The 72089-nt window shown below is 42.4% G+C and overlaps 4 gene segments (V, D, J or C); all 4 read left to right on the top strand.

Annotated features, from left to right (window-relative positions):
* Positions 1-680: 680 nt before the first annotated feature.
* On the top strand, positions 681-9011 carry LOC103002153 (immunoglobulin heavy variable 4-59-like). The segment is given in 4 exon segments: positions 681-726; positions 811-1129; positions 8393-8433; positions 8872-9011. Coding segments are annotated over 4 exon segments (546 nt in total).
* A 9490-nt stretch (positions 9012-18501) lies between these two features.
* On the top strand, positions 18502-20890 carry LOC103002419 (immunoglobulin heavy variable 4-30-4-like). The segment is given in 5 exon segments: positions 18502-18547; positions 18633-18932; positions 19010-19054; positions 20571-20664; positions 20788-20890. Coding segments are annotated over 5 exon segments (588 nt in total).
* Positions 20891-42013: 21123 nt separating this feature from the next.
* Positions 42014-44812, top strand: LOC130707580 (immunoglobulin heavy variable 4-39-like). The segment is given in 3 exon segments: positions 42014-42083; positions 42168-42485; positions 44664-44812. Coding segments are annotated over 3 exon segments (534 nt in total).
* Positions 44813-60477: 15665 nt separating this feature from the next.
* LOC103003240 (immunoglobulin heavy variable 4-38-2-like) lies at positions 60478-61046 on the top strand. The segment is given in 2 exon segments: positions 60478-60558; positions 60643-61046. Coding segments are annotated over 2 exon segments (471 nt in total).
* The last annotated feature ends 11043 nt before the right edge of the window (positions 61047-72089 follow it).

The raw sequence follows: 72089 nt of genomic DNA, 5'->3' as shown, positions 1-72089 counted from the left end.
GGATCCTCTGCAATATGACATGAGCTGGCATAAGAGAGGACTTTGCCCAGGGTACCATAAATACAATAATAAATCTTCCAACATCAGTAACCTATACCATGCCTCTGTTTGGGATGTAGTTACTCAAATTACAGTAAAATTGTAAATGGTTAAATTAAAAATATATATACTGGAAAGAACTGTTCTTTATATTGTGAGCATTTTAAAACCAATATAGACATCAAATAATTATTTGCATATGAAATTATGATTATAAAATTTTGACAATTGTAGATATATAAATGTGCTGTGTTTCAGAAAGTATCTGAACAAATGCCAAACCCTTTAATATCTACTTGAAAAACACATGAGATTTCAAATAGTCCACCATTTATTCTTATGCTTAGGAAGGAGATGCCCTGTTTTAAACTGATTTCAATGCGTCTCTTAAACCAAGAGCTCCCCTAACCTAGATTCAAATACTGAGTGAGTTTGAAGGGAAGAGAACTCACAGGGGCCCAGAAAGATCACAGGGAGTGTAACCTCACTCCATCCCCACTTATAAGAACAGGGCTTCCCCACATGCAAATTTTCCTGCAAGCTCTAGGGTAAAATCCACCCTTGGGTAGTGGAGGCTCAAAGCTCGCTCCTCAGGCAAGGCTGAGGTCTCTGGGGAAGGCAGAGCTGTGGTCTAGAAGAAGATGCAGCTGTGGGGTCTTTTCCTGTGCCTGGTGACAGGTCCCCAAGGTGTGTGTCTCAGGTTCAGGGCACGGGTCTAGGGATGATTGTGGCTGCAGGTGACTAAGAGGGACTGATTCTCTTTGTTCCCAGGTGTCCTGTCTGACCTGACACTGCAAGAGTCTGGCCCAGGACTGGTGAAACCCTCACAGACCCTGTCCCTCACCTGTGCTGTCTCCGGGGGCTCTGTAACCAGCAGTTACTACTGGAAGTGGATCTGCCCGCGCCCTGGGAAAGGGTTGGAGTGGATGGAGTACTGGACAGGAAGTACAAGCTACAACCCTGCTTTCCAAGGCCGAATCTCCATCACTGCTGACACGTCCAAGAACCAGTTCTCCCTGCAGCTGAGTTCTGTGACCACCGAGGACACACCCGTGTATTACTGTGCAAGAGACAGTGAGAGGAAGTCAGTGTGAGCCCAGACACAAACCTCTCTGCAGGGAGACAGGAGGAGCTGGGCGGCAGGGGGAGCTCAGAGACTAGGCCCAGGAGCCGGTGCAGAGGGTGGCATGGAAGGGGCTTTCCTTTGGGATCGAGAATTACCTCTCCAAATCATTCAGCTGCCCCAAGGGACATTTCTTTTTTTTTTTTCTGCCTCTGAATTCTCATATTCTCAGTGCAGCCAACAAACAAGAAAGTTACATTGTCTATTTGCAGATGGGATATCATCAGTCACTAGGGATCTGTCCATCAAGTTCCTATATCTTATTTGTTTATTTTTCTTGACAAAGAGAACATCCAGAGGACTCTCAGCTTCCCTGTGATTCGAAAACATTTCCACAAAGGGAGGTACCAGCACATTTCATCAACCCTGCGTCCAAACCCAACTTTGACCCCCTCACGCACAGGTGGCCCACATATAGGCCCTCCTGTCAGACAGGCACATATGACCTCAGGGGATTATGATCAGTGCACCCCCAGGACCTCTGTCCACAGGGTCTCTCTCCCCCCAGGATATGTTAACCTCCTGCTTCTGATTTACTGGGGTGGATGTTGAACCCACCCCAACATAACCCTCTGCCTTCTACCTTTTAAATTCTCCCTCTACCTGTCCTACACCCTGAGCACCATGGGGCTGGAGCTCTGCTCACTCTTCCCAGCTCTCCCCACATGACCTGGAATGGAAGGAAAGGTCAGTAAATATGTGAGCATGAATGTGCCCCCAATTCATCTCCTAATGTCCATCTCGCATGGCTGTGCACTGTTGGACATCCCAGGGCAGCTTGCGTTCAGGTGTCTGAAGCTGGCCTCAGTCACCCTGCTGAGCCCATGTTTCATACACAGGTAAGATTCCAGGTTACACAGGCTCTGCTGCAGAACAGACCTGTTTTAGGTAGGGGCATGGCTGGTTCTGACCATGCACATCTAAGAAGTCAAGTATTTTATGGCAGAGGATGTCAAATGGACACTCCCGCTGAAGAGCATGGTCTTGGATGCCTCATGTGTGGCTATGGTGAGACAGAGGTCAGGAAATGAAGTGCGTGCGCTGTCTACTCCTCATGTCTCAGTATCCAGCCCAGATGTACAGGCAGACCTTTATGAACTAAAGTTGTGGAAAAGATGTGAAACAGGACTGAGAGAGGAATACATAACTGGCAGTATGTTTAGCAGAAACACATTTAAATATAGTAAGGGAAAATTAACAAAGTGCACTTAAATTTGGATAAAGAATACAGAATAATGAAACATTACTCAGTACAGATATAGAAATATATTATTTTTTGCCTTTTCTTTGTACATAATCACATTCCCTAAAAGTTTCAATTTTCTTGTTCATTTAAGAGTTAACCACCAAAAATTGCCCATATTGAAACAATCAGCTCTACCCCAATTTTTAAAATGTAAAAGGACATTTTAAATTCCGCAAGGTGTTCTCATTGTCTGTCCTCAGATTTCTATTCTCCTCTTGAAAGAAAGCATTGACTTTAACTGTGAGTTCCTTCCTCGCAGTGATTTGTGGTTGGGAAGAAATCTTCATAATGTTGTAGCATCATGCAGACTGCATGGCTCTGAATGACCACTAGGGGACACACCACTTCCATAATCCTGTCCAGGTAATCTGATGGATGGAGCCCAATTTGACATTGAGCTGCAGAAATCAGCTAAATATTTGGAAGTCATTTTAAAGCCTCACAACTGAAAGGAACTCAAAATCAGGAATTGTGCATTACTTACCAGTGTAATGCTCTACTCTCACTGTTGTTAGATTCTTAATTTTAATAATGGAATTTCGTGCTAAATGTGAACTTGTCCCTAAAATTGCATAGTTCCTCATGCAGGTCATTTTAGCTTTAAAGGCACATAAAGGGACTTTGCAGTAATGCTTTGCCATATTCAGGGATACGTATACACTGAAAGGGGTTATGAAATGCGTGGTGGCAATTCCCGGGCGGCCCAGCGGTTAAGACCCTCTGCGGTCACTGTGGGGGTGGCGGGCTCACCCCTGGTCAGGGAGCTAAGACCCCACGTGCTGGCTGGCTTGGCCAGAAAATAGAAATAATAATAAAAAGATTTTAAAATTAAAATTTTAAAATTTGTGGGCGTTGTTGAAGAGGGGGACATTTCCTCCTTTACCCTTCTTGGTTTCTTTGTGGATGGACCAATAATAGAACTGACAAAAACACATTTTAATTTGTATGCTTGGCAGTCTCATAAAAATGGGCCTTAGGAAGTAGTCAAAGCAAGAAGCTTGTCTAATATTAAGAAAAAAATAACATATTTCTGAGAAATTGACAGGACATAGAAACTGAGGTTTGGGGCACTTAATTATTGAAACACCTACAAGGAGTTTGGGCTTAAGGTAGTAAATTAAAGTAGTAACAAGTTCTGTTTATACAGGCTTCTTGACCCCAATTCTCTATCTCTGTTGATAAGTACCCTTCTACCTCCAGATGCAGGGAGGATAAATCACATGGGGGATTTATATTCTGCTTTCAGGAAACAAAACAGAGGGTCAGAATACCCCTCTTGCATTGGTGATTTCTTAAGTAACTTGAATTCAAAATAATCAATATGCCATTAGGACCTATTTTGGGGTACCCTGCCCTGGGCCCCAACACTATGTTTAGGTTATACTTCAACAAAACTTTAATTATCTTGCTTATATTATAAATTTTAATGAAATTATATTCAAAAACGTATTGTATCAATGCTATGTATTCTGGTTACTCTTAGCTTGGTGATTTTGCAGTGACTACCTATAGATAGATAGATAGATAGATAGATAGATAGATAGATAGATAGATATTTAGCACAGTTAATGACACGACTATTTCTAATGTTGAAATTTTGAGTTGAGTGGCTATGATGAAAGAGATGCTACAATCATTAAGTGAAAGGAATTAAGGTGATTGATGGCTAGAGTTTGGGAAATTTTCTTTTAGTAATTACAAATTATAATGAATTATTGGACAAAAGATGCCTTCGTAAAACCCCAAGGAATAATAGAGATTGACCTGAAGGAGGTCCACGCATGATGGACTCAAGGAGGTTTCCTGGTACGCAGAACATTAGCTTGCATGAGATTAAAAACTAATAAGAAATATTAGAGAAGAGAGACAGTGATAAGGACACACTAGGACAGAGCTCCTGTTCCTGATTCTCCCAGAGCCCAGGTGCCTAATTATGTGGAAGCAGCAAGAACCCTGGACAGAGGGAGGGAGCTGGTCTGCAAGGAGACTCTGCACACTCTGAGCACAGGGCCCAGAGGAGGGGGTTGGGGAGTGAGGGGTTTCCTGCTGGGGTCTGTAATTCCCTCTCCTATTAATCTATGTCTTGAGCCCATCTCTACTCTCCTCACTCAAAGCCCCTGTGCAATCATTATCTCAGTATTTGGGATGTGCTCAGTTTCACAACGCATAGTCTCTGTCTTATGTCCATGTATTCTCCTGTGCACTATGAACAACTACATTGAGTCGCTTATATCAAAGGGTCTAAATTCGGTCCAGGAGACCCTTAAGGACGTGGAATTTACACATCCCCCCATATGCAGTATGAACTTTTGACCTAGCCATTCTGAGGCCACCTAAAACTCGTTTTCTTCCCTCCTTGGAAAGGACAGTTCAGCAACCAATCTACTGCAGACTACTGACTGAATGTCTGCCACCACGATTTGTAGTTCTCTGAACACCCTCTGCACCTTCCCTGGAGTGTCTTTGTCTGTAGCCTTCATAAACCCTAGCCACATTCTATCTCCCTAGGAGCACATCACGTTGCTATTCAAATCAATGCCTCCCAAAATTCAATGCTCTAGACCTCAAATAAACTGTTTTTCTTACTTGTCGCCTTTTCCATTTTTTGGTCGATAGTACATGGTATCAGACAAGTGGGACAGAGAGGGGCCTTTCTCCCCTCCAGCACAGCCACAGATCCAGGTAAGATGCCCACAAGAGTCCACCGTGTTCTCTCATCTCCCTGGAAGTCCCAGATCACGGTGCTGAGTCCTCCTGTACTCTAACCTTAGTAGAGATTCTACTTTACTGGGGTGCCCTCTGTACTGGCTTCTCTTCGTGAGACTTCATTTCCTGTTTTGGTCTGGTGAGTAATTACTCCTGGAATAAAGGGAAGTTCACTCTAAGAGTAAGGTTGCAGCCTCCTTCTGAAACTTCTGCTGGTTTTATGTGTAGGAACTATGGGCCCCCATCCTGCAAGTATTTGTCTCACTCTACTAAGACTCCCTGGATAATTTGCAAATAAATTGGCCAACTTAGGCCTGTTTTGAAATTTTTAAATTAGTCTACTGTGTAATTAGAAAAAAAAGAAAAGAAAAAAAAGGTGTAAGACAAAGCGGCCCAAATGGGAAGCTTATTTGAATTGACATTTGAAAAGTCAAAATGAATTAGTGATCCCAAAATGGCTTCTCTCCAGGGTACCAACCCCAAATCATCTAAGGCTAATTCTGAATTGTCTTGGGGATTGACTCAAATGAAGCAATAAATGTTCCCGTAAAGTCCCCTGTCTCTACTTTCTACCCCAGCTAGCACCACACCTGCCCGACCCCTCTCACCCCCCCCCACCTGCCTGTTCCTCTGCTCCTCTCTCCCCTTGTCCTGCTGAACTTCCTTTTCGTAATTCCTATACAGGTGCGAAGATATCCACAAAAAATTCCTATTCTATTTCCTAAACATATTTTCAGCAAAGCATCCAACAGACTGATGAAAATGTCTATAATTATTATGGCCATTTTGAAAAAAGAAAAGAAAAGAAAAAACAATTTGTCCCCAAACTTCTTACCTGAAAAGAATAAAAGGCTTCTTCCTGTGCCTTTGGACGTAAATGTTCTGTCTGGTCTTCCATGGAAACTCTTATCTAGACTAGCTCAAATTACCAAGAACAAAGGTAATAAATAGGGAAAGAGGACTTTAGAAACACAAACTGCTAAAAGGACTCTGTTTCTCAAACTCTACTAAAGCACAACCTCCTTAAAATTGCTTGTTAAGGCCAAATACAGAACTTCAAAGTCTTTTCCACAAATAAAAAAGACTTTAACCATTTGATTGCATAGAATTAATGTAATCGAATTGTTATTTATAAACTAGTGATATTTGTATTGTACCTAATTCATGACTAAAATTATAAATGAAGGTAAAAATGTTAGTTTGTGTCTATTTGTATGTATCTATGTACATACATTTTAGATATGGTATTTTTCTACCTTTGGATGATATTGCTAAAATTAATTTTTAAAATAGCCTTGTTTAATTCTCTTAAAGAAAATTGTGAACTTCTATAAATTCTCAGAAATATAACAAAAACTCTCCCAAATGTTTTCAAGTTCACATGATCTAGGATTAATCTCTAGTAAGTAAAAGCTAGACTAAGTTTGGTCGTTTAATGAATACAGACGTGTCATTAGAGTTATCAAAATTCAGTGTAATACTTTGATTCTACCTAGACCAACTAAATGCCAAATATGCTTATCTTATCTCTGTGACAGTTTGTCAGCCAAAAAAATAAGAGTGATGATAGAGTTTTTCTAATGTCTAATGAACTTTTAAATAGGTAAAGTACACATGGTTGCTGAGAACAAATAAATCGAATAAAATAAATGAGATAAGAGTTTGTATGTTAACATATTAGCATTGATTGTATTATTGTATGTCTACGTAGTTTTCCAAATATCTTCAGTAACTTACACCCATAGAGTTTTCCTACATTAAGTTAAATAAGGAATTAAGTCAAAATTCATTGAATTTATAGAATATTTCAAAATAAGATGCTGCAACATTAATTATTAATATAATTTTACTGTTACAGTGAGACTAAAGATATTCAAAACTATTAGTAGACATGTTTTATACCACACTAAGAAATCTTTGAGAAAGGACGTTTCAAGAAATTGTAAAAGACGTTTATAAAATTGCCATTCCACATAATGCGTATATATATTTTAAAAAAGCAGTAATTCCTTACTTTCCCCTTTTCACTAAATATTAAAAATTACTTTTGTTCTCTTCTCTTGTGATTTGACGACCATCTTTAGAGTTGTGTTTGTATTGCTTTTTCTTTTGTGTGTGCGCACCTATTGCAGATTTTTGTTTGCAGTTCCCATGAGCTTTTAATATAGCAGTCTATATATAAACAAGATTGTTTGAAGTTGCTGGTCTCTTAATTTCAAATGCATTTCCAATATCCTGCAGTTGTATTCTCCTCTTCTCATGGTTGCTGGTTTTGATATCATATTTGTTAGTATATGATTTCCTTCCTTTACTGTATTTTTGCCTTTACTGGTGAGCTTTCCCATTTGTAATTTTCTATTTCTATTTGTGGCCTTTTCTTTTCTGCCTAAAGAAGTTCTTTTGCATTTATTTTAAAGCTGGTTTGGTGGTGCTGAATTCTCTTAGCTTTTGCTTGTCTGCAAAGGTTTCGATTTCTCCATCAAATCTGAATGAGAGCTTTGCTTGGTAGAGTATTCTTGGTTGTAGGTTCTTCCCTTTCATCACTTTAAATATATTGTGCCACTCGCTTCTGGCCTGCAGAGTTTCTGCTAAAAATCAGCTGATAACCTTATGGGGTTTCCCTCGTATGTTATTTGTTGCCTTTCTCTTGTTGATTTTAGAATTTTTTTTGTCTTTAATTTTTATCAATTTGATTAATGTGTGTTCTGGCATGTTCCTCCTTAGGTTTATCCTGTATGGGACTCTCTGTGCTTCCTGGACTTGAGTGTTTCCTTTAACATGTTAGGGAATTTTCAGCTATTATCCCATCAAATATTTTCTCAGGCTCTTTCTCTCTCTTCTCTTTCTGAGACCCCTATAATGTGAATCTTTGTGTGTCTCTTAAACTGTCCTCATTTCTTTTTTTTTTTTCTTTGTTCTGTTCCATGGCAGTGATTTCCAACAATCTGTCTTCCACCTCACTTATTCTGCTATTGATTCATTCTAGTGTATTTTTTATTTCAGTTATTTTATTGTTCAACTCTGTTTGTTCTTTAAATCTAGCTCTTTGTAAAACATTTCTTGTATCTTCTTGGTCTGTGCCTCCATGCTTTTTCTGAGATCTTGCATCATCTTTACTATCATTATTCTGAATTATTTTTTCAGGCAAATTGCCTATCTCCGCTTCACTTAGTTGTTCTTCTGGGGTTTTATCATGTTCCCTCATATGGAACATATCTCTCTGATGTCTCACTTAGACTAACTTTCTGTGTTTGTCGTCTTCATTCCTCAGGCTGCAGGATCATAGTCCCTCTTGCTTCTGGTGTCTTCCCCCTAGTGGGTGAGGTTTGTTCAGGGGCTTGTGCAGGCTTCCTGGTGGGAAGGACTGGTACCTGCACTGTGGTGGTTGGAGCTGGATATTGTCCATCTGGTGGGCAGGGTTGCATCAAGGGGTGTGTTTAGAGCTAGCTGAGCACTCAGGATGACTTTAGGCAGCCTGTCTGCTGATGGGTGGGGCTGTGTGCCCACGCTGTTTGTTGTTTGACCTGAGGTATCCCAGCACTGAAGAATGCAGGCTGTTGGATGCAGCCAGGTCTCAGTGCCAAAATGGCGACCTCTGTGAGTTTATGCTGACAAATATTCCCTGGGGCCTCCATCACCTGTGTCCTCACTCCCACAGTAAGTAAGCTGAGCCCTGCCTCCCCTGGAGATTCTCCAAGATATGCAGGTATGTCTGGCCCAGGCTCCTGTGGAGTCACTGCTTTGCCCTGGGTCCCAGCGCATGTGAAATCTTGTGTGCGCCTTCCAAGAGTGGAGTCTCTGCTTCCCCGAGTCCTGTGCAGCTACGGCACACAGTCTCCATGGGCCTTCAAAGTCAAGCTCTCTGGGGGCTCCTCTTCCCAATGCCAGATGCTCTGACTGGGCAACCTGACTTGGGGCTTGGAACTCTCACTCCTGGGGGAATCGCTGAGATATAATTATTTTCCTGTTTGTGGGTCACCCATCCAGTGAATATGGAATTTAATTATATTATGAAAGCCATCCTACCATCTCGTTGTGGTTTCTTCTTTTTCCTTGGGTGTAGAAACTATAACGGCTTATTTTAAAATAATGTCCAGCACTCTCCTACTTTGATCCTCTCTCTCTGTTTTAATATCCATTATGCTTGCAGCTCTAGTCAAGACATCACGTGAGGTCTTCTGGAAAAGTGATACCAGGTGCTAAATATAATCCTATTCTGTGTGCCTTGAGCAGGAGTTGGGGAACTGAGAACTCACAGGATGTGTATCCATAGCTGAAATTGACCAGGAACACAGGTGAGTGAAGGATGCTCAGGCTCCATTCTACAGTCTGTGTGCATCTGTATTTCCATGTACATGAAAACCCGTGTAGTTTTATCTGATGACCTGGCTGGGCTCAGTGGTTAAACTCAATGAGGTGAATCTCTACAATGATCAGGAATCTCATGAGTGGCACAGAATGCCGTGTTGCCCTCATTTGAGGTTGTCACCACAAGGGACTTTCTCCAAACCACACCTGCATGTTTGCACAGGACTCTTAACTCCTTCCCTGAAATACCTCCCCTCACAGCAATCTGAGAAGCATTTCTACAATGAATGCTGTGGTGTGTTATTTTCCTGCTGGTATCTTTCTCCCAATGACTCAGGACCTTCAGTGTGATGACAAAACCACACTAGCGAGATGGTCAGGAAGATGGCGGAAGAGTAAGACGCGGAGATCACCTTCCATCCCACAGATACAGTAGAAATACATCTACACATGGAACTGCTCCTACAGAACACCCACTGAACACTGGCAGAAGACGTCAGACCTCCCAAAAGGCAAGAAAATCTCCACGTACTTGGGTAGGGCAAAAGAAAAAAGAAATAACACAGACAAAAGCATAGGGATGGGACCTGCACCAGTGGGAGGGAGCTGTGAAGGAGGAAAGGTTTCCACACACTAGGAGCCCCTTTGCGGGCGGAGACTGCGGGTGGCAGAGGGGGAAGCTTCGGAGCCGCGAAGGAGAGTGCAGCCACAGGGGTGCGGAGGGCACAGCAGAGAGATTCCTGCATGGAGGATCGGTGCCGACCAGCACTCACCAGCCCGAGAGGCTTGTCTGCTCAGCCGCCAGGGCAGGCGGGGCTGGGAGCTGAGGCTCGGGCTGCGGTCAGATCGCAGGGAGAGGACTGAGGTTGGCGGCATGAACACAGCCTGAAGGGGGCTAGTGCGCCACGGCTAGCCGGGGGGGAGTCCGGGAAAAAGTCTGAAGCTGCCGAAGAGGCAAGAGACTTTTTCTTGCCTCTTTGTTTCGCAGCGTGCAAGGAGAGGGGATTCAGAGCGCCGCCTAAACGAGCTCCAGAGACAGGCGCGAGCCGCGGCTATCAGCACGGACCCCAGAGACGGGCATGAGACGCTAAGGCTGCTGCTGCCGCCACCAAGAAGCCTGTGTGCGAGCACAGGTCACTCTCCACACCGCCCCTCCCGGGAGCCTGTGCATCCCACCACGGCCAGGGTCCCGTGATCCGGGGACAACTTCCCCAGGAGAACGCACGGCGCGCCTCAGACTGGAGCAACGTCACAACGCCTCTGACGCCGCAGGCTCACCCCGCCTACTCCGTACCGCTCCCTCCCCCTGCCTGAGTGAGCCAGAGCCCCCGAAGCAGCTGCTCCTTTAACCCCGTCCTGTCTGAGCGAAGAACAGACGCCCTCAGGCGACCTACACGCAGAGGCGGGGCCACATCCAAAGCTGAACCCCAGGAGCTGCGCAAGCAAAGAAGAGAAAGGGAGATTCCTCCCAGCAGCCTCAGAAGCAGCGGATTAAAGCTCCACAAACAACTTGATGTGCCTGCATCTGCTGAATACCTGAATAGACAACGAATCAGCCCAAATTCAAGAGGTGGACTTTGGGAGCAGGAGATATTAATTTTCCCCTTTTCCTTTTTTTGTGAGTGTATATGTGTATGCTTCTGGGTGAGATTTTGTCTGTATAGCTTTGCTTTCACCATTAGTCCTAGGGTTAGGTCCGTCCGGTTTTTTTGTTGTTTTTTTTTTTTTTTACTTAAAAAATTTTTTTTTTCCTAATAAATGTTTTATTAATAATTTTTCCTTATTTTCTATTTTTAGAAATTAAAAAAATTTTTAATAAGTTTTTTCACATTTTTTATTTTAAAAAATTAAAAAAAAATTTTTCTTAATAATTTGTTTCTTATTTTTTATTATAAAAAATTAATAAAACTATTTTTAAAAATTAAAAAAAATTTTTCTGACTGCATTTATTCTTAATAATTTTTTTTCTTATTTTTTATTATAATAGCTTTATTTTTTTTATTTTATCCTCTTTCTTTCTTTCTTTCTATTTTTTTCTCCCTTATATTCTGAGCTGTGTGGATGAAAGGCTCTTGGTGCTCCAGCCAGGCATCAGGGCTGTGCCTCTGAGGTGGGAGAGCCAACTTCAGGACACTGGTCCACAAGAGACCTCCCAGCTCCACGTAATACCAAACGGCGAAAATCTCTCAGAGATCTCCATCTCAACATCAAGACCCACCTTCACTCAACGACCAGCAAGCTACAGTGCTGGACACCCTATGCCAAACAACTAGCAAGACAGGAACACAGCCCCATCCATTAGCAGAGAGGCTGCCTAAAATCATAATAAGACCACAGACACCCCAAAACACACCACCAGACATGGACGTGCCCACCAGAAAGACAAGATCCAACCTCATCCACCAGAACACAGGCACTAGTCCCCTCCACCAGGAAGCCTACACAACCCACTGAACCAACCTTAGCCACTGGGGACAGATACCAAAAACAACGGGAACTACGAACCTGCAGCCTGTGAAAAGGAGACCCCAAACACAGTAAGATAAGCAAAATGAGAAGACAAAAAAACACACAGCAGGTGAAGGAGCAGGGTCAAAACACACCAGACCTAACAAATGAAGAGGAAATAGGCAGTCTACCTGAAAAAGAATTCAGAATAATGATAGTAAAGATGATCCAAAATCTTGGAAATAGAATAGACAAAATGCAAGAAACATTTAACAAGGATGTAGAAGAATTAAAGAGGAACCAAGCAACGATGAAAAACACAATAAATGAAATTAAAAATACTCTACATGGGATCAATAGCAGAATAACTGAGGCAGAAGAACGGATAAGTGACCTGGAAGATAAAATAGTGGAAATAACTACTGCAGAGCAGAATAAAGAAAAAAGAATGAAAAGAACTGAGGACAGTCTCAGAGACCTCTGGGACAACATTAAACGCACCGACATTTGAATTATAGGGGTCCCAGAAGAAGAAGAGAAAAAGAAAGGGACTGAGAAAATATTTGAAGAGATTATAGTTGAAAACTTCCCTAATATGGGAAAGGAAATAGTTAATCAAGTCCTGGAAGCACAGAGAGTCCCATACAGGATAAATCCAAGGAGAAACACGCCAAGACACATATTAATCCAACTATCAAAAATTAAATATAAAGAAAACATATTAAAAGCAGCAAGGGAAAAACAACCAATAACACACAAGAGAATCCCCATAAGGTTAACAGCTGATCTTTCAGCAGAAACTCTGCAAGCCAGAAGGGAGTGGCAGGATATACTTAAAGTGATGAAGGAGAAAAACCTACAACCAAGGTTACTCTACCCAGCAAGGATCTCATTCAGATTTGATGGAGAAATTAAAACCTTTACAGACAAGCAAAAGCTGAGAGAGTTCAGCACCACCAAACCAGCTTTACAACAAATGCTAAAGGAACTTCTCTAGGCAAGAAACACAAGAGAAGGAAAACATCTACAATAACAAACACAAAATATTTAAGAAAATGGGAATAGGAACATACATATCAATAATTACCTTAAATGTAAATGGATTAAATGATCCCACCAAAAGACACAGACTGGCTGAATGGATACAAAAACAAGACCCATATATATGCTGTCTACAAGAGACCCACTGCAGACCTAGAGACACATACAGACTGAAAGTGAGGGGATGGAAAAAGATATTCCATGCAAATGGAAATCAAAAGAAAGCTGGAGTAGCAATTCTCATATCAGACAAAATAGACTTTAAAATAAAGACTATTACAAGAGACAAAGAAGGACACTATATAATGATCAAGGGATCGATCCAAGAGGAAGGTATAACAATTGTAAATATTTATGCACCCAACATAGGAGCACCTCAATACATAAGGCAAATACTAACAGCCATAAAAGGGGAAATCGATAGTAACACAATCATAGTAGGGGACTTTAACACCCCACTTTCACCAATGGACAGATCATCCAAAATGAAAATAAATAAGGAAACACAAGCTTTAAATGATACATTAAACAAGATGGACTTAATTGATATTTATAGGACATTCCACCCAAAAACAACAGAATACACGTTTTTCTCAAGTGCTTATGGAACATTCTCCAGGATAGATCATATCTTGGGTCACAAATCAAGCCTTGATAAATTTAAGAAAATTGAAATCGTATCAAGTATCTTTTCCGACCACAACGCTATGAGACTAGATATCAATTACAGGAAAAGATCTGTAAAAAATACAAACACATGGAGGCTACACAATACACTACTTAATAACGAAGTGATCACTGAAGAAATCAAAGGGGAAATCAAAAAATACCTAGAAACAAATGACAATGGAGACACGACGACCCAAAGCATATGGGATGCAGCAAAAGCAGTTCTAAGAGGGAAGTTTATAGCAATACAAGCCTACATCAAGAAACAGGACACATCTCGAATAAACAACCTAACCTTGCACCTAAAGCAATTAGAGAAAGAAGAGCAAAAAAACCCCAAAGCTAGCAGAAGGAAAGAAATCATAAAGATCAGATCAGAAATAAATGAAAAAGAAATGAAGGAAACAATAGCAAAAATCAATGAAACTAAAAGCTGGTTCTTCGAGAAGATAAACAAAATTGATAAACCATTAGCCAGACTCATCAAGAGAAAAAGGGAGAAGACTCAAATCAATAGAATTAGAAATGAAAAAGGAGAAGTAACCACTGACACTGCAGAAATACAAAGGATCATGAGAGATTACTACAAGCAACTCTATGCCAATAAAATGGACAACTTGGAGGAAATGGACAGATTCTTAGAAATGCACAACCTACCGAGACTGAACCAGGAAGAAATAGAAAATATGAACAGACCAATCACAAGCACTGAAATTGAGACTGTGATTAAAAATCTTCCAACAAACAAAAGCCCAGGACCAGATGGCTTCACTGGCGAATTCTATCAAACATTTAGAGAAGAGCTAACACCTATCCTTCTCAAACTCTTCCAAAATATTGCAGAGGGAGGAACACTCCCCAACTCATTCTATGAGGCCACCATCACCCTGATACCAAAACCAGACAAAGATGTCACAAAGAAAGAAAACTACAGGCCAACATCACTGATGAACATAGATGCAAAAATCCTCAACAAAATACTAACAAACAGAATCCAACAGCACATTAAAAGGATTATACACCATGATCAAGTGGGGTTTATTCCAGGAAAGCAAGGATTCTTCAATATACACAAATCAATCAGCGTGATACATCATATTAACAAATTGAAAGAGAAAAACCATATGATCATCTCAATAGATGCAGAGAAAGCTTTCGACAAAATTCAACACCCATTTATGATAAAAGCCCTGCAGAAAGTAGGCATAGAGGGAACTTTCCTCAACATAATAAAGGCCATATATGACAAACCCACAGCCAACCTTGTCCTCAATGGTGAAAAACTGAAACCATTTCCACTAAGATCAGGAGCAAGACAAGGTTGCCCACTCTCACCACTATTATTCAACATAGTTTTGGAAGTGTTAGCCACAGCAATCAGAGAAGAAAAAGAAATAAAAGGAATCCAAATCGGAAAAGAAGAAGTAAAGCTGTTACTGTTTGCAGATAACATGATATTATACATAGAGAATCCTAAAACTGCCACCAGAAAACTACTAGAGCTAATCAATGAATTTGGTAAAGTAGCAGGATACAAAATTAATGCACAGAAATCTCTTGCATTCCTATATACTAATGATGAAAAATCTGAAAGTGAAATTAAGAAAACACTCCCGTTTACCATTGCAACAAAAAGAATAAAGTATCTAGGAATAAACCTACATAAGGAGACAAAAGACCTGTATGCAGAAAATTATAGGACACTGATGAAAGAAATTAAAGATGATACAAATAGATGGAGAGATATACCATGTTCTTGGATTGGAAGAATCAACATTGTGAAAATGACTCTACTACCCAAAGCAATCTACAGATTCAATGCAATCCCTATCAAACTACCACAGGCATTTTTCACAGAACTAGAACAAAAAATTTCACAATTTGTATGGAAACACAGAAGACCCCGAATAGCCAAAGCAACCTTGAGAACGAAAAATGGAACTGGAGGAATCAGGCTCCCTGACTTCAGACTATATTACAAAGCTACAGTAATCAAGACAGTTTGGTACTGGCACAAAAACAGAAATATAGATCAATGGAACAAGATAGAAAGCCCAGAGATAAACCCATGCACATATGGTCACCTTATCTTTGATAAAGGAGGCAAGCATATACAGTGGAGAAAAGACAGTTTCTTCAATAAGTGGTGCTGGGAAAATTGGACAGGTACATGTAAAAGTATGAAATTAGAACACTCCCTGACACCATACACAAAAATAAACTCAAAATGGATTAAAGACCTAAGTGTAAAGCCAGACACTATCAAACTCTTAGAGGAAAACATAGGCAGAACACTCTATGACATAAGTCGCAGCAAGATCCTTTTTGACCCAGCTCCTAGAGAAATGGAAATAAAAACACAAATAAATAAATGGGACCTAATGAAACTTAAAAGCTTTTGCACAGCAAAGGAAACCATAAACAAGACCAAAAGACAACCCTCAGAATGGGAGAAAATATTTGCAAATGAAGCAACTGACAAAGGATTAATCTCCAAGATTTACAAGCAGCTCATGCAGCTCAATAACAAAAAAACAAACAACCCAATCCAAAAATGGGCAGAAGACCTAAATAGACATTTCTCCAAAGAAGATATACAGATGGCCAACAGACACATGAAAGAATGCTCAACATCCTTAATCATTAGAGAAATGCAAATCAAAACTACAATGAGGTATCATCTCACACCAGTCAGAATGGCCATCATCAAAAAATCTAGAAACAATAAATGCTGGAGAGGGTGTGGAGAAAAGGGAACACTCTTGCACTGTTGGTGGGAATGTAAATTGATACAGCCACTATGGAGAACAGTATGGAGGTTCCTTAAAAAACTAAAAATAGAACTACCATATGACCCAGCAATCCCACTACTGGGCATATACCCTGAGAAAACCATAATTCAAAAAGAATCATGTACCAAAATGTTCATTGCAGCTCTATTTACAATAGCCAGGACATGGAAGCAACCTAAGTGTCCATCATCGGATGAATGGATAAAGAAGATGTGGCACATATATACAATGGACTATTACTCAGCTATAAAAAGAAATGAAATGGAGGTATTTGTAATGAGGTGGATGGAGTTAGAGTCTGTCATACAGAGTGAAGTAAGTCAGAAAGAGAAAAACAAATACAGTATGCTAACACATATATATGGGATCTAAGGGGGGAAAAAAAGGTCATGAAGAACCTAGTGGCAAGATGGGAATAAAGACACAGACCTACTAGAGAATGGACTTGAGGATATGGGGAGGGGGAGGGGTGAGATGTGACAGGGTGAGAGAGTGTCATGGACATATATACACTACCAAATGTAAAATAGACAGCTAGTGGGAAGCAGCCGCATAGCACAGGGAGATCAGCTCGGTGCTTTGTGACCACCTAGAGGGGTGGGATAGGGAGGGTGGGAGGGAGGGAGATGCAAGAGGGAAGAGATATGGGAACATATGTATATGTATAACTGATTCACTTTGTTATAAAGCGGAAACTAACACACCATTGTAAAGCAATTATACTTCAATAAAGATGTTAAAAAAAAAAAACACTAGCTTTCCTAGTGAGCCACTGAATGTTATGGGCAGTGAAATTTTCACTCCATAAGAAAGTGTCAAAATGTCTTCCAAAGTGGATATGCCCTTTTGCATTCTCAGCAGCAGTGAGTGATAGTTCCTGTTGCTCCATGTCTTTGTCAGCACTTGATATTGTCAGTATGTTGGATTTTGGCCACTCTAATAGGTGAGTAGTATTTCATTGTTGTTTAAAAGTGCACTTTCCTAATGAAAATTATTCTGAACACTTTTTTGTACCCTCTTCAGTGAGGTGTCTGTTCAGATTTTGGCCTATTTTTAAATTAGGTTATCAGTTTTCTTTTCTCCCATATGTGTCCTTTTTATTCATGGGACAAATGTGTAATTTGAAAATATATCCTTTGAGACTGTGTCTTGTCTTTTCACTCACTCAACAGTGCCTTTGGCAGAGCAAAAGTTTTCATTTTGGACGCAGTTAAATATATCATTTCTTTATTTCATGGATTATATATTTGGTGTTTTGTCTAAAATCTCATTTCTACATCCAAGTTCAACCTTGAAGTTCTCCCATGTCCAAAAGTGCAGGCAACACTTTAGGTAGAATGCACACTTCGCATCCATGAAAGTGAATAATAGATTTTCGTTCTACTGAATTCTATTTTTTAATTTTAATTTTATATTGCAGCATAGCTGATTTACAATGTTGTGTTAGTTTCACGTGTACAGCAAAGTGATTCAGTTATACATATACATGAATCTATTCCTTTTCAAATTCGTTTCCTATTTAGGTTATTACAGAATATTGAGCAGAATACCCTTTGCTATACAGTAGGTTCCTCTTTGGTTATATATTTTAAATATAGTAGTGCATAGATGCCAATCCCAAACTCCCAGTCTATCCCTCCCCACACCCCAACAATCTTCCCTCCTGGTAACCATAAGTTCATTCTGTAAGTCTGTGAGTCTGTTTTCAATCTGCTGAATTCTTACTGGGTATGTTCAGGTGGAGTCTAGAAACCCTTGAAAGAAGGAGAATCTACATAAGTTATTTGTAAGTATTCTGTAAGAGAAATATGTCCCTTCATTCCACGTGTTTTATTTATTCAATCATCGATTAATATCAATCTGGACAATTAAGTCTTTATTTTATATATAACAAGCACTTGGGGGTGGTGAGAACCACATCACAGGAGAGATGATAGGGAAAAAAAGCAGGAAGGGCCAGAGAACTCTGACCTCAGTCCCTCCCCACTTATAAGTACAGGGCTCCCTCACTTGCAAATTCCTCTTCAAGATTGAGGGTAAAATCCACTCCTGGGCTGTGGGATCCCATAGCTCTCTCTTCAGGCAGGGCTGAGGTCTCTGGGAAAAGCAGAGCTATGGTCTAGAAGAAGATGAGGCTGTTGGGTCTTCTTCTCTGCCTGGTGACAGGTCCCCAAGGTGAGTGTCTCAGGTGTCAGGCATGGGGGTGTGGGGATGGTTGTGACTGCAGGTGACTGACAGGGACTGATTCTCCTTGTCCCAGGTGTCCTCTCCCAGGTGCAGCTGCAACAGCGAGGCCCAGGCCTGGTGAAGCCCTCACAGACCCTCACCCTCACATGTGCTGTCTCTGGATTCTCCATCACAACCAGTAGTTACTACTGGAGCTGGATCCGCCAGCCCCCAGGGAAGGGACTAGAGTGGATAGGGTACATAGGGTATGATGGTAGCACTTACTACAGCCCATCACTCAGGAGCCGCATCTCCATCTCCAGAGACACGTCCAAAAATCAGTTCTCCCCGCAGCTGAGCTCTGTGACCACCGAGGACACAGCTGTGTATTACTGTGCGAGAGACACAGTGAGGGGAAGTCAGTGTGAGCCTGGACACAAACCTCCCGGCACCAGGGCTCATAACCACCAGGTGTCACTCTGGACCCACCAAGTACAGGGCTGAGCCCAGGAGCAGGTGCAGAGGGGGCTGGGAAGTGTTTGTATTGGATTGGTCGAAAAGTTCATTTGGGTTTTTAAAACCCAATATTTAGAACCCCTGGATGCATTTTCCTGTCCATCAGTCTACTAGAGACCGTCTGCAATATTCTATTTTTTCTTGTTGTGGCTTATGTTGCTTTCAGAAAATAATATTTTTACTCAGGAATTAAGTATATTTTTTTCTTTTTCTCAAAGAAGCTCCAACAGCACCATTCTTATCAAGGTGAGTCTGAAGTTCTTGAAATTGGTGAATGTCCTGAGAAGGCACAGGCAACTTTAAAACATGTGTAAAGTGTTATTCTTCTTTGTTTTTGCACGGATGTAAGGAAGAGCCACACCTTCCAAGTTTCTGTCAATAGGCACAGAGTCTGAATCCTTCAGCATGTTGTGTAATAGACTCTAATGGAAGAGAGCCCCAATACTGCATATGCAATGATCTTCATTCACGGGTTCCATATTTGTAAATTCACATCCTCAGCAAAATTTTTGTGCAGCCCAAAAGGAACACTGCTGTTGTATTTATGGTCATTCATGGATATTTACACTGTGGTCAGTAGTTGAAGCACCCAACACACACACATTCCCACCTGAGGTCAGTCAAGGCTCTGCCATCTTGTTTCAACTCCCATTATGCAAATGAGTCTCTTTTGTGGTCAACTTAGTGCCATATTTTTAATACTTTTATCCTATTAGTTGACAATATCCCTGTTAAAATGGCCCCATGTGTACTCCTGAGGTACAAGTGTCCCTAAGCACAAAATGCTGTGAGCTGACTTAAGTAGAAAATATCTACAACAGATAAGCTTCATTCAGGTATGAATTATACTACTGGGGGTGTGAGCTTGATATTAATGTTTCAAATATAAATATTATTAAAAATAAGAATGCACATCTCACTTTTGGTATTTGAAGTAGCCTTGGAACCTTGGCTCAATTTCAAATATAGATGGTAAAATGGAGATTTATGGCCAAGAAGGTGGTGAGGTTGATTGGATGGAAAATGACTCTGAGGAGACTTCAAGTTCAGGGGGATTCTGGCTAGACTGTGTCCAGAGAATTATTGTTAAAAGGAGGCCAGGATGATCAGATATCACATGGGAGATAGCAGGTTCACTGAATTGGATCAAATATTGACGGTGAACAGAGTTCAATGGTAAGAGTTCTCACTAATCTGATTTAACAGGTGTCTTGATAAAACTAGACAAAGATGGACACAAAAACCCACGGGTCAAGACCTAATTGAGAAAAGCACTTCAAAAAGCCTGACTAATGTATGGTCAAGGGGTCCTAGACAAATTCAGGCTCAGAGTTCTTATCTTCATTGCCATAATTCTCTGAAAGTCAAAGTTAGAATCCAAAAGAACATGAAATCCTTCTGGTCATTCCTCCTCTTGCTGGCATCTCTCAGCTGTGAGCATCTTCTTGGTGTTAGGAAGGTGGAATTATGGGGTAATGACTATGAAGCGGGTGTCTCATTGTTTCTCCTTCCTTAGGTGTCCTGTCCCAGGTGCTGGTGCAGGTTTTGGGCCCAGGACTATTGAAGACCCTCTCCCTCACCTGCTGTCTCCGGATTCTCCATCAGAAACAGTACTTACTGCAGGGACTGGATCATCAGCCCCAGGGGAAAGGACTGAGTCATCTGAGGTGCTTTGGGTCTGTGCAAAGCACAGTGTGCAACCGACCTCTCCAAAAATTACACTCCATCTCCAGAGACACATCAGAGAACCAGTTCTCCCTGCAGATCAGCTCCATGATATGTGAGGACACAGCCATGTTTTACTGTGTTACACACAGTGAGGGGAAGTCAGTGTGAATCCAGACACACACCTCCCTGAAAGTGGACAAGGTGGGCTGCAGGGGGCACTCAGGACCTCCCAGACGGTGCTCAATGTCATCAGAGAATGCTGAGGTTCTCCAGGAAAACCAGCGAACAAATTTCAGAACAGGTGCAGAGGAAGATATGGAGGGGTTTTCTCTCAGAAGCTGTGGATTCTCCACTGGATTATTATTATTATTGCCCTCACTGGAAGCCTCATCCATAATGATTCCAGGGAACATTCTTATCTCTGAACTTGAGACTTTTTTATTCATGGAGTTAGGTATGTCTTTGTTTTCCCATCCATCTTAGAACCAGCTGCACAGAAATTCTTCTTCATAACAACTTGCTTTTAAATTTAGGTTACCATACAAGTTATTAATGGTCTAATAACAAATAAGACAAGTTTATAAGCTTGTACATAAAGTTTACAATTTATAAACATTTAATAGCATGAATGATTCTTCCGTTGAACTTCAAATCTTCCCTCCACTCTCATAAAACTCTGCAAGTCATCTTATTCTGAAGTGTCCAACCCAGTCCTTTTTCATGAAATAACTTTCTCTTGAGTAGGAGTAATGTTGTATATTTGGAAGTTTATGTCAATATATCACCGGAGTTATTTTGTCCTTCAGATAACATTTGGCAATGTTTGAAGATAGGCTGGTTTGTAACGACTGGGGGAGGTGCTATAGGTACCTAGTAATCTAGTTGGAGAGTCCATTGATACTGCCAGACATCCTACAATGCACAGGACAGCACCAACAGCACATGGGTATCTGGGCACATAGTCAATAATGGTGAGGTACTCTGATTTAAAACTTTATAACTGGTCAAATTGTGTATAAATATTTCCCTGTAGAAGGCATATTTGCTGTGCTAAAATTATTCTAACTAAATAGTAAAATGAAAAAAACAAAAAAACCTATGGATTTCTGTGCACTCAGAGACACCATTAAACAATCTTCTACGTGTATACTTGGGATGTGGGCAGAGGGGACCTAAGCATGGAGCTTACAAGAGAATGGGGGGGGGAGGGATTGGGAGAGACCCAGGAATGGGGAGGGAACTCTGCATGGTTTGCATGGATTTTAGAACCTGAAGTCCAGTTCTGTTCGCGTCTGACCTGAGTCCCCAGGAACAAGGCTGTGCCAAGGCTGACTCGACTCTTTTAATACTTACAACTTCCCACCAGTACTCGTATAGATAATTTGAGAATTTTACTTTAGAATCATAGTTTAGCCCATGGTTAACTGAAATATTTAAAACATAGGAAGAATATATCTGAAGTTTTATTTTTTATGTCTAAAGTACATTTAATAGTAATTTTTCAAACCAAACCAATATATTCAAGATGCATTGTCACAGAAACAACTAGATGTTCTCCAACAGATTTCCAATCCATGCACTTTTTTCTGACATGAGACATGACAACCAGGAAAGGTCCTTACTGGCATTGAGAATCAAGAAGCCACTGAAACTGGAAAACTTTACTATTGATCAGTGATGTGTTCAGAGAATCATCTGGATCAAAAAAAAACAAAACAAAACAAAACAAAAAGAGAGAGAGAGAGAGAGAAGCAAAACCTTCAATTAAGTATAGTTAGGAGGCCATAAGGGGGGAGATTTCATACCCAAGAATGATAGCAGAGTCCAACAGGAAGAAGGAAGATGCATCTATTTTCCTAACAAGAGCTCAGTCAGTGAGAGACTGTCACAACTCTGCCAAAGAAAACCCATGGACACTCAGTATGCTATAGCTCGCAAAACTTCCTTTTGCCTTCAATAAACACATTCTCTTCTACGTTATTGCTGGGGATTTGCATGTGGCTCAGCATGGTTGCAGACCCCAAATTGCAATTCTCTGTTTATTCCCAATAAAAGCATTTTAGGTTTAGGTCACCAAAGGTCTTAACCTCCATGGTACTTTATGTTTATTCTCCTGTAACTTACTCAGCAGATCACTGAGATGCACATTTGTGACAGATACATTGTGCAGAAACTACTAGATCTTCACCAATATGCATATCCCCTCCCAATCAGGAACACAGTGCTAAAATTCATGTCCTCTCATCTCTTGCACACTTCTTGTTGGCCACAGTCTCTCTTATAAGCCAGAAACTTCCAGGAATGTCTGTGAAGTGAGGACCGCATCAGAATGGAGGAGGCTGGCTGAGAAATGTTGAGTGTGATAGTTACTCCATAACCACTATTTATGAATGGGGCTGGATCCTCGAACCCTCAGTGATGAGGCTGGAATGGAGAAAATGTACTAATTCTGGTAGCAGCACTTACTACACTCCATCCCTGATGAGTAGCATCTCCATATCTGGAGATACATCCAAGAACCAGTACTCCCTGCATCTGAACTATGTGACCACCAAGAAAAAGGTCTTCTGTTACTGTGCAAGAGACACAGTGAGGGAAATTCGTCCAAGTGCAGACACAAACCTTGCTTCAGCAACACAGAAGGGGCTAGGCTGCAGGGGGTTTTCAGGACCTCCAGGGGATGCTCAAGATGAAACAGCACAAGTTCAACCCCAAGAGCAAATACACAAGGGGTTAAGGAAGAGGCTTCCTGGTGGGCATCAGTGATTTTTTTAAAAAGCTCTCAGCAAAGATGGTGGATTAGGAGGACATGGAGTTTGTGTCTCCACACAACTAGGACACCTGCTGGGCGCTGGTGGGGGACCTCGGACACCAAAGGGGATGGGAAGAATCCCCACACAAATGTTAGGACGTAAGGGGGGGAAGAAGGGGGGAGGAAAAGTAGAGGCAGGGTGGGACTGGAGGTCCTGAGGGGCGGCTGGTGAGAGGAAGGTATTGCATGCTCGGAGAGGCACAGTCACAGCAAGGGGGTCAGCAGAGACCAGAAAAGAACTTCCAGGGATCTGAGGGGAAACCAGTCAGCATCTCCCCTGCCCCCTCGGGTACCAGAGAGCCTGCTGGGATCCCAGGCCTGAAACTCCACCTCCAGGACCCCCTCCAGCGTCACTCGTCCTAAGCCTAAGACCCACCCCACCAGGGCCTCTTCCGGCTTTTTTTTTTTTTTTTTTTTGCTGTTGTGGTTTTTTGCTTTGTTGTTGCTGTTTCATTTTTTTTCAAATATATTTTTTATTTTTCTAATTTTCTTTTATTTCTATTCTTTGTTATTGTTCTGTACATTTTTGTTTGTTGCCAAGAAATATTAATTGGTGTAAGCCCTCCTGGAGGTCCTCATCTCAGCACCAAGGCCAAGCTCCACACAACTTCCTGCAAACTCCAGTGCTAGATGCCTAAGGACAAACAACCAGCAAGACAGAAACACAGCCCCATCCATCAAAAAAAAATGAGTTGACAAAAAAATATGTAAGAGATGAAGGAGCAAGGTAAAAACCTGTAAGGCCAAATAAATGAACAGGAAACAGGAAACCCACCTGAAGAAAAATTCAGAGTAATGATAGTAAAGATGATCCAAAATCTCAGAAATAGAATGGAGGCACAGATTGAGAAAATACAAGACATGTTTAACAAGGACCTAGAAGAACTAAAGAACAAACAAACAGTGATGAACAATACTGAAATGAAAAATACTCCAGAAGGAATCAACAGCAGAATAACTGAGGCAGAAGAACGAAGTGAGCTGGAAGAAAGAATGGTGGAAATAACTGTCAAGGAGCAGAATAAAGAAAAAAGAATGAAGAGAAATGAGGACAGTCTCAGAGACCTCTGGAACAACATTAAACACACCAATATTTGAAGTATAGAGTTCCCAGAAGAACGAGAGAGAGGAAGGGTCTGAGAAAACATTTGAAAAGATTATACTTGAAAACTTCCCTAACATGGGAAAGGAAATAGCCACCCAAGCCCAGGAAGTGCGGAGAGTCCCATACAGGATAAATGCAAGGAGTAAGATGCTGAGACACATAGTAATCAAACTAACAAAAATTAAATTCAAAGAAAAAATATTAAAATAGCAAGAGAAAAACAACAAATAACATACAAAGGAATCACCATGAGGTTATCAGCAGATTTTTCAGCAGAAACACTGCAGGCCAGAAAGGAGTGGCAGGATACATTTAAATTGATGAAAAGGAAGAACCTACAACCAAGATTATTCTTTCCAGCAAGGATCTCATTCATATTTGACAAGCAAATCAAAAGCTTTACAGACAAGCAAAAACTAAGAGAATTCAGCACCACCAAACCAGCTTTACAACAAATGCTAAAGGAACTTCCCTAGGAGGGATACACGAGAGAAGAAAAACACCCAAAAAACAAACCCAAAACAATTAAGAAAATGGTATTTGGAACATACTTATTGACAATTACCTTGAATGTAAAGGCATTAAACGATCCAACCAAAAGACATAGACTGGTTGAATGGCTACAAAAACAACACCCATATATATGCTGCCTACAAGAGACCCACTTCAGACCTAGGGACAGATACAGACTGAAAGGGGATGGAAAAGATATTTCATGCAAGTGGAAATCAAAAGAAAGCTGGTGTAGCAATACTCATATCAGATAAAATAGACTTTAAAACGAAGACTGTTACAAGAGACAAGGAAGGACACTACATAATGATCAAGGGATTAATCCAAGAAGAAGATATAACAATTTTAATTATTTATGCACCCAACATAGGAGCACCTCAATACATAAGACAAATGCTAACAGCCAAAAATGGGGAAATCAACAGTAACACAGTAATAGTGGGGGACTTTAACACCTCACTTACACCAGTGGACAGATCATCCAGACAGAAAATAAATAAGGAAACACAAGCTTTAAATGACACAAGAGAACAAAGAGACTTAATTGATATTTATAGGACATTCCATCCGAAAGTGGCAGAATACACATTCTTCTCCAGTGCACATGGAACATTCTCCAGGATAGATCACACCTTGGGTCGCAAATTAATCCTTGGTAAATTGAAGAAAATTAGAATCGTTTCAGTCATCTTTTCTGACAAAAACACTATGAGATTAGAAATCAGTTACAGGAAAAAGAATGTAAAAAATACAAACACATAGAGGCTAAACTATATGCTACTAAACAACCAAGAGATCACTGATGAAATCAAAGAGGAAATCAAAAAATTCATAGAAACAAATGACAACAAAAACACGATGATCCAAAACCTATGGGATGCAGCAAAAGCAGTTCTAAGAGGGAAGTTTATAGCAATTCAATCTACCTCAAAAACAAGGAAAATCTCAACTTAAAAATATAACCTTCCACCTAAAGCAACTAGAGAAAGAAGAACAAACAAAACCCAAAGTTAGTAGAAGGTAAGAAATCATAAAAATCAAAGCAGAAATAAATGGAAGAGAAGCAAAGAAAACAATAGCAAAAGCCAATGAAACTAAAAGTTGGTTCTTTGAGAAGATTTTTTTAAAAATTGATAAACATTTAGCCAGACTCATCAAGAAAAATTAAAAAGAGAGAGGATTCAAATCAGTAAAATTAGAAATGATAAAAAAGAAATTACAACTGACCTCACAGAAATACAAAGGATCATTATAGACGACTGCAAGCAACTATATGCCAATAAAATGAACAACTTGGAAGAAATTGACAAATTCTTAGAAAAATACAAGCTTCAAAGACAGAACCACGAAGAAATAGGAAACATAAACAGACCAGTCACAAGTAATGAAATTGAAACTGAACTAAATTATATTTGAACAAACAAAAGTCCAGGACCAGATGGCTTCATAGGCGAATTCTATAAAACATTTAGAGAAGAGCTAACACCTATCCTTCTCAAACTATTCCAAAAAATTGCAGAGAGAGGAACACTGCCAAGCTCATACTATGAGGCTACCATCACCCTGATAACAAAACCAGACAAAGATAATACAAAAAAAGAGAAAATTACACACTAATATCACTGATGAACATAAATGCAAAAATCCTCAACAAAATCCTAGCAAACCAAATCCAACAACACTTTAAAAGGATTAAACACTATGATCAAGTGGGATTTATCCCAGGAATGCAAGGATTCTTCAATATACAGAAATAAATCTATGTGATACATCATATTAACAAATTAAAGAATAAAAACTTATGATCATCTCAATACATGCAGCAAAAGCTTTGACAAAATTCAACCCCCTTTTATCATAAAAACTCTCCAGAAAGTGGGCATACAGAGAACCTATCTTGACATAATAAAGGCCATATATGACAAGCCCACAGGAAACATCATTCTCAATGGTAAAAAACTGAAAGCATTTCCACTAAGATCAGGAACAAGACAAGGATATCCACTCTCACCACTATTATTCAACATGGTTTTGGAAGTCCTATCCATGAATATCTGAAAAGAAGAAGAAAAAAAAAGCAATCGAAATTGGAAAAGAGAAGTAAAACTGTCACTGTTTAGAGATGACATGATACCATATATGGAAAATCCTAAAGATGCCACCAGAAAACTACAAGAGTTCAATGAATTTGGTAAAGTTGCAGGATACAAAATTAATGCACAGAAATCTCTGGCATTCCCATACACTAACAATGAAAGATCAGAAAGAGAAATTAAGGAAACAATCCCATTTACCACTGGAACAAAAAGAATAAAATACCTAGGAGTAAACCTATCTAAGCAGACAAAAGAGCTGTGTGCAGAAAACTCTAAAACACTGATGAAAGAAATCAAAGATGACACAAACAGATGGAGAGATATACCATGTTCTTGGATTGGAGGACTCAATACTGTGAAAATGACTACACTACCCAAAGCAATCAACAGATTCAATACAATCCCTATCAAATTACCAAGAACATTTGTCATAGAATGAAAACAAAAACTTTTAAATTTGTATGGAAACACAAAAGACCCCGTATAGCCAAAACAATCTTGAGAAAGAAAAAGGGAGCTGGAGGAATCAGTCTACCTGATTTCAAACTATACTACAAAGCTACAGTAATCAAGATAGTATGGTACTGGCACAAAAAAAGAAATATAGATCAATGGAACAGGATAGAAAGCCCAGAGATAAACCCACACACCTATGGACATCTAATCTAAAGAAGACAAGAATATACAATGGAGAAAAGACAGTCTCTTCAATAAGTGGTGCTAGGAAACCTGGACAGCTATATGTAGAAGAATGAAATTAGAACACTACCTAACACCATACACAAAGATAAACTCAAGGGACTTCTCTCGTGGCGCAGTGGTTAAGAATCCACCTGTCAATGTAGGGGACACAGGTTTGAGCCCTGGTTGGGGAAGAACCCACCTGCTACAGAGCAACTAAGCCTGTGTGCCACAACTTCTGAAGCCCGCATGCCTAAAGACCATACTCCACAAGAGAAACCACCACAATGAGAAGTCCTCACACCACAATGAAGAGCAAACCCCACTAGCCACGACTAGAGAAAACACGCAGCAACAGATCCAACACAGCCATAAATAAATAAATAAATAAAATAAAAAATTTTTTAAAGTGCTTCAAAAAAAAAACTCAAAATGGATTAAAGATCTAAATGTAAGAACGGACACTATAAAATTCTTAGAGGAAAACATAGGAAAAACACTCTTTGACATAAATCACAGTAAGATCTTTTTTGACCCACCTCCTAGACTAATGAAAATAAAAGCAAAAATAAACAAATGGGACCTAACTAAACTTAAAAGCTTTTGGACTGCAAAGAAAACCATAAACGAGATGAAAAGACAACCCACAGAATGGCAGAAATATTTGCAAATGAAGCAACTGGCATAGGATTAATCTCCAAAATATACAAAAAACACATGCAGGTAAATATCAAAAAAAACAACCCAATCAAAAAATGGGTGGAAGACATAAATAGTTCTCCAAGGAAGACATATAGATCACCATGAGGTACATGAAAACATGCTAAACATCACTAATTATCAGAGAACTGTAATCAAAACCACAATGAGGTATCACCTCACACTTAGCAAAATGGCCATCATCAAAAATATCTACAAACAATGAATGCTGGAGAGGGTGTAGAGAAAAGGGAACCCTTTTGCACTGTTGGTGGGAATGGAAATTGATACAGGCACTATGGAGAACTGTATGGAGCTTCCTTTCAAAAACTAAAAATGGAACTACCATATGGACCAGCAACTCAATACTGGGCATATACCCTGAGAAAACCATAATAAAAATGATACATGTAACCTAATGTTCAATGCAGCATTATTTACAATAGCCAGGACATTGAAGCAACCTAAATGTCCATCAACAGATGAATGGATAAAGAAGATGTGGTATATATATATGTAAAATGGGATATTACTCAGCCATGAAAAGGCACAAAATTGGGTCATTTGTAGAGAGGTAGATGGACCTAGAGTCTGTCATACAGAGTGAGGTAAGTCAGAAGGGAAAAACGAATATTGTATATTAATGCATATCTGTGGAATCTAGAAATATGATACAGAAGAACCAATTTGCATGGCAGGAATGGAGATGCAGATGTAGAAAACGCATGTGTGGACATGGGGGGAAAGGGGTTGAAATTAATTGGGAGATTAGTATTGAAATATATACACTACCATGTGTAAAATTGATAGCTAGTGGGAACCTGCTGTATAGCACAGGGATCTCAGCTCGGTGCTCTGTGATGACATAAATGGGTGGGATGAAGTTTGTGAGAGAGAGGTCCAAGGCGGAGGGGATATAGGTATACATATTGCTGATTCACGATGTTGTACAGCAGAAACTAGCACAGCATTGTAAAGCAGGTATAACACATTTTAAAAAAATAATAAATAAATAAGAGCTGTAAATGTCCCCAGGCACATTTCTGGTTCTGTTTTCCTAGCTTTTCTTTTATATTTTTACTGTAGCCACCAAATGAAGAGCTAACATTGTGTATTTGGACATGAGATATCACTTATGACTAGGGAAACTTACTTTCAGTTCCTAAGTGTTTTATTATACTGACAAACAGAATATTTCGAGGATTCTTATGATCTCTGAGAAACACCAACACAATCCAGCCACTCCGTGAGCTCAAGTCATGTTCTCTGCCCTCAGACTGGCACACACTGACTCCAGCATTAATGAGGATCCCCCCCAGGACATCTTCCTCAAAGGGTCCTTGTCCTCTCTGATACACTTTAACTTCTCACTGGTCATCCACTGGGGTGGACACTGATGATCAGGGGTTGCCCTCATCTGTATTCATCCTGAGTCTCCTAGATGGAGAAGCAGCCCACCTGAGGAATTTAGCTCTCAGATTTCCATGTGAATCAGGCAGGATGATAAGCAAAGGGACATATTCCAATCACAGCACTGCTGGGTCAGGTTCTGGGCAGGTCTCTGAAAGCAGTTCCTGGGGCCATGTTCTAATATGTCAACTTCCAGAAAGAGAACACTTACAGAAAATGTGAACCCGTCAGACAGAGACCTGACCCCTGCCCACCCTCTCTTGTCCCAGGAAACTGACCTCAACATTGCCCTCTCTTTCCTACTGTCCAAATTCTCACTAAGTCTGTCCTAGCTCCAAGGAGTGAGAACCGCTCTCACTCTTCCCAGATCCTGCACCAAGTGCCAGACACACTGAGGCTCAATAATGAATCTCAGTAGTGATGGCAAAGACCTAAATGCAGTTGAAAGGGAGTTCTGCAGCTTAAAATAGGTTTTTATAGAAAAATGAAATGTCAGAAACAAGTGAGATAGTACAAAAGCATGATCCATGAAAGAAATGTTGAGATATTGGCATTAAAATTTAAAACCTTGTCTCTTTCAAACTCACTGTAAAAACGATGAAAAGAAAAGACTTTGTGGACGTAACATTTCCTCTAATGTCCTTGCTTTTATCTCCTTTGTTTACTCTGGGTTTCCTTAGAGACTTCTTAAATAAGGAGTGAGATGCATGCCTTTCCTTGATTTTTTTGCCCTCTTTTGTAGAAGACACCTGATGGTACAGGAGAGGTGTGGGGACAGGTGAGGCATCTATTGTCCTATGGATGAGCTTTCTCTTACTGAGTCTGTACTTTGTTGTGGACATCGCTAGGCCTTCATAGTTTACCGCCCCCCCCCACTCCCTTAATGGAGACAGGAAGCTTATCTGGGAAGTGGGGCTGGAAAGGTGTGCACTTCCTGTGTAGCAACTATACTTACATAACCAGTCACAGGGAACCTCCAGATACCATCAAAGGTGAACACAAAAGCAAATCGAGGAACATTCACGCTTTGGAGTACAACTCAGCACTATAAGCAGTGCCTGCCTGATTCAAACACAACACACACGCATTGCCTGCGTACAGGGTGGGAAGAGGGACGGAGTCGGGGCAGAATTACAGAGGAACAACAGGAAACATTCTGGGGTGAAGGATGTAGTCATTATTTTGGTTGCAGTGATGTTTGCATGCTGTACACAATGCCAATACTTGTAAAATGTACATGGTAAATATGTGCAGCTTATTATATGTCAGCTAGAACTCGATACTACAAAAAACCAAATGCATGCATAGAGAAGGACATTTAGAGACACAGATGATGTCTCCTGAAACGTCAGACCCCAATGCACCTGCATAAACCCCGGTTCTCTATACATTCTCTAGGAAAACACTAAATAATACATACAGCAAAATCATGCCCAGTCTCATTACAAGAAGAGGGTTCTGCATACCTCACTGGGCATGCCCCCTGTGTCCTGAAGTTGTTTCTGGGAGCAATCAGGTTGAATGGTAAAGAGCACAGGCCCAGACTGCTGGGGCCACTCTTACCAGACATTCGCTCTTCGAAACGTAGCCCCGTCCACCTGTGCTTCTGTTTGTACTTTTTCATCTATAAAATTGTATCCTTGTTTCCAAATCAGCCAGTACGCAAACTTCTGCTCTCAAATACTGCCCTCTCTAGAGAGACCACCCCCATGTTTGCTGTATAGTCAGATAACATGCAAATAATGTCCTCCCTCTGCTGATGAAAACCAGCCCAGCCCTGACCCTGCAGCTCTGGGAGAGGAGCCCCAGCCCCAGGATTCCCAGGTGCTCCCATTCAGGGGTCAGGACTGAACACAGATGACTCACCATAGATTTTGGGCTGAGCTGGGTTTTCCTTGTAACTATTTTATGAGGTAATTTATGGAGAAAAAGAGATACTGATAATATGAATGAGGGAGTCAGTGCAAGTGTGAGAGTTTGCTGACCAGGATGTCTTTGTGTTTGCAGGTGTCCAATGTGAGGTGAATCTGGTGGAGTCTGGGGGACACCTGGTGCAGCCTGGGGGGCCTCTGTGACTCTCCTCTGTGGCCTCTGGATTCACATTCAGTAGCTATAACATGGTCTGTGTCCGCCAGGCTCCAGGGAAGGAGCTGGAGTGGGTCTCACCTATTAATACTGGTGATAGCACACACCATGTAGACTCTGTGAAGGGCAGATTCACCATCTCCAGATACAATTCCAAGAACACGCTGTATCTGCAAATGAACAGCCTGAGAGCGGAGGACATGGCCGTGTATTACTGTGCGAGAGACACACAGTGAGGGGAAGTCAGTGTGAGCCCAGACACAAACCTCTCTGCAGGGAGACAGGAGGGGGCATGTGCAGTGTGCTCAGGTCCCACAACTGGGTGTTTCAGCCCCAGTAGCAGATGCAGATCATAGTTAAGGGTGGTTTCCTGTCAGGATCTGGAGCTTGCTCTCCATATAGCAAGTTTCCCAGGGGAACCTCTCTGGACTGTGGTTCTGTTCTTACACATTCAGTTTCTGAATTAGAAAGGCTTATCAAAATAGGGGGAAAAAAATGTCTTAGGTACAAAGTCAGAGAGTCACTTAAAGTTAGATACTCAGGTTTCCCCTTGTCTAAATCTTGTCTAAATTCAGCAGTTGCAGAAGTATCATAGCGTATTTGTTGAGTCGAACATATTATTCGCTCCTCATTGTGAAATCTCAGCCCTGCCCTACTGGTAGACCAGCTGTCCCTGCCAGGATGGTGGCTCTTTGCCTGCCTGCTAACCTCTTGCATGAGAAGCATAAATGAGCTGAGCAGCACCATCAGATCCTCAGTGGGTCACTGGGAATGATGCCAGTAAGAGGGGACGTCAGTGGGGGTGTTTCTACGTGTGCTCCTTGTTTCCAGGTCCAATAGAATCCCTATAGGCTTAGATAATACCTGCATCTTGTCCTATTATGTAGTTTATGTTGTGCGAAGTATGCATTGTTAATGCTATGACCAGTAGACACATAGGTAATTGGAAGGGAAAGGTTATATTCAGGTGGGTAATAACATGAATTTTCAGAAACTGCTGAAAACAAATCTGTGCCCCTTTCTTCACCACAGTGTCTTAGGTGAGCACCTAGAATGCAGGGAAATCACACATGTTCTCATTCCAGAAAGAGTCCTGCAGCCTCACTAGGCACGCCCACCTCTGTCCAGATACCCGTGCAGGGTGCGGCCAGGTCCAGTGTGGAGAAGCCCAGGAATGGATAGGCAGGCTCACTGTTCCCTGATGTGTGTCTCCAGCAAACTGCCTACCAAATCCAGACTACAGTTTAGCTTCACATCTGTAAGATGCAGATACATAAATACCTACATCACAATGCATTGTGTGCATATGTAGAAACAAAATAATAAAACAGAGGACTGCCCTGCTGGTGTAATGGTTAGGAATCCACCTCCCAATGCAGGGGACAAAGGTTCAAGCCCTGGTCCAGGAAGATCCCACATGCTGCGGAGCAATTAAGCCCTTGCACCACAACTACTGAGCCTGCGCTCTAGAACCCATGAGCCACAACTACTGAGCCCACGTGCCACAACTACAGAAGCCCATGTGCCTAGAGCCGTGCTCTGCAACAAGAGAAGCCACTACAATGAGAAGCCTTTGCACTGAAACGAAGAGTAGCCCCCGCTCACCACAAGCAGAGAAAAGCCCACGCACTGCAATGAAGACCCAACACAACCAAAATAAATAAATACAAATAAATTTAAAAAAATAAAGCAGGCACTGAGTGTTGGGCCCAGGGTAGGCCCCCCTAAAATGTGCCTCAATGGCATATTGATTGTTATGAATTAAAGTGACTTAAGAAAGAGCCCACGCAGAAGGACATTCTGACCTTCCTCCCTGTCTCGCTTAAGCAAGAAATAAACCTCCCATGTGAAAGGTGCTCTCCCGCATCTAGAAGTGGAAGTGAAATGGTCCTTCACCTCATGCCCTCTGCCTGCCTTTTGTCTGTGGAAAAACTTTAGCCAAGGAATAAATTTAATCAAAGAAGTGAGCAAATACAGAAAGAAAGGAAAACTGTCCAACAAGACTAAATAATAATAGTTGAGTCATTAAGCAAATCAAGGACATTTAGTGTCTCCTCAATGGCTATAGATAGTATTCTTGTCCATGTCCCGTGAGCCGTCTTGTAGGTACTGAAACTCCCACCAGGAGGAAGAAGTTAACTGCATGATGACCAGACTGTAGCCATGGCATAAGCTGCCACAATTCCAGGAACTGGCCTCAAAGAAATGAGAAGAAACTGACCCTGGAACTGAAGGTTAACTGTACTTAAACAATCAAGATGACACTGGTCAGAGCACCGCATGACCAATATCAAGATGACCGTCAGAGCTGACTCTGCTGCTATGCATGTAGCCCCCTCCCTCAGCCCCCTCCCACTGATTCTCAGTTTGGGGGGCAGTGGCCTTTGGACAGAAGTCTTCCCCCTCCCCTGTTGCAGGCATCCAATAAAAAGCAAACTTTCCTTTCTACCAACTTTGCCTCTTTATTGGCTTTTGAGCACCGAGCAGCTGGACCCTGCTTTCCATTACACAGGGACACTCTTATCACCAGGGACGGGGAATTCAGGCCTGGAAGTCTCTATGAACAAACCTTGTTCCTTCTTTAATGACTATGCAAGCCCAAACTCTGCTTAGGTTCTTCACTAATTGCACACCAAAAGCATACATTTCCTCCTTCTACCAATTCCTCACAAATATTGGATCTTGGTCTACAAATATAAAAGCTGCCTGCTTTGGTCACTTCTGGGTCCATTTCTATGGCATGTCCATGCCCATGGTTAAAAGTTATTTTTCTCTCCTGTTAATCTGTCTTTGTTACTTTTATTATCAGTCCAGCCTCAGGAACTCAAGAGGGGCAGAGAGGGACATTTCCCTCCTGACAAACCCAAACTGTCTTCTCCTCAGCCTCACTATGCACAACCTCTTAGGAACCTCAGTCCTCACGGGCCACTTTCACACTCCTGACATCATCTTGCCAGTTTTGTTCTGGCATCTCTGCTTTGCATTTCCGTTACAACTTTGAGGGTTTCTTCCCAATCTCTGTGACATTTCAGTGTCCATTATCTGAAAGTACACATTTTATAAAGTTATTCACCTATGAAAGGACAACTTGGTTGCTTCCAAACTTTGACAAATATGAATAAAGGTAGGTAAACATTGTGTGCAGGTTTTTGCCTGAACCTAAATTTTATTGTCTTTCAGGACATACAAAAGAGCACTATTGCCCTTTTTTTTCCTTTCCATTGGAGTATAATTGTTTTACAATACTGTGTTAGTTTCTTCTGTACAACAAAGTGAATCAGATATATGTATACATATAGTCCCTCCCTCTTGAGCCACCCTCCCACCCTCCCTATCCCACCCCTCTAGGTCATCGCAAAGCATCGAGCTGAGCTCCCTGTGCTATACAACAGATTCCCACTAGCTATCTATTTTATACATGGCAGTGTATATATGTCAATGCTACTCTCTCAATTCGCCCCACCCTCCCCCTCCCCCACTGTGACCACAAGTCCGTTCTCTATGTCAGCATCTCTGTTCATGCCCTGCAAATAGGTTCATCAGCACAGTTTTTCTAGATTCCACATATATGTGTTTATATACGGTATTTGTTTTTCTCTTTCTGACTTACTTCACTCTGTATGACAGATTCTATGTCCATCCACCGCATTACAAATAACTCAATTTTGTTCCTTTATATGGTTGTGTAATATTCCATTGTATATATGTGCTACATCTTCTATATCCATTCATCTGCTGATGGACATTTAGGTTACTTCCATGTCCTGGCTATTGTAAATGGTGCTGCAATGAACATTGTGGTGCATCTATCTTTAGTTCTTTAGTTCTTCTACGTCATTGTTAAGCATTTCTTGTATCTTCTTGATCCATGCCTCCATTCTATTTCTGAGATTTTGGATCATCTTTACTATCATTACTCTGAATACTTTTTCAGGTAGATTGCTTATTTCCTCTTCATTTTCTTTTGGTCTTGTGGGTTTTTATCTTGCTCCTTTGCCTGCAAAATATTTCTCTGTCTTCTCATTTTGTCTAATTTACAGTATTTGAGGTCTCCTTTCCCTAGGCTGCAGTGTTCTAGTTCATCTTGCTTCTGGTCTCTGCCCCCTGGTGGTTGAGGTTGGTCCAGTGGCTTGCATAAGCTCTCTGATGGGAGGGACTGGTGCCTGTGTTCTGGTGGGTACAGCTGAGTCTTTCCCCTCTGATGAGCAGGGCCATGTCAGGTGGTGTGTTTTGGGGTGTCTGTGAGTTTAGTATGACTTTATGCAGCCTGTCTGCTGATGGGTGGGTTTGTGTTCCTGTCTTGTTTGCTGTCTGGCATAAGGTGACCAGTGCTGGGGGTGCAGGCAGTTGGGTGGAGCCAGGTCTTGGATTAGGATGGAGGCCTCCATGAGAGGTCTCACCAATTAGTATTCCCTATAGCCAGGAATTCTCTGTCAGTCCAGTGTCCTGGACTCAGTGCTTCCACCCCAGAGGCTCAGGGCCAAATTCTGGTTGGGGAACCATAACCCCGCAAGGCACTAGTCACAGCAATAAAGGAGATTTAAAAAAAAAAAAAGGCAAACAAAAACCCCAGACAAATGGTTAAACCAAAATCAAACAAACAAAAACAAGAACAAGGAAACACACACACACACACACACACACACACACACAATAGAAACAAAAAAAAATCAAACAAAAAGCATGAGAACAACCAGACAAACAAGAGAACCAAAAAATGAAATCAAACAATTAAAAACAAAGCTAACAGAAACACAAAACAAAAAACAAACCAAAGCAGAGTGCCAACTGAAGAGTAAAGCAAAAAGAACAAAATAGACAAAAATGATTTTTTAAAAAATGGGGGAAAAAACACAGAACAACAGAAAAACAAAGTAAATATACAAATATATGTATAAATAAATATGTTAAAAACCAAAAAATATCCCCAAAGAGTAAATTAAAATACTAATAAAAATGACAAAACAAAACAAAAAAACAGAAATGACAACAAAATGAATAAAAACATAATAAAAAATAATAGTAATAATAATGTTTTCCTAGAGCCTCATCTCTCAGTGTCCTTGCCCCTGCCCTGAGCCAGGCCCACCTCTGCCTCCACAGGAGGCCCTCCAGTGCCTCTGGGCTGGGCTGTGGACCTGCTGTGGGCCCCATGGGGGCAGCTCAGACTCTGCTCTGGCCCAACTCCCACGTGTGCTGCCCCCAAAGTCCACAGCTGCCAGAGCTAGACCGTGCTCATTTGTGGGAACACTCACTGTCCATTCAGACATTCCATAGACGTAGGATCTACAAAGCTGATCGCTGGGATTTAATCTGCAGCTTCTGCAGCTGATGGAAAGGTTTTTGATTCTCTTCCTTAGTCGGCCTGCATCTGGGGCTCAGCTGTGGTTTATCCCCACCTCTGCATGTGGGTCACCCACAGGATTCTGCTCCTGAGGCTGCCCTGGAGCACCTGGGTCTCCTCAGGGTGCAGAGGTAGCACAGCTGCTTGGATCCCAGGAGCCCTGGCAGCCCCATGTGCACAGGGAAGCCAGCAGCCATAAGTGGAAGATATATGGCCCTAGTGGGGTCCTTTTTGAGAGCCGCATGGCAGGTGTGTGAGGGCCAGCTCTGGCAGGGCTTTTTCTAGTGCCCAGTGGAAGTTGCACAAGGGCCAGCCCTGGCAATGCTTTTTCTATTGCCTGGCAGCAGGCGCCAGCATGTGGGGAGAGAGAGGCTGCAATGGTGGCTCCACCCCCTGCGTGTGACTCAGCAGTAGCGCCCTGCTTCCATGCCAGTCCGGTTTTCCTCCATAAGCTCTCCCTGTTGTGGATTTCCTCCCTGCCGTCCCCTCAGGCCATCTCCCCACAGCCAATAGCAGTCCTTGCCCTGGACTTGCTCTCTAATCCCCTTGCTCCAGCTCCCAGACTCCATGCACACCGGTGAACACACGTCCCAGTCCAGAGCAGGTAGGGACACGGCACAGGCGGTCTGTGCAGTTTTCACTCTGTCCCATCTGCCACAGATCGGCAGTTACACCCTCTTCTGACAGCCTCAAATGTTTCCTTTCTGTCCCAAGTGATTTCACCATTGGTGAGGGGGCTTCCCCAGTTGCAGGAATCTGTCTTCTGCTTCAGCCCCTCACCCCCTCTGGGGTGCAAGCCCCATGCCGCTTCCTCTCCTCCTCTTTCTCCCTTCTTTCTTTCATCCTACCCAGTTATGTGGGGATCTTTATAGTCCTTTCCAGTGTCCAAGCTCTTCTGCTAGTGTTCAGCTGGTGTTCTGTGAGGGTTGCTGCACCTGTAGATGTGTTCCTGATGCATCCATGGAGAGAGAGGAACTCCACTTCCCCTACCGCTCCGCCATCTTGGAACTCCACCACTGCTAATTCTATTGCTCTTTTTTATGATGAGTATGTTTACTTTGTAAGAAGCCACCACTATGTCTCCCAGGGTGCACCCCGTTTTGCATCCGCACTAGCAGTAAATGGACCCCCTGCTGCTCCACATCCTCCCACTGTTTGAGGTTCTGATTTGGGTCACTCTAGTAAATTTGCAGGGATTTGCCCTTGTTGTTTTGACTTGCATGCCCCTGTGACATATGTTCCTCCATAGCTTTATTTGCAACCTGTGTGTCTTTTTGGTGAGGTGTCTGTTAAGGATTTTGGCCGATTTTTAATAGTCTTCTCTGTTTCTTAGTGTTGAGATTAAGACTTCTTGGTATATTTTAGATAACAATCAGATATAATAGACATGTCTTTTGGAAGTATTTTCTTCCAGTCTGTGGCTTGTCTTTGGATAAAGTTCTAATGTAAGTGGTTTCATTTCAAACTTCATAATTATTAGGTGTTCCTCCTTCAATGAAAAGTGAAGTTAAATGAACTTTAACTGCCTAAACAATGGGGAACTTTTTGTGTGAACATATGACAGTAGACTCAAAGGCTTCTATCAGATATGAGGATGGCATGGGTAAATGGAGGCGGGATTTCTTCAGAGATGCTCTTCTGGAAAAACAGAAATGGGCCAAAAGACACCCCCTCTTGTCTTGCAGATGAGAACTATGCTGCACATCCACAGAGACTCAGATCCTTGATGAGAAGAGTGAGATTTCATCAGTTAGAATGACCATTTTCTAACCCTAACTTTTACCTGTGGTGGATCTGAAGCTGTGAATGATTGTTACTTAAATGATTCTATGGTTTTCACCATGGCTGAAAATGAAAGCAATGCTTTTTTGAACTATCATTATTACTTTTAGTTTATGTTGCTCTAGAGAAGAGATTGACAATTGCAATTCAGTAACACATATACATAACTTTGGCTTATACCTCTTAAAACTTAGCCACCACTTTTGCTCATAATAAGTGAGTTTCATCTACATCCCTCACATTTAAAACTGGATTCTAAGTGGAGCTATAGGATGAAATGTGAGGACAGTGAATCTCTGTATATTCAGTAACATCTAAGGCAAAAAATATAATATCACTCAGGGACACGGCTGTTTTCCAGTACATTTCATGTTTCTTCTTTTCCCAGCGATTCCAACAAAGAAGTTAAATGTCCTCAAGCATCTGTCCTCAACTCTCTTTAAGTCCACACCCCATTCTGAGTTTATGCTCTGGAACATTCATAAGGATAAATACAGAGGCCATCAGAGGGACCTGTCCTTGTGCTCACCGTGAAGCCCACCATGATCTTTCCTTCTCCCTCCCATCACACTCTGGGTGTGAGCATCACTGGTAAACTGCAAAAGAATATGACTTAAATCTCACCACTACTTTTTACCATCCACCTTGGTCATCTCTAATGGATGTTCACTCCAGCATTATAATATGATCTAGTCTCCAGATATAATTGCCTCCACTTTTCTCTACAAAAGACAAAATGACAAAATAGCTTTTTTAGTGCTTGTGGGCTAACACATTTTTCCTAGGGGTAAACAGACCCTAACAACACATCCCCAAACATAAAGACACTGGTTATAATTCCTTCTATGTGAACATGAATTTGTATGGGTCTCCTCCAGTCCACCAGCTCATGAAGGCCAGGTCAGATGCTAGTGCATCTGTTCAAATGCAGGCCCTGCTTCCACCTGGTGAATAATGGGCTCACCTGGTTCTAGGTGTTGGACGCCATCCTTCCCCTCCCCTATCCCACAGCATATCAGCTCACTTTTCAGGTTCAGACGAGAGGGTCCAGACTTGTCCTGTGATTCTTGCCCATCCTGCTTTAGTTGACTCTCCTATTATCTACATTCAGGCAGGCTGACTCTTTATTATTTAATTTTCACTATTGATATTATCGAAAAACCTAGAAGCAATATGATATATTTTGAACTCTGTTCATGAAATAGTATGGAAGAAAGAGCTTTTCATAAACAGCAGGTTCTACATCAGTCAGTGTACAGGTGAGAACACTGGGCTGAGGGAGAGCTGACCTGCCCCAGTCCTACAGGTGTGACACCTCAGGGCAGGAGTAGACCAGTGTTACATGTAAAATGGTGTCAGTCAGATATGGGGACTGACATTGGTTTTTTCTGGTTCCCAGGGGAGATAACACCACTGATGACACTGATGACAACATTCAACACCCCTGGCAAACCCACTATAAATTTCAGACAGACCATCACCATCGTGATCCCCGATTTACATCCTTGCAGACTGAAATGCAGGTGGTGAGGTCACATCCTCAGTGCCCACAGTGAGATGGGATGGAGCTGTGCTCTGCTCTCCAGCACCGCTTACTTATATGACCTCAGGCACAGTTCCAGGACTCACTGACCCAGGGACTCGGGAAAGCTGCTCTCAGGTGGACTTTTCAAGGGAACCTGCTTCCTGAGATGGGAGCTTTCCTCTGACCATGACGCCCTCATACACTGCAAGCCATTCACTGTGAAGGTTTACTTCCAAGAATCATGCGTGTTCTCTCACCGAGTACAGTGGGAACTGTGTTGCCTGAGCTCCAATGTCACTGGCAGTGACAGAGTTAGAAATGAACACTTCTAGAGGGAGTGAGTCTGTGCACTGTGACCAGGTCACCTGCCCAGCATATTGGAGTCCGAGGAGCCTCCCGTAGCGGTCTGTTCTTAGTCCTTGGTAGCCATGGGGATTCCTCAATGTCCACCCTCAGGGAAGGAGCCCTGAAGCTCATGGTATTTCTGCAGACACTCACTTGTGCACAGGAAAAAGGCAGGACAGGCTACTGGCCAAGTCAGCAGTGCTGAGAACCATGATCACCTCAGCAAGAATGACTACCTTGTCCACAAATACACTGTGTGTTTAGTTGTTATGAATAAATCCACCTCCAGAGCAACTCTTGATCATATTTAAACTGTTTCAAGTGAAGAAATGTTCACCCAAGTTAAGGGAAACACGAAGTCCTTTGTGAATTATGGTAAACATTAAATTTTACCTAACTCTGTCTGAATTCAATGTGATTATTACATGTGTGGTTGTCTCAAATACTTCCATATCCAGGAAATATACATGAGGTAATGCAGAAAGGAAAAAACAAGAGTCTGAGTCTGACAACTTGGAAGACCCTGAATGTTTCATGCGTATTTATGTGAAATATATACATCCATGGGATTAAAGTCTATTCCCCAAATCTGCCATTAATCTTTGAGCACAGCTGATTTCCTGACTAGCCCTTCAGCCTCATTTCATTCCTGGACAAAGGGTCACCCAGGCATCAGGATGGGGACCCCAGGTGGGGGCTGAGTTCTCTGAGGGCACAGCCAGCACCCTGCTCACGGGGGGATCCCCAGATACAGGGACATCCCTTCACTACTTGATGCTTTTTATAAAAAGGTCCCTCCTATATGCAAATATCCCCTTAGACCACAAGGTAAAAACAAAGTACCAGTTCACTTAAATACGGGTTTCTCCTCATGCTTGAAGAGATTTTCTGGGCTTGATGAATCTCATCTGCAAGAAGATGAATCCACTGTGGTTCTTCCTCTTTCTGGTGTCAGCTCCCAGAGGTGAGTGTCTCAGGGATTCAGCCATGAACCCATGGGGAAGCTGCATCTGAGCCCATGAGTCAACGTGGTTCTCTCTGTCCACAGGCGTCCTGTCACAGGTGCAGCTGCAAGAGTCGGGACCCTGCCTGGTGAAGCCCTCCCAGACCCTCTCCCTCACCTGCACTGTCTCCGGATTCTCATTAACCAGCTCTGGTGTATCCTGGGTCAGACAGCCTCCAGGAAAGGGGCTGGAGATGGTTGGTGTGATGGATTATAGTGGAATCACAGTCTATAACCCAACTCTTAAGTCCCGGCTCAGCATCACCAGGGACACCTCCAAGAGCCAAGTCTATTTATCACTGAGCAGCCTGACAACTGAAGACACCGCCGTGTATTACTGTGCGAAAGACACAGTGAGGGGAAGTCAGTGTGAGGCCAGACAAAAACCTCCCTGCACGGAGGCCCGTAACCACCAGGGGGCGCGCAGGACCCTAAGAAGTACAGGGCTGAGGCCTGCAGCAGGTGCAGAGAGGGGCTGGGAGGCAATTCTTGTTAGAACCTCTGCTTTCCTCTTCCTGCCCAGGAGCTCCACCAGAGACCCTGTTCTGTATCCTAATGTTTCATTGTTGTGGATTATGTTGTGTCTAGAAAATTTTGTGTGCATGTACATATTTGCTTACTATTTATTTTTATTATAGTTGTGTATATATATAGCCACATGCACACACACATATAATACTCAAGAATTAAGGTTGTTTTTCATTTCTTTATTTATCTTTTTCTCAAAGGAACTCAGAACAACCCTGCGGCTAACCATAAGGTTCAATTTGAGCCTGAAGTTCGTGAAACTTGTAAATATCCTGAGAATGCACATGAGATTTTTAAACAGTATTAATTGTTGCTTTGTTTTTGTACATGTGGAAGGAAGAGACATACCGTCCTGCTTTCAGGCAACCTGCACAAACATTTTGAATTCTGCAGCAGGCAGTGTTATAGACTCTGATGCCAGAGTGCTCCAATACTGCACATGCAATGATCCTCACTATTCACAGATTCCATATCTGCAAATTCACCTACTTCTAGCTGTTATGAGCACCCCAAAATAAACACTGTCATTTTGTGCTCATTCACGGACATTAACAATGTGGCCCGTTGCTTGAATCACCCAACACACCCATACACACACACACACACACACACACATTCCCAGCTGAGATCAGTCAAGGTGATGCTCCCTTTTCTTGTTTCAACTCCCGTCATATAACTGAGCACTTTCTGGGGTCAAATTACTGCCATGCTTTTCACATTTCTGGGATTCTTGGCGATTGTTTAAGGTAGTCACAGGCCTAGGGCTGAAGAACAGTCTAGTGTCCCTACGTACAAATGGCTGTGAGTGGACATAGGGAAAATATACATGAGAGATCAGCTTCATTCAGGCATGAGTTATATGGCCATGGGTGGTGAAAATGATACTCATGTTTCCAATATAAATCTCATCCAAACCAAAAGACAAAACTCGCTGCTGCATATGGGATGCAGCCTTGGAAGCTTGGCTTAATTCCAAATACAGCATGGCAAGTGGGGGCTTATGGCCAAGAAGAGGGTGGGGTGGAGTGGACTAGAAATTATTAAGAGAAGAAATACAGCCTAAGGGGATTCTGGTTACATAGACTCACAAGGATTCTTGCTAAAGAGAGACCAGGGTGATCAAATACCGTGTGTGCGGTAGGAGGTTTGATGGATTTGATCAAATACTGAGGGTGATCAGAATTCAAGGGTGGGAGATACTCAGTATTCTCACTTAGCAGGGGTCTTGCCAAAACCTCACCATGCAAGTATAAACACAGAAGCCCACAGGTCAAGACTAGTTGAGAAGAGCATTACAAGGAGCCTGTTGGATAAGGGGTGGTCAGGGGTCTTTGCCACACTTAAGAAGTGTAATAATGGACATACAAGTAAACCAGGGATGCACATGGACACACAGAGAAAAGACCATCTGAGGATTCAGTGAGAAGAGGTCCATCTGCAAACAAACGAGAAAGGCCTGAGAAGGACACAACCCTGCTGACATTGTGACCTTAGACCCCTAGCCTCCAGGCCTGAGAGGAATACATTTCTGTTGTTTAATCCACCCAGTCTGTTATTCTGTAATGGCCACACTAGCCAACTAATACACCTATAATATAGACACAGATAGACATATATGGAAATGTAGGTATCATATTGGAAAAGAAACATCACCCATTCTTCAGAGGTGACATGAAGCTCTGTCCACCCTGGATCTCAGCCAGCACCCTCCTCCAGAGCCCTAGACAAGGACCAGCCATGACCATCTTTATATGGAAACATGCTTCCTACCTGCACATCACACCCAGGCTCAAGGGGAAAACACAGCACCTGTGCTACTCAGAGTCAGGGTTCTCATCTTCACTGACATAACTCTCTGAAAGTCAAAGCATTAATCAAAATGAACATGAAAACCTTCTGGTAATTCCTCCTCTTCCTGGCATCTCTCAGCTGTGAGCACCTCCTGGGTCTGAGGAAGGTGGAATTATGGGTGACATCTGCGAAGTGGGTGTCTCATGGTTTCTCCTTTCCCAGGTGTCCTGTCCCAGGTGCTGGTGCAGGAATCGGGCCCAGGACTATCGAAGATCCTCTCCCTCACCTGCTCAGTCTCTGGATTCTCCATCACAAACAGTGCTGACTGCTGGGACTGGATCCCTCAGCCCCCAGGGAAAGGGCTGGGGTGACTGCGGTGCTTTGGTTCTGGGAATAGCACAGCATACAACCTGTCTCTCCAAAAATGACTCTCAACCTCCAGAGAAACCTCACAAATTCAGTTTTCCCTGCAGCTCAGCTCCGTGATGCCCTAGGACACAGCCCTGTGTTACTGTCCCAGGAGGCTCAGTGAGAAGTCAGGGTGAGTCCAGACACGACCCTCCCTGCAGGGGCCGCTCCAACCACCAGGGGGCGCTCAGGGCCATCAGCACACAAGAGGACCAATTTCAGGGCAGGTGCAGCGGATGGCATGGAGGGGTTTTCTCTCAGAAGCTGTGGTTTTTCCCCTGGATCATTGCCGCCCCTGGAAGCCTCATCCACAATAATTCCAGGGAATTTTCTTGTCTCTATCTAAACTTGAGACTTTTTTCATGGAGTCAGGCTTGTCTGTCTTTCTCCATCTATCTTTGGATGAGCCGCACAGAATTACTTCTTCATGAGGCCTTTATTTGAAGATTAGGTCACTACTTTCTGTTATTAGTTGTCAAGTTTTTAATCGTTTAATGACATAACTAATTTTTGCTGTTGAACTTTATATCTGCTTTCCACCATCAGATGGATTTCCAATTCCTCTCATCCTGAAAATCTCCCCAGTCCTGTTTGATGCAATGCCTTTCACTTGAATAATATGAGTCATGTTTATATTCAGAAATGGATGTCCATATAGCACTGCAGTCATTCTCTCCCCAGAAGACATTTTGAAATGTCGGGATACAGGTTGGGCTGTAACATGTGGGCTGTGTTGCCTGTACCTTGTTATCTAGTGTGGAGATTGATAACAGATAATTAGATAAACTACAGAGACAGATAAAAGGGAACAGAAACAGGTATATGCTAATCATATGGAAAATAACCATAAAAACTGACTACATAACCCATTTTTAGTGCGTGGTAAAGGCTCAAATGTGTAAAGATGATACAAGCACCCGTATGAAGTTATTCGTATCAACATAAATTTTCAAACAATTTTTGTAAATAGTTTTCAAGCTCACTTCTCAATCCCATGGTGAGTGTCTGCTTTTCTCTCTAAGAAATCGACGAATATATTCCAATTGGCTGCCATTGGCATTCCTTCCAGCAAGCGGATGAGGGGCCTTTCGCTTACAGCATCCCCAATATTTGAATTTCTTATTATTTTGTGCTTTAACTGTTGTAATAAGTGAGCAGCAGTATCTCAACATCGTGTTATTTTATGTATCCCTAATGAAGAATCTTGTTAAAACCTTTTATCTCTTCTTTGTGGAAGTATCTTCATATCACTGGCACAGTGTTCATTATTTTCATTTTTTGTTGCTGTTGTTGAGCTGTGAATTTGCTGTATATTCATGATACAAGTCCTTTATAAATATGATATAAGAAAGCACATTCTCCAAGTCTGTGCTTTAATTCCCTTATCAGTGAAGTTATTGTTGCTGTTTCTCTTGTTGTTTTCAGGACACAATTTTTAATGGATACAGAAAAATTACAAATTTATTTTGTGAATGATTTTTGGGATATTATACCTAAAAATTCATCATGAAACTCAAGGATACCCATAATTTCTGTCACTTCCTTACGCCAGGCCACATTCATGGATGGAGGGTTAAGTCCACCTTCTTGAAGGGAGGATGACCATGATGAGTTACCTGAAGTTATTCCTTAAGGGAGATTTATCCTACCTTCTGCATTAGATATATTTATTCAATCTCTTTATATAAGTATGAATCAAGTTATTTGTTTCATACTTTGGGTGAAGGTTATATACTAAGGCATCTTCTATGCTCCTGTAATTGTTACCACTTGTCAGCCATGGGGAGCTCTTTCAGATTGTCTCCTGTATCCCCTTGAAGGGCCCCCGTTCATTTGTGTGAACACTTCCTTACTTTCCAGGGCTACAAGAATCTGCAGTATAATCATAGGTATTCTCTTCTCCAGCCCCAGAATTAGCCATGCCTCCGATGAGTTGTGGATCCTTTTCTGGAGAATAGTATTAGCAACCAGAAGAGTGGGTATTAGGATACTAATGCTGGTGTCCTGTCTACTGGGGGCATTGAATCGAGACCCTATAAGCAACAGACCTTGGAAATATATCTGTGTGCACTACCCCACGTATACCCACACACGTCTGCAACTACCTCTGTATCTCACCTTCAGACCTGTGTTAAGGTAAATGTGAGAGCATTCTTACATCTCCGATCCTAGTGCAACATCACATGGGTAAATCCAGCCTTTCCCCCCTTGCTTGTCTGTTACTTTCCATCCAACAGTGAGAAGACTGGCTCCACCGATGCCACCCAGCTACGAATTGTTCAGTTCCACAGGTACAGTAGTATCACAATTCTTAGCCTGACTCCTGATGGAAATACCATTATCCACCAGGCTCTAGTGCTTATGTGCAGTGGCTTAGAACTTAGCCTTCAGACTCCACTCATTTCCAAAGTCACTTAGGTTAAACCCCATTTTCCCACCTTCTTCAGACATGTTAATTCATAGATTCACTATAATATTAGATATCATCTATACAGTGTGCATCGTTCCATCCTTGCGTCTCTGACTTATAAATGAAACTTATATTTATATTCAATAAGGTTCACTCTTTCTGCTATTACTTTATATATTTTGATAAGTTCATAGTGCAATGTTTCCACCACTGCAATTTCATAGAAAAGAATTTCACGATCCTTAAATATTGTCCATGTTTCACTTATCAAAGACCTTCTCCCAAATTCCTGCGAAATGCTCATCTGCTTGCTTTATATACAGACTTGCCTTTTCCCAAATGCCAAATAGGTGACATTGAATGTTTTCAGGTCGATTTTTTAATTAGCAATATGCATTGAGGATTCCCTCATGTCCTTTCATGGTATAATAGTTTAATATTTCAATTGCTGAATACAATTCCACAGCATGGATACATCACGCATTGTTTATCTACTAATTTATGGAAGAACTTGTTTGTTGCTTCCACTTTATCTCAATACTAAATGAATATACTACAATAATTCATGGGCAGTCTATGATGGAGATATAAGTTTCAAGTCAATTAGGTCAATGTTACGAGCATGACTTCTGGGATCTTATATTAAGCTCTGTCTTGGTGTGTAAGTGACTGCCCTGAGGAAGGGCTCTGATGCAGGGACCACTCAGCTGTCCCAGTCCTCTTGCTGAAAGGAAGTCAGAGCCCAAGCAATGTCCACACGAGGTGGACACAAAGCCCAGCCCTCAGACCTGGCTGAGCACCCAGCCTACAGTCAGGGTCACCCTCCCTTACACGTGAGTGTGCATCAGAGGAGCAGATCCTGCAGCTGAACTTGTGCCTCTCACAGTGACCCTGCATGGGGCAGGGTGGGCTTCTCCTCCAGGCCCTCCCAAAGCAGACACGGTGTACAAAATAAAGAGCTGCTGTCTGTGGAAACTGTCAAGGTTTGTGGCAGGGTTTTGTGCATCAGTCAACATCTGGAACATTATTATTCATTTCTGCGTGAGATCCTATTTCACCATTTCATATGTGGTAAATATGTGGCACAGTTGGACTGGATGAGGGGACAAAGATCACACTGCAAGTGGAGATGCTATGACACAGTGCAGATCCAAGTCCAGAGCCAAGGTCTTCCTCCCCATGATACAGGAGGACCTAAGAGCTCAGGCGGGAATCCTGGGCTGTCCCAGGTAGGAAGACACACCTGTGTGAATAGAGTGGTAACACCATCTGATTCACACTTTAGCAGGACCACGCTGACGCTGGTGAGGTAGTCAGTTAGGAGACATTGGGGCACTGTTACACCTTAACCACACTCGACCTCAAGGCATCTATTTCTAGTTTAATCTGGTAGTAGTTTTTATTCCATTCAGCAGCCTATGTCAGGATTAATATTCTTATTCTTTTTTATTCTGTGAGCATTTGTCTCTCGCCAAGATTTAAATTTGTTGCTGTCTTTTAGTTCTATAATTATCTGTTATATTGGTGAGATTTTGATAATGTGCCACTTGTCCCATTTTGAGGTTGTTTTAAGAACCTTTAATACGAAGCATTTTCTCAGCTTCTCATCTCTCTGCATCTCCAAGACGAGTATCAGCTTTATTGTAACACCCAGAAACTGGAAACAATTCCTATATCACGCATCAGCTTAATAAATAAACCAATCATGCTATGATCATTCTTTAAATTCCACCTGTTATTAAAGCCAAGGATTCTTGATACACACAAAAACATGATAGTATTCACAACTATTTGTGCTGAGGAAAATAAGCCATAACAATAAAAACACATATAATATGATCCCACTTTTATAAATTCTAGAAAATGAAAAATAATCGGAAGTAACAAGGGAAGATCAATGGTTATGTGGGGACAGGATGGAAGGTAAGAAGGGACAGGAAGGAGGAAACCCGGAAACTACTGAAAATAATGAGAGGAATTGATCTGTTCTCTCCTGATAATGCTGATGCCTACGTCAGTATTTATCAGAGTGCTCATTCTGAGTTTGTGCGCTTTATTATATGTCGATCACCTCATTAAAGTAATTACAAACAAAGAAATGCATGACTTGGAAGGAAAGGACTGAAGGAAAGATACAGAAACATAAGAGACTCTTGAAAATACTTCTCATGAACCCTGATTCTCTCCATGTATTTTAGGTAAACACTAGAAGAGAGCAAAGTCATAATGATCCCATTACAGGAGGGGGATCTGCAAACCTCACCCGGCAAGTCCAACTCTGTCCTGGAATAGGTTCAAGGGAGCAGCCTGGCCCAGAGCAGAGGGGCAGATGCTGGATCTAACGGTCACCCCATGTTTATCCTTGGACACTCCACAAACCCTCTATACCTCTGGGTGTAGTTTACACCTCTAATATGAGGGTAAAAATGACAGCTACATCACAGGATGTGTGTGCATATATAAAATGACATATGCAACAAAACAGCTTAATAAATAAACCAGCAACAAAAAATGAAAATAATGAACACTGTGCCAGTGATCTGAAGATACTTCCACAAAGAAGAGATAAAAGGTTTTAAGAGCATTCTTCATTAAGGATACATAAAATAACACGATGATGAGATACTGCTGCTCACTTATTACAACAGTTAAAGCACAAAATAATAAGAAATTCAAATATTGGGGATGATGTAGAGTGAAAGGCCCTTCCTCCGCTTGCTGCAAGGAATGCCAATGGCAGCCAATTGGAATATATTCGTCGATTTCTTAGAGAGAAAAGCAGACACTCACCATGGGATTGAGGAGTGAGCTTGAAAAGTATTTACAAAAATTCTTTGAATATTTATGTAGATACAAATAACTTCATACGGGTGCTTGTATCACCTTTACACATTTGAGCCTTTACCACGCACTAAAAATGGGTTATGTAGTCAGTTTTTATGGTTATTTTCCATATGATTAGCATATACCTGTTTCTGTTCCCTTTTACCTAATTATCTATTATCAATCTCAACACTAGATAACAAGGTACAGGCAACACAGCCCACATGTTACAGCCCAACCTGTGTCCCGACATTTCAAAATGTCTTCTGGGGAGGGAATGACTCCAGTGCTATATGGAAATCAATTTCTGAATATAAACATGAATCCTACTATTCAAGTGAAAGGCATTGCATCAAACAGGACTGGGGAGATTTTCAGGATGAGAGGAATTGGAAATCCATCTGAGGGTGGAAAGCAGATGTAAAGTTCAACAGCAAAAATTATTTATGTCATTAAATGATTAAAAACTTGACAACTAATAACAGAAAGTAGTGACCTAATCTTCAAATAAAGGTCGCATGAAGAGATAATTCTGTGCGGCTCATCCAAAGATAGATGGAGAAAGACAGACAAGCCTGACTGCATGAAAAAAGTCTCAAGTTTAGAGACAAGAAAGTTCCCTGGAATCACTGTGGATGAGGCTTCCAGGGGCGGCAATGATCCAGCGGAGAAACCACAGCTTCTGAGAGAAAACCCCTCCATGCCATCCTCTGCACCTGCCCTGAAATTGGTCCTCTTGTGTGCTGATGACCCCGAGCGCCCCCTGGTGGTTGGAGCGGCCCCTGCAGGGAGGGTTGTGTCTGGACTCACCCTGACTTCTCACTGAGCCTCCTGGGACAGTAACACAGGGCTGTGTCCTAGGGCATCATGGAGCTGAGCTGCAGGGAAAACTGAATATGTGAGGTTTTTCTGGAGGTGGAGAGTCATGTTTGGAGAGACAGGTTGTATGCTGTGCTATTCCCAGAACCAAAGCACCGCAGTCACCCCAGCCCTTTCCCTGGGGGCTGAGGGATCCAGTCCCAGCAGTCAGCACTGTTTGTGATGGAGAATCCAGAGACTGAGCAGGTGAGGGAGGGGGTGTTCAATAGTCCTGGGCCCGATTCCTGCACCAGCACCTGTGACAGGACACCGGGGGAAGGAGAAACCATGAGACACCCACTTCGCAGATGTCTCCCCATAATTCCACCTTCCTCAGACCCAGGAGATGCTCACAGCTCAGAGATGCCAGCAAGAGGAAGAATGACCAGAAGGTCTTCATGTTCATTTTGATTAATGCTTTGACTTTCAGAGAGTTATGTCAGTGAAGATGAGAACCCTGACTCTGAGTAGCACAGGTGCTGTGTTTTCCCCTTGAGCCTGGGTGTGATGTGCAGGTGGGAAGCATGTTTCCATATAAAGATGGTCATGGCTGGTCCTTGTCTAGGGCTCTGGAGGAGGGTGCTGGCTGAGATCCAGGGTGGACACAGCTTCATGTCACCTCTGAAGAATGGGTGATGTTTCTTTTCCAATATGATACTTACATTTCCATATATGTCTATCTGTGTCTATATTATAGGTGTATTAGTTGGCTAGTGTGGCCATTACAGAATAACAGACTGGGTGGATTAAACAACAGAAATGTATTCCTCTCAGGCCTGGAGGCTAGAAGTCTAAGGTAACGGTGTCAGCAGGTTTGGGTCCTTCTCAGCCGTTTCTCCTTTGCTTGCAGATGGATCTCTTCTCACTGAATCCTCAGATGGTCTTTTCTCTGTGTGTCTGTGTGCATCCCTGGTTTACTTGTATGTTCATTATTACTCTTCTTAAGTGTGGCAAAGACCCTTGACCACCCCTTAGCCAACAGGCTCCTTGTAATGCTCTTCTCAGCTAGTCTTGACCTGTGGGCTTCTGTGTTTATATTTGCATGGCCAGGTTTTGTCAAGACCCCTGTTAAGTGAGAATAATGAAAATCTCCTACCCTTGAACTCTGATCACCCTCAGTATTTGATCAAATCCATCAAACCTCCTACCGCACACACGGTATTTGATCACCCTGGTCTCTCTTTAGCAAGAATCCTTGTGAGTCTATGTAACCAGAATCCCCTTAGGCTGTATTTCTTCTCTTAATAATTTCTAGTCCACTCCACCCCACCCTCTTCTTGGCCATAAGCCCCCACTTGCCATGCTGTATTTGGAATTAAGCCAAGCTTCCAAGGCTGCATCCCATATGCAGCAGCGAGTTTTGTCTTTTGGTTTGGATGAGATTTATATTGGAAACATGAGTATCATTTTCACCACCCATGGCCATATAACTCATGCCTGAATGAAGCTGATCTCTCATGTGTATTTTCCCTAAGTCCACTCACAGCCATTTGTGCGTAGGGACACTAGACTGTTCTTCAGCCCTATGCCTGTGACTACCTTAAACAATCGCCAAGAATCCCAGAAATGTGAAAAGCATGGCACTAATTTGACCCCAGAAAGTGCTCAATAACATGTCGGGAGTTGAAACAAGAAAAGAGAGCATCACTTTGACTGACCTCAGCAGGGAATGTGTGTGTGTGTGTGTGTGTGTGTGTGTGTGTGTATGGGTGTGTGTGTGTGTGTGTGTATGTGTGTGTTGGGTGATTCAAGCAACGGGCCACATTGTTACTGTCCGTGAATGAGCAGAAAATAACAGTGTTTATTTTGGGGTGCGCATAAGAGCTAGAAGTAGGTGAATTTGCAGATATGGAATCTGTGAATAGTGAGGATCATTGCATGTACAGTATTGGAGCACTCTGGCATCAGAGTCTATAACACTGCCTGCTGCAGAATTCAAAATGTTTGTGCCGGTTGCTGAATGCAGGAGGGTGTGTCTCTTCCTTCCACATGTACAAAAACAAAGCAACAATTAATACTGTTTAAAAATCTCATGTGCATTCTCAGGATATTTACAAATTTCACGAACTTCAGGCTCAAAATGAACATGATGGTGAGCCGCAGGTTTGGTTTGAGCTCCGTTGAGAAGAAGATAAATAAAGAAATGAAAAACAACCTTCATTCTTGAGTATCATATGTGTGTGTGCATATGAATAAGTATATATACACAACTATAATAAAAATAAAAATTAAGCAAATAGGTACATGCACACAAAATTTTCTAGACACAACATAATCCACAACAATGGAACATTAGGATACAGAACAGGGTCCCTGGTGGAGCTCCTGGGCAGGAAGAGGAAAGCAGAGGTTCTAACAAGAATTGCCTCCCAGCCCCTCTCTGCACCTGCTGCAGGCCTCAGCCCTGTACTTGTTGGGTCCTGAGCGCCCCCTGGTACTTATGGGCCTCCATGCAGGGAGGTTTTTATCTGACCTCACAGTGACTTCCCCTCACTGTGTCTTTCGCACAGTAATACACGGCGGTGTCTTCAGTTGTCAGGCTGCTCAGTGATAAATAGACTTGGTTCTTGGAGGTGTCCCTGGTGATGCTGAGCCGGGACTTAAGAGTTGGGTTATAATATGCGCTTCCATCATAACCCATCACACCAACCATCTCCAGCCCCTTTCCTAGAGGCTGTCGGACCCAGGCTACACTATTGCTGGTTAATGGTTAGTTTGGGTCCTAGTGATTACTCTGGAAGAATCACGTAATGAAAGGTATATTTCCCAAATGCTATCAACACCACAAAATCCGAGACTCTCACATCTGCTCTGAGACCCTCCCCTTTCTGAGGACATTCAATGACATGGCCTCTTATATACTAGAAGGTCATGCAAATAGGGTCCTTCCTCTGCTGATATAAAGCAGCCCCAGCCCTGGCCCTGCAGCTCTGGGAGAGCAGCTCCAGCCCGGGATTCCCAGGTGCTCCTATTCGGGGTTCAGGACAGAACACTCACCATGGAGTTTGGGCTGAGCTGGGTTGTCCTTGTTGCTATTTTACAAGGCAATTTATGGAGAGCAAGAGATACTGAGGATGTGAGTGGATATGAGTGAGGGAATCAGTGGATGTGTGACAGTCTCCTGACCACGATGTCACTGTGTTTGCAGGTGTCCAGTGTGGGGTGCAGCTGGTGGAGTCTGGGGGAGGCTTGCTGCAGCCAGGGGGGTCTCTGAGACTCTCTCGTGCAGTGTCTGGGTTCACCTTCAGTAGCTATTAAATGAGTTCAGTCCGCCAGGCTCCAGGGAAGGGGCTGGACAGGGTCTCAGTTATTAGTAGCAGTGGTGGTAGCACATACTATGCAGACTCTGTGAAGGGCCGATTCACCATCTCCAGAGACAACTCCAAGAACACGCTGTATCTGCAAATGAACCGTCTGAGATCTGAGGACACGGCTGTGTATTACGGTGTGAAAGATACACAGAGAGGGGAAGTCAGTGTGAACCCAGACACAAACCTCCTTGCAGGGAGACAGGAGCGGGGATGCAGGGGGCAATCAAGACATACAACTGTGTGTTTAGGCCCCAGGAGCAGGTGCAGATGGTAGTTAAGGGCTGCTTTCCTGTCAGGGTCTGGGGTTTCCTCTCCATATAGCAGTTTTCCCTGGGGAACCTCTGGGTACTCGTCCATGGTTCTTTACGTACACATTCAGTCTCTGAATTAGAAAGACTTTTCGAAATGGGGGGGGGGGGGGAAATGTCATATACGAAAGGCATGGACTCAAATTTAGATATTCAGCTTTTCACTTGTCCAAATCTTGTCTAAATTGACCCGTTTCAAAACTATCCCAGCGGATGTATAAAGAGTTGAACATATTCTTCCTCCCTCATTATGATATCTCAGCCCTGCCCTACTGGTAGACCAGCTGTCCCTGCCAGGATGGTGCCTCTTGACTTACCTGCTAACCTCTTGCATGAGAAATATAAATGAGCTGAGCAGCACCAGATCCTCACTGGGTTACTGGAGATGATGCCAGTTAGAGGGGACGTGGGTAGACGTGTTTCTACATGTGCTCCTTTCTTCCAGGTCCAATAGAATCCCTATACGCTTAGATAATACCTGCATCCTCTTCTACTGTGCAGTTTATTTTATGTCAAATATTCATCGTCAAAGCTATTACCAATAGACACATATGTAGTCGGTAGGGAAAGTTTATAGTCAGGTGGACAATAACATGAATTTTCAGAAGCTGCTTAAAACAAATCCATTCACCTTTTTTCACCACAGCATCTTAGGTGAACACTAAATGCAGGAAAATCACACATGTTCTCGTTCCACGAAGAGACCTGCAGCCTGACAGGCAGGCCCACCTCTGTCCAGGAACCTTTGCAGGGGCGGCCAGGTCCAGGGTGGAGAAGCCCAGGCCTCGACAGGAGATCTCACTGTGTCCTGATGTGTGCTCCGCAGCACATCAGCTGCCAATTCCAGACTGCAGTTTAGCTTCACTTCTGTAAGATTCAAGTAAACCGACACCTACATCACATGCTTGGTGTGCATATGTAGAAACAAAATAATAAAAGAGGCCCTGAGTGTTGGGCCTCAGGGTAGCCCACCCCAAAATATGCCTCAAAGTGATTCAAGACAAAGCCAAAGCAGAGTGACATTCTGACCTTCCTCCCTGTCACCCTGAAGCAAGAAATAAACCTCCCATGTGAAAGGTGCTCTCCCTGTACCTAGAGGTAGAAGTGAAATGGTCCTTTACCACATGCCCTCTGCCTGCCGTTTTTCTGTGCAAAAATTTACCCTAAGAGTAAGTTTAATCAGAAAACTGAGAAAATCTAGAAACAAACGAAAACTGTCCAACAAAACGAAATAATAATACTTTAGTCATTAAGCAAATCAAGAACCTTTACTTCCTCCTCAACGGCTGTAGATAATTTGCTTGTCCATGTCCCGTGAGCTGTCTTGTAGATACTGAAACTCTCACCAGGAGGAAGAAGTTAACTGCATGATGACCAGACTGTAGCCATGACATAAGCTGCCACAATTCTAAGAACTAGCCTCAGAGAAATGGGAACGAAGTGACCCTGGAACTGAAGATTAACTCTACTTAAATCAGTCAACATGAGGCTGATCAGACCCCCACATGACCAATTTCAAGACGACTGTCAGAGTTGACTCTGCTGTTTCTGCCGGTAGCCCCCTCCTTCCACCTATAAAAGCCCTTTCCCACAGATTCTCAGTGGGGGGTGGCCTTTGGAGAGAAGTCTGTCCCCCACCCCCGGTTGCAGGCAGCCAAAATAGAGCAAACTTTCCTTTCTACCAAATTTTCCTCTTTATTGGCTTTTCAGCACCGAGCAGCCGGACCCTGCTTTCCATTACACAGGGACACTCTTATCACCAGGGACGGGGAATTCAGGCCTGGAAGTCTCTATGAACAAACCTTGTTCCTTCTTTAATGACTATGCCGGCCCAAACTCTGCTTAGGTTCTTCACTAGTTGCACACCAAAAGCATATATTTCCTCCTTCTACCAATTCCTCACAAATATTGGATCTTGGCCTAAAAATATAAAAGCTGCCTGCTTTGGTCACTTCTGGGTCCACTTCTAAGGCACGTCCATGCCTATGGTTACAATTGTTTTCTTTTCTCCTGTTAATCTGTCTTTGTTAGTTTTATTATCAGTCCAGCCTCAGGAACTCAAGAGGGGCAGAGGAGGAGATTTCCCTCCTGACAAATCCAAGTTGTCTTCTCTTCAGCCTCGTTCTGTACAACCTCTTAGGAACCTCAGTCCTCACGGGCCACTTTCACATTCCTGATATCACCTTGCCAGTTGTGTTCTTCTGGCATCTCTTCGTTGCATTTCCATCTCACCCTTCAATATATCTTCCAAATCGCTGTGACATTTCAGTGTCCATTGTCTGGATGTACACAGTTTATTAGTCATTCCCTAGGAAAGGACATCTTGGTCCTTTCCAAATTTTGGCAAATATGAATAAATCTAAGTAAGCATCATGTGCAGGGTTTTCTCTGGACTAAAGGCTTATTGTCTTTCAGGAACATACAAAAGAGCACTATTGCTGCAACATAGTTAAGAGTATGTTTAGTTTTGCAAGAAGCCACCAGAATAGCTCCCAGGGTGCATCCCATTTTGCGTCCCCACCAGCAGTGAATGGACCCCCTGCCGCTCCACATCCTCCCAGTGTTTAAGGTTCTCAGAGTCCTGACTTGATGCACTCTTGTAAGTTTTCAGGGATATGTCCTTGTTCTGATTGGCATTTCCCTGTGATAAATGTTCTCCCATAGCCTTATTTGCAAACTCTGTCTTTCTGGTCAGGTGTCTGTTAAGGACTTTAGCCCATTTTTTAATACTTTTGTTTCTTTCTATTGTTGAATTTAAGACTTCTTGGTACATATTAGGTAACAGATATACTAGGTATGTCTTTTGCAAATATTTCCTGCCAATCTGTAGCTTGCCTTTGGGTAAATTTTAAATGTATTTTTTATGCTTCTCAATTATTACTTGTTGTGTTTCTATTACGAAGAAAAGTGGAGTTAACCGTTCACTTCCTAAGCCATGGGAACTTTATGTGGGAACATGTCACAGTACACTCAAAGGCCTCTTTCAGATACTACGAGGATGGAATGGGTAAACAGAGGGCGGACTTCTTCAGAGATGCTAGTCTGGAAAAATAGAAATGTACCAACATACCCTCCTTCCTGTCTTGCTGATGAGAACTGTGCCGCGTGTCCACAGAGACACAGATCCTTGAGGAGAGATTGATATTTCATCAGCTAGAATGACCGTTTTCTAACAATACATTTTACCCGTGATGGATCTGAGTTTATGAATGATTGTTACTTGAATGAATCAATGGATTTAGCAATGGTTGAAAACAAAATTAATACCTTGAATTACTATTATTAATTTTAATTTATGTTGCTCCAGAGAAGAGTTTGACAATTACAATTTCAGTAACACAGTTCAATAATTTTGACTTATAATGCTTAAAATTTAGATACCACGTTGTTTCATAATAAATGTTTCACCTACATCCCTCACATTTGAAACTGGATTCCAAGTGGACCTAGAAGATGAAATGTGAGGACAGCGAATCTCTCTACATTCAGTAACATCTAAGGCAACAAATCTAATATCACACGAGGGCACTGCTGATTTCCAAGTATAGTTCCTGCTTCTTCTTTGCTCAGTGATTCCAACAAAGATACAAAATGACCTACACCATCTGGTCTCAATGTTCCTGAAGTCCACACCTCATTCTGAGCTTATACTCTCAAGATTTTATAAGGGAAAACACAGAGACCATCAGAAGGACCTGTCCACGTGGTCACCATGAAGCCCACCAGCGTCAGTCCTTCTCCCTCTGATCACAATTATCAGGCCCTCTTGCTATGACCATCCCTGGTAACCTGCGAAGCAATATGACTTAAATCTCACCACTTCTTTTTACCATCACCCATTGATCATCTCTAATGGATATTCCTTCCAGCATTATAATATGAGCTGGTCTCCAGGCATAATGGCCTCCAATTATCTCCACAAAGGAAAAATAACATCTTCTTAGTCCTGGTGACGTAATACATTTTTCCTAGGGTTAAATAGACCCTAACAGCACATCTCGAACCACTGAAACATAAAGACACCTATTATATATCCTTCTATGTTAACATGAATTTGGATGGATCTCCTGTAATCCACCAGCTCAAGAAGGGCAGGGCAGATGCTGGGGCATCTATACAAATGCAGCCCCTTCTTCCACCTGGTAAATAATGGGCTCACCTTGTTCTAGGTTTTAGATGCCATCCCTTCCGCTCCCCTATCCCACAGTGTATCGGCTCAATTTTCAGGTCCTGACAACAGGGTCCAGACTTGTCCTGTGATTCTGGCCCTTATTACTTTGGTTGGCTCTCCTATTAATGACATTCAAGCAGGCAGATTCTTTAGTATTTAACTTATTCTGCAAATGTTATTGGAAAAGCGAGAAGAAGTATAGTACTCTGTTCATGAAATAGAATGGAGTAAATATCTTCTCATAGACAGCAGCCTCGACATCAGTCAGTATACAGGTGAAATCACTGGGCTGAGGGAGAGCTGACAGGTGTGACCTCTCAGGGCAGGAGTGGAGCCAGTGCTACATGTACAAGGGTGTCCGTCAGAGATGGGGCCTCACATTGGTCTTTCTGGTTCCCAGGAGAGATAACAGCACTGATGACAACATTCAACACCCCTGGCAACCCCACTATAAATTTCAGACAGACCATCACCATCGTGATCCCCGATTTACATCCTTGCAGACTGAAATGCAGGGGGTGAGGCCACATCCTCAGTGCCCACAGTGAGATGGGATGGAGCTGTGCTCTGCTCTCCAGCACCGCTTACTTACATGACCTCAGGCACAGTTCCAGGACTCACTGACCCAGGGACTCGGGAAAGCTGCTCTCACGTGGACTTTTCAAGGGAACCTGCTTCCTGAGGTGGGGGCTTTACTCTGACTATGACGCCCTCATATTCTGCAAGCCATTCACTGTGAAGGTTTACTTCCAAGAATCATGCATGTTCTCTACCCTAGTGCAGTGGAAACTCTGTTCCCTGAGCTCCAATGTCACTGGCAGTGACAGAGTTACATAGGAACACTTCTAGAAGGAGTGAGTCTGCGCACTGTGACCAGGTCACCTGCCCAGCATGTTGGAGTACTGAGGAGCTCCCCGTGGCTGTCTGTTCTTAGTCCTTGGTAGCCTTGGGGATTCCTCAATGTCCACCCTCAGGGAAGGAGCCCTGAAGCTCACGGTGTTCCTGCAGACACTCAGTTGTGCACAGGAAAAAGGCAGGGCAGGCTACTGGCCAAGTCAGCAGTGCTAGGAACCATGACCATCTCAGCAAGAATGACTACCTTGTCCACAAAATACACCGTGTGTTTAGTTGCTATGAATAAATCCATCTTCAGAGCAACGCTTCATAATATTTAAACTGCTTCAGGTCAAGAAATGTTCACCCAAGTTAAGGGAAACACGAAGTCCGTTGTGAATTATGATAAACATTAAATTTTACCTAACTTTGTCTGAATTCAATGTGATTATTACATGTATGGTTTGTCTCAAATACTTGCGTATCCAGGAAATAAACATGAGGTAATGCAGAAAGGAAAAAACAAGAGTCTGTGTCTGACAACTTGAGTGCCCTGAAAGTTTCATAGGTATTTATGTGAAATGTATACATCCGTGCGATTAAAGTCTATTCCCCAAATCTGCCATTAATCCTTGAGCACAGCTGATTTCCTGACTAGCCCTTCAGCAACATTTCATTCCTGGACAAAGGGTCCCCCAGGCATCAGGATGGGGACCCCAGGTGGGGGCTGAGTTCTCTGAGGGCACAGTCAGCACCCTGCTCACAGGAGGAGCCCCAAATACAGGGACCTCCCTTCACTATTTGATGCTTTTTATAAAAAGGTCCCTCCTATATGCAAATATCCCCTTAGACCACAAGGTAAAAACAAAGTACCTGTTCACTTAAATACGGGTTTCTCCTCATGCTTGAAGACATTTTCTGGGCTTGATGAATCTCATCTGCAAGAAGATGAATCCACTGTGGTTCTTCCTCTTTCTGGTGTCAGCTCCCAGAGGTGAGTGTCTCAGGGATTCAGCCATGAACACAGAGGGAAGCTGCATCTGAGCCCATGAGTCACCGTGGTTCTCTCTGTCCACAGGTGTCCTGACCCAGGGGCAGCTGCAGGAGTCGGGACCCAGCCTGGTGAAGCCCTCCCAGACCCTCTCCCTCACCTGCACTGTCTCCGGATTCTCATTAACCAGTTATGGTGTAGGCTGGGTCCGACAGGCTCCAGGAAAGGGGCTGGAGTATGTTGGTGTGATGGATAATAGTGGAAGTGCATATTATAACCCAACTCTTAACTCCCGGCTCAGCACCACCAGGGACACCTCCAAGAGCCAAGTCTATTTATCACTGAGCAGCCTGACAACTGAAGACACCGCCGTGTATTACTGTGCGAAAGACACAGTGAGGGGAAGTCTGTGTGAGGCCAGACAAAAACCTCCCTGCACGGAGGCCCGTAACCACCAGGGGGCGCTCAGGACCCAACAAGTACAGGGCTGAGGCCTGCAGCAGGTGCAGAGAGGGGCTGGGAGGGAATTCTTGTTAGAACCTCTGCTTTCCTCTTCCTGCCCAGGAGCTCCACCAGAGACCCTGTTCTGTATCCTAATGTTTCATTGTTGTGGATTATGTTGTGTCTAGAAAGTTTTGTGTGCATGTACCTATTTGCTTAATTTTTATTTTTATTATAGTTGTGTATATATACTTATTCATATGCACACACACATATGATACTCAAGAATGAAGGTTGTTTTTCATTTCTTTATTTATCTTCTTCTCAACGGAGCTCAAACCAAACCTGCGGCTCACCATCATGTTCACTTTGAGCCTGAAGTTCGTGAAATTTGTAAATATCCTGAGAATGCACATGAGATTTTTAAACAGTATTAATTGTTGCTTTGTTTTTGTACATGTGGAAGGAAGAGACACACCCTCCTGCATTCAGCAACCGGCACAAACATTTTGAATTCTGCAGCAGGCCGTGTTATAGACTCTGATGCCAGAGTGCTCCAATACTGCACATGCAATGATCCTCACTATTCACAGATTCCATATCTGCAAATTCACCTACTTCTAGCTGTTATGAGCACCCCAAAATAAACACTGTCATTTTCTGCTCATTCACAGACATTAACAATGTAGCCAGTTGTTTGAATCACACAACACACACATACACACACACACACACACACATTCCCTGCTGAGGTCAGTCAAGGTGATGCTCTCTTTTCTTGTTACAACTCCCGTCATGTAATTGAGCACTTTCTGGGGTCAAATTAGTGCCATGCTTTTCACATTTCTGGGATTCTTGGCGATTGTTTAAGGTAGTCACAGGCATAGGGCTGAAGAACAGTCTAGTGTCCCTACGCACAAATGGCTGTGAGTGGTCTTAGGGAAAATATACATGAGAGATCAGCTTCATTCAGGCATGAGTTATATGGCCATGGGTGGTGAAAACGATACTCATGTTTCCAATATAAATCTCATCCAAAACCAAAAGACAAAACTCGCTGCTGCATATGGAATGCAGCCTTGGAAGCTTGGCTGAATTCCAAATACAGCAGGGCAAGTGGGGGCTTATGGCCAAGAAAAGGGTGGGGTGGAGTGGACTGGAAATAATTAACAGAAGAAATACAGGCTAAGGACATTCTGGTTACTTAGACTCACAAGGATTCTTGCTGAAGGGAGATCAGGGTGATCCGATACCGTGTGTGTGATAGGAGGTTTGATGAATTTCATCAAATCCTGCGGGCGATCAGAGTTCAAGGGTGGGAGATTTTCATTATTCTCACTTAACAGGGGTCTTGACAAAACCTGGCCATGCAAATATAAACACAGAAGCCCACAGGTCAAGACTAGCTGAGAAGAGCATTACAAGGAGCCTGTTGGCTAAGGGGTGGTCAAGGGTCTTTGCCACACTTAAGAAGAGTAATAATGAACATACAAGTAAACCAGGGATGCACACAGACACACAGAGAAAAGACCATCTGAGGATTCAGTGAGAAGAGATCCATCTGCAAGCAAAGGAGAAATGGCTGAGAAGGACCCAAACCTGCTGACACCGTTACCTTAGACTTCTAGCCTCCAGGCCTGAGAGGAATACATTTCTGTTGTTTAATCCACCCAGTCTGTTATTCTGTAATGGCCACACTAGCCAACTAATACACCTATAATATAGACACAGATAGACATATATGGAAATGTAAGTATCATATTGGAAAAGAAACATCACCCATTCTTCAGAGGTGACATGAAGCTGTGTCCACCCTGGATCTCAGCCAGCACCCTCCTCCAGAGCCCTAGACAAGGACCAGCCATGACCATCTTTATATGGAAACATGCTTCCCACCTGCACATCGCACCCAGGCTCAAGGGGAAAACACAGCACCTGTGCTACTCAGAGTCAGGGTTCTCATCTTCACTGACATAACTCTCTGAAAGTCAAAGCATTAATCAAAATGAACTTGAAGACCTTCTGGTCATTCTTCCTCTTGCTGGCATCTCTGAGCTTGAGCATCTCCTGGGTCTGAGGAAGGTGGAATTATGGGGAGACATCTGCGAAGTGGGTGTCTCATGGTTTCTCCTTCCCCAGGTGTCCTGTGCCAGGTGCTGGTGCAGATGTTAGGCCCAGGACTATTGAAGACACTCTCCCTCACCTGCTCAGTCTCTGGATTCTCCATCACAAACAGTGCTGACTGCTGGGACTGGATCCCTCAGCCCCCAGGGAAAGGGCTGGGGTGGCTGGGGTGCTTTGGTTCTGGGAATAGCACAGCCTACGACCTGTCTCTCCAAATATGACTCTCCACCTCCAGACAAACCTCACAAATTCAGTTTTCCCTGCAGCTCAGCTCCATGATGCCCTAGGACACAGCCCTGTGTTTCTGTCCCAGGAGGCTCAGTGAGAAGTCAGGATGATTCCAGACACGACCCTCCCTGCAAGAGCCGCTCCAACCACCAGGGGGCGCACAGGGTCATCAGGAGAAAAGAGGACCAATTTCAGAGCAGGTGCAGAGGATGGCATGGAGGGGTTTTCTCTCAGAAGCTGTGGTTTCTCCACTGGATCTTTACCGCCCCTGGAAGCCTCATCCACAATGATTCCAAGGAACTTTCTTGTCTATAAACTTGAGACTTTTTTCATGCAGTCAGCTCGTCTGTCTTTCCCGATCTATCTTTGGACAAGCCACACAGAAATATTTCTTCATGAGACCTTTATTTGAATATTAGGTCACTACTTTCTGTTATTAGTTGTCAAGCTTTTAATCGTTTAATGACATAAATAATTTTTACTGTTGAACTTTACATCTGCTTTCCACCATCAGATGGATTTCCAATTCCTCTCATCCTGAAAATCTCCCCAGTCCTGTTTGATGCAATGCCTTTCACTTGAATAGTAGGAGTCATGTTTATATTTAGAAATTGGTGTCCATATAGCACTGGAGTCATTCTCTCCCCAGAAGACATTTTGAAATGTCGGGACACAGGTTGGGCTGTAACATGTGTGCTGTGTTGCCTGTACCTTGTTATCTAGCGTGGAAATTGATAATAGATAATTAGATAAAATAGAGAGATAGATAAAAGGGAACAACAGAAACAGGTGTATCCTAATCATATGGAAAATAACCATAAAAACTGACTACATAGCCCATTTTTAGGGAGTGGTAAAGGCTCAAATGTGTAAAGATGATACAAGCACCCGTATGAAGTTATTTGTATCTACATAAATATTCAAAGAATTTTTGTAAATACTTTTCAAGCTCACTCCTCAATCCCATGGTGAGTGTCTGCTTTTCTCTCTAAGAAATCGACGAATATATTCCAATTGGCTGCCATTGGCATTCCTTCCACAAGCGGATGAGGGGCCTTTCGCTCTACATCATCCACAATATTTGAATTCCTTATTATTTTCTGCTTTAACTGTTGTAATAAGTGAGTAGCAGTATCTCATCATCGTGTTATTTTATGTATCCTTAATGAAGAATTCTGTTAAAACCTTTTATCTCTTCTTTGTGGAAGTATCTTCAGATCACTGGCACAGTGTTCATTATTTTCATTTTTAGTTGCTGTGGTTGAGCTGTGAATTTGCTGTATATTCATGATACAAGTCCTTTATAAATATGATATTAGAAAGCACATTCTCCAAGTCTGTGCTTTAATTCCCTTATCATTGAAGTTATTGCTGCTGTTGCTGTTGTTGTTTTCAGGACAGAATTTTTAATGGATACAGAAAAATTACAAATTTATTTTATGAATGATGTTTGGGATATTATACGTAAAAATTCACCATGAAACTCAAGGACACCCATAGTTTCTGCCACGTCCCTACGCCAGGCCACATTCAGGGATGGAGGGTTAAGTCCACCTTCTTGAAGGGAGGATGACCATGATGAGTTACCTGAAGTTATTCCTTAAGGGAGATTTATCCTACCTTCTGCATTAGATATATTTGTTCAATCGCTATATAAGTGTGAATCAAGATATTTGTTTCATACTTCGTGTGAAGGTTATAAACTAAGTCATTTTCTTTGCTCCTGTAATTCTTACCACTTGTCAGCCATGGGGAGCTCTTTCAGATTGTCTCCTGTATCCTCTTAACGAGTCCCCATCCATTTGTGTGGACACTTCCTTACTTTCTGGGGCTACAAGAATCTGCAGGATAATCATGTGTATTCTATTCTCCGGCCCTAGAATTAGCCATGCCGCACATTAGTTGTAGATACTTTTCTGGAGAATAGTATTAGCAACCAGAAGAGTGGGTATTAGGATACTAATGCTGGTGTCCTGTCTACTGGGGGCATTGCCTCTAGATCCTATAAGCTGACAGACCTTGGAAATATATCTGTGTGCACTACCCCATGTATACACACACACGTCTGCAACTATCTGTGTATCTCACCTTTGGACCTGTGTTAAGGTAAATGTGAGAGCATTCTTACATCTCCGATCCTAGTGCAACATCACATGGGTAAATCCAGCCTTTCCCCCTTGCTTCTCTGTTACTTTCCATCCAACAGTGAGAAGCCTGGCTCCACCGATGCCATCCAGCTACTAACCGTTCAATTCCACAGGCACAGTAGTAACACAATTCTTAGCCTGACTCCTGATGTAAATACCGTTATCCGACAGGCTCTAGTGCTTACGTGCAGTGTCTTAGAACTTAGCCTTCAGACTCCACTCATTTCCAAAGTCACGTAGGTCAAAACCTATTTTCCCACCTTCTTCAGACATGTTAATTCATAGATTCACTATGATATTAGGTATCATCTATACAGTGTGCATCGTTCCATCCTTGAGTCTCTGACTTATAAATGAAATTTATATTTATATTCAATAAGGTTCACTCTTTCTGCTATTACTTTATATATTTTGACAAGTTCATAGTGCAATGTTTCCACCACTGCAATTTCATAGAGATGAATTGCACTATCCTTAAATATTGTCCGTGTTCCACTTATCAAAGACCTTCTCCCAAATTCCTGCTAAATGCTCCTCTGCTTGCTTTATATATAGACTTGCCTTTTCCCAAATGGAAAATAGGTGAAATTGAACGTTTTCAGGTCGACTTTTTAATTAGCAATATGCATTGAGGATTCCCTCATGTCCTTTCATGGTATAATAGTTTAATATTTCAATTGCTGAATACAATTCCACAGCATGGATACATCACACATTGTTTATCTACTAATTCATGGAAGAACATATTTGTTTCTTCCATTTTTTCTCAATTGTAAATGGAGAGACCACAATAATTCATAGGCAGTCTATGATGGAGTTATAAGTTTCAAGTCAGTTAGGTAAATATTAGGAGCGTGACTTCTGGCATCTTATATTAAGCTCTGTCTAGGTGTGTAAGTGACTGCCCTGAGGAAGGGCTCTGATGCAGGGACCACTCAGCTGTCCCAGTCCTCTTGCTGAAAGGAAGTCAGAGCCCAATCAATGTCCACACGAGGTGGACACAAGGCCCAGTCCTCAGACCTGGCTGAGCCCCCAGCCTACAGTCAGGGTCACCCTCCCTTACACGTGAGTGTGCATCACAGGAGCAGATCCTGCAGCTGAACGTGAGCCTCTCACAGTGACCCTGCATGGGGTAGGGTGGGCTTCTCCTCCAGGCCCTCCCAAAGCAGAGACGGTGAACAAAATATAGAGCTGCTTTGAGTGTAAACTGTAAAGGATTGTGACAGGGTTTTGTGCGTCAGTCAACACCTGGAACATTATTATTCATTTCTGCGTGCGATCCTATTTCACCATCTCATACATGGGAAATGTGTGGCACAGTTGGACTGGTTGAGGAGACAAAGATCACACTGTAAGTGGAGATGCTATGACACAGTGCCGATCCAAGTCCAGAGCCAAGGTCCTCCTCCCCATGATACAGGAGGACCTAAGAGCACAGGCAGGAATCCTGGGCTGTCCCAGGTACGAAGACACACCTGTGTGAATAGAGTGGTAACACCATCTGATTCACACTTTAGCAGGACCACGCTGACACTGGTGAGGTAGTTAGTTAGGAGACATTGGGGCACTATTACACCTTAACCACACTCGACCTCAAGACATCCATTTCTATTTTAATCTTGTAGTAGTTTTCATTCCATTCAGCAGCCTATGTCTGGACTAATTTTCTTATTCTTTGTTATGCTGTGAGCATTTGTCCCTCTCCAAGATTTAAATTTATTGCTGTCTTAGTTCTATAGTTATCTGATTTATTGGTGAGATTTTGATAATGTGCAACTTGTTCCATTTTGAGGTTGTTTTAAGAACATTAAATAAGAAGCATTTTCTCAGCTTCTCATCTCTCTACATCTCCAAGACGCTTATCAGTTTTATTGTAACACCCAGAAACTGGCAACAATTCCATTATCACACATCAGCTTAATAAATAAGCCAATCATGCTATGATCCTTCTTTAAATGCCACCTGTTATTAAAACCAAGGATTCTTGATACCACCAAAACATGATAGTATTCACAGCTATTTGTGCTGTGTAAAATAAGCCATAACAATAAAAATACATATAATATGATCCCACTTTTATAAATTCTAGAAAATGAAAAGTAATCTGAAGTAACAAGGGAAGATCAATGGTTATGTTGGGACAGGATGGAAGATAAGAAGGGACAGGAAGGAGGAAACCCAGAAACTACTGAAAATAATGAGAAGAATTGATTTGTGCTCTCCTGATAATGCTGATGCCTACGTCAGTATTTATCAGAGTGTTCATTCTGAAGATGTGTGGTTTATTATATGTAAAGTTCCGCATTAAAGTAATAACAAATAAAGAAATGCATGACTTGGGAGGGAAGGAGTGAAGGAAAGAAACTGAAACATAGGAGACTCTTGAAAATACTTCTCATCAACCCTGACCCTCTCCATATATTTTAGGTAAACACTGAAAGACAGCAAAGTCATCATGACCTCATTGCAGGAGGGGGATCTGCAAACCTCACCTGGCAAGTCCAACTCTTTCCTGGAGTAGGTTCAAGGGAGCAGCCTGGCCCAGAACACAGGTGCAGATTCTGGATCTAACGGTCACCCCATGTTTATCCTTGGACACTCCACAAACCCTCTATCCCTCTGGGTGTAGTTTACACCTCTAATATGAGGGTAACAATGACAGCTATATCACAGGATGTGTGTTCATATGTAAAATGACATATGGGTCCCAAGTGTTTACTCTGGAAGAATCACATAATGAAAGTTATATTTCCCAAATGCTATCAACACCACAAAATCCAAGACTCTCACACCGGCTCTCAGACCCTGCCGTTTCTGAAGACATTCAATGACATAGCCTCTTATATGCTAGAAAGTCATGCAAAGAGGGTCCTTCCTCTGCTGATATAAAGCTGCCCCAGCCCTGGCCCTGCAGCTCTGGGAGAGGAGCTCCAGCCCATGATTCCCAGGTGCTCCCATTCGGGGTTCAGGACAGAACACTCACCATGGAGTTTGGGCTGAGCTGGGTTGTCCTTGTTGCTATTTTACAAGGTAATTTATGGAGAGCAAGAGATACTGAGGATGTGAGTGGATATGAGTGAGGGAATCAGTGGATGTGTGACAGTCTCCTGACCAGGATGTCTCTGTGTTTGCAGGTGTCCAGTGTGAGGTGCAGCTGGTGGAGTCTGGGGGAGGCTTGGTGCAGCCTGGGGGTTCTCTGAGATTCTCCTGTACAGCCTCTGGATTCACCTTCAGTAGCTACTAGATGCACTGGGTCCTCGAGGCTCCAGAGAAGAGGCTGGACTGAGTCTCATACATTAGTGATAGTGGTGATAGCACAAACTATGCAGACTCTGTGAAGGGCCGATTCACTGAGAGTTGAAGACATGGCCATTTATTACTGCGCGAAAGATACACAGTGAGGGGAAGTCAGTGTAAGCCCAGACACAATCGTCTCTGCAGGGAGATATCAGGGAGGATGCAGGGGACGCTCAAGACCCTTCCCCGGGGGTGGGCACTCAGGACTCACCAATATTGCCTTTCAGCCCCAGGAGTAGTTGGTAGTTAAGGGCTGGTGTCATGTCAGGGTCTCAGGTTTCTTCTCCATATAGTAGTTTTCCCTGCGGAACATCTCTGGACCTGTGGTTCTGTGCTTACACGTTCAGTCTCCGAATTAGAAAGGTTTTTCGAAATAGGAGGGGGAAAATGTCTCAAATACAAAAGGTAGAGAGTCACTTACAGTTAGATATGCAGGTTTTCCCTTGTCTAAATCTGTCTAAATTGAGCAGTTTCAAAAGAATCATAGTGGATTTATTAAGAGTTGAACATATTCTTCCTTCCTAGTTGTGAGATCTCAGCCCTGCCCTACTGGTAGACCAGCCGTCCCGATCAAGATGATGGCTCTTGGTTTGCCTGCTAACCTCTTGCACAGAAGCATAAATGAGATGAGAGGCAGCACCAGCTCCTCAGTGGGTCACTGGGAATGATGCCAGTTAGAGGGGATGTGGGTGGGTGGGTTTCTACGTGTGCTTCTTGCTTCCAGGTCCAAGAGAACCCCTATAGCCTTAGATAATACCTGCATCTTATTCTACTGTGCATTTTATTTTATGTGAAACATTCATCGTTAAAGCTATTACCAAGAGACATAGATAATTGGTAGGGAAAGTTTACAGTCAGGTGAACAATAAGCATTTTCAGAAACTGCTGCAAACAAATCTATGCTCCTTTCTTCACCACAGTGCCTTAGGGGAGCACAAGAATGCAGGAAAGTAACACATATTCTCTTTCCAGAAAGAGAGTCCTGCAGCCTCACTAGGCTGGCCCGCCTCTGCCCAAGGGCCACCACAGGGTGGCCAGGTCCAGTGCGAGAAGCCCAGGCTTGGATAGGAGGTCTCACTGTTCCCTGATGTGTGCTCTCCAGCACATTTTCTACCAAATCCAGGCTGCAGTTTATCTTCACACCTGCTAGATGCAGGGAAACTGATACCTACATCACATCCTTCGTTGGCATATGTAGAGGAAATAAAATAATAAAACAGGCCCTGAGTGTTGGACCCAGTGTAGGCTACCACAAAATGTGTCTCAATGGCATATTGATTGCCCTGAATTAAGGTGATTCAAGAAAGTGCAGTTCTCCTGCTGTTGGCCCTGCTATTTTTTTAATACATTTTTTAAATTTAATTTTATTTATTTTTTTATACAGCAGGTTCTTATTAGTTATCCATTTTATACATATTAGTGTATGCATGTCCATCTCAATCGCCCAAATCATCACACCACCACCCCCTCCCCCCGCCACTTTCCCCCCTTGGTGTCCATATGTATGTTCTCTGCATCTGTGTCTCTATTTCTGCCCTGCAAACCGTTTCATCTATAACATTTTTCCAGCTTCCACATATATGCGTTTGCATGTGGTATTCGTTTTTCTCTTTCTGGCTTACTTCACTCTGTATGACAGTCTCTAGATGCATCCACATCTCTACAAATGACCCAATTTCGTTCCTTTAAATGGCTGAGTAATATTCCATTGTATATATTGACCACATCTTCTTTATCCATTCGTCTGTCGATGGGCATTTAGGTTGATTCCATGACCTGGCTATTGTAAATAGTGCTGCAATGAACATTGGGGTGCATGTGTCTTTTTGAATTATGGTTTTCTCAGGGTATATGCCCGTAGTGGGATTGCTGGGTCAAATGGTAATTCTATTTTTAGTTTTTGAAGGAACCTTCATACTGTTCTCCATAGTGGCTGTATCAATTTTCATTCCCACCAACAGTGCACGAGGGTTCCCTTTTCTTCACACCCTCTCTAGCATTTGTTGTTTGTAGATTTTCTGGTAATGCCCATTCTAACTGGTGTGAGGTGATACCTCATTGTATTTTTGATTTGCATTTCTCTAATAATTAGGGATGTTGAGCAGCTTTTCATGTGCTTCTTGGCCATCTGTATGTCTTCTTTGAAGAAATGTCTCTTTAGCTCTTCTGCCCATTTTTGGATTGGGTTGTTTTTTTTTTTTAATATTGAGCTGCAGGAGCTGTTTATATATTTTGGAGATTAATCCTTTGTTGATTCGTTAGCAAATATTTTCTCCCATTCTGAGTGCTATCTTTTCGTCTTGTTTGTAGTTTCCTTTGCTGTGCAAAAGCTTTTAAGTTTCATTAGGTCCCATTTATTTATTTTTGTTTCTAGTTCCATTACTCTAGGAGGTGAATCAAAAAAGATCTTGCTGTGATTTATGTCAAAGAGTGTTGTTCCTATGTCCTCCTCTAAGAGTTGTATAGTGTCCGATCTTACATTTAGGTCTCTAATCCATTCAGCTTATTTTTGTGTATGGTGTTAGGGAGTGTTCTAATTTCATTCTTTTACATGTAGCTGTCCAATTTTCCCAACACCACTTATTGAAGAGACTGTCTTTTCTCCATTGTATATCCTTGCCTCCTTTGTCATAGATTAGTTTACCATAGGTGTGTGGGTTTATCTCTGGGCTTTCTATCCTGTTCCATTGATCTATATTGCTGTTTTTGTGCCAGTACCATGCTGTCTTGATTACTGTAGCTTTATACTATAGTCTGAGGTCAGGGACCCTGATTCCTTCAGCTCTGTTTTTTTCTTTCAAGACCGCTTTGGCTATTCAGAGTCTTTTGTGTCTCCATACAAATTTTAAGATTTTTAGTTCTAGTTCTGTAAAAAATGCCATTGATAATTTGATAGGGATTGCATTGAATCTGTAGATTGCTTTGGGTAATATAGTCATTTTCAAAATATTGATTCTTCCAATCCAAGAACATGGTATGTCTCTCCATCTGATTGTATCATCTTTAATTTCTTTCATCAGTGTCTTATAGATTTCTGCATACAGGTCTTTTATCTCCCTAGGTAGGTTTATTCCTAGGTATTTTATTCTTTTTGTTGTAATCGTAAATGGGATTGTTTCCTTAATTTCTCTTTCAGATTTTTCGTCATTAGTATATAGGAATGCAAGAGATTTCTGTGCATTAATTTTGTATCCTGCAACTTTACCAGATTCATTGATTAATGCTACTAGTTTTCTGGTGGCATCTTTAGGATTCTCTATGTATAGTATCATGTCATCTGTAAGCAGTGACAGTTTT

This window comes from Balaenoptera acutorostrata, chromosome 3 (genome assembly GCF_949987535.1).
Source record: "Balaenoptera acutorostrata chromosome 3, mBalAcu1.1, whole genome shotgun sequence".
In the NCBI taxonomy this organism is placed as follows: Eukaryota; Metazoa; Chordata; class Mammalia; order Artiodactyla; family Balaenopteridae; genus Balaenoptera; species Balaenoptera acutorostrata.
The sequence above is the reverse complement of the archived record's forward strand: the minus strand, read 5'-3'. Positions and strand labels throughout refer to the sequence as shown.